Source organism: Dendropsophus ebraccatus, chromosome 8 (assembly GCF_027789765.1).
Source record: "Dendropsophus ebraccatus isolate aDenEbr1 chromosome 8, aDenEbr1.pat, whole genome shotgun sequence".
Lineage (NCBI taxonomy): Eukaryota > Metazoa > Chordata > Amphibia > Anura > Hylidae > Dendropsophus > Dendropsophus ebraccatus.
In genome coordinates, this window is record NC_091461.1 from 51,914,399 (window position 1) to 51,986,487 (window position 72,089).

At 46.4% G+C, this 72,089-nt stretch overlaps 1 protein-coding gene across 1 annotated transcript; it reads left to right on the forward strand.

The window, feature by feature from the left end:
- Nucleotides 1-20,804: 20,804 nt before the first annotated feature.
- On the forward strand, nt 20,805-36,853 carry LOC138798574 (interferon-induced protein with tetratricopeptide repeats 5-like). Its single transcript, XM_069979089.1, has 2 exons — nt 20,805-20,827; nt 34,318-36,853. Exons 1-2 carry the CDS (start codon nt 20,823-20,825, stop codon nt 35,201-35,203), a joined length of 891 nt encoding a protein of 296 aa, XP_069835190.1. The 5' UTR covers nt 20,805-20,822; the 3' UTR covers nt 35,204-36,853.
- Nucleotides 36,854-72,089: the final 35,236 nt, after the last annotated feature.

Sequence of the window (72,089 nt, forward strand, 5' to 3'; positions counted from 1 at the left end):
GATTAGAGCAGTCTGCATATTGTTTAAAGCAGTGGTTCTCAAACTGTGAGGCGCCCCCTAGTTGTTGGTGAGGCACAGCTGGGGAGCCAGTTTTCACAAAGTAACTATGATCTGCACAGTCCTTTTGCTGTTTGTAAAAATCTCAATTTTAGCAACATTATAATATATTTTGTACTAATTTATTAGTATATAGAGCTTGGTAGAGCTTTTAAATGGACTTTCACCACAGATGTAAGGCCCAGGCACCCTCTTGGTCAGTCTGGTGAGGCCCAGGCATTGTCTTGGTCTGTTGGGTGAGGCTCCAGTAGAAAAAGTTTGAGAAGCACTGGTCTAAAGGAATTCTCACCACAGGATTGGTAGATTGGTAGGTAATAGTTCCAGGCATCACAGCTATACCAGGCCTGAACAACACAGCCACGCCAGACTTGACCATACATCCCCCCTCAAAAAGACAGCAGATTTACTGGCAAGTCTAAACAGGAGGTGGGAGATTAAAAAAATAAAAACAAAAAAAAAGTTGTTTCCTTCCCCCTGCTACCTGGTGCTGCCCCCCTACAAGGTGCTGCCCTATGCACCGGACCACGGGTGCCTAGTGGTAAATATGGCCCTGACACTACGCTGACAGACACAGCAAACCTTCTTACCACAGCTTGCATTGATGTGCCATCCTGGATGAGCTGCACTACCTGAGCAACTTCTGTGGGGTGTAAAGTCCGTCTCATACTATCACGAGTGTGAAAGCACCACCAACATTCAAAAGTGACCAAAACATCAGCCAGAAAGCACAGGTACTGAGAAGTGGTCTGTTGTCTCACGTGCAGAACCACTCCTTTAATAAGTGTGTCTTGCTAATTGCCAATAATTTCCACCTGTTGTCTATTTGTTTTGCACAACAGCATGTGAAATTGATTGTCAATCATTGTTGCTTCCTAATGGTCCTTTTACACAAAACGATTTATCGTTCGTTTTTGCACGATAACGATCGAATTTGAACGATAATCGTACGTGTAAACGCAGTGAACGATCAAACGACGTGCGAGAAATAGTTCATTTTGATCTTTCAACAAGTTCTCAAATTATCGTTGGTCGTTCGCAAAAAATTTGCAGATCGTTCAGTGTAAACAGTCTTTTAACGATTTCACCTATGTGTGAGATAGGCTTAAACGATCGCAAAACAATTACATAACGATTTTTCCGTACAAAGTATCGTTCCGTCTAAACGCTGATCATTATAAGAAAAAAACATTGTTCATTCAAAATCGTTAATTGTGCGATCGGGCGAATTATCGTTCCGTGTAAAAGGACCATTAGCGGACAGTTTGATTATGTTCTATTGTGTTTTTTAAGTGTTCCCTTTATTTCTTTTTAGCACTGTATGATCACACTGGTGATAGTCCAACTGGCAGAAATTATCATGTGTCGTGCGAGATCTGTCCATTCAGAACAAATATTGAAATTCTGTGACTCCAACCAGGAAAAGCAAAACAGAACTAACAAACTGACAAACGTATATACTCTCAAGCTTTGACAAAGTGAAATTTAGAAAACTGAAGCCCTGCTATAACAAATAATAATAAAGAGATACAGCTTTATTGCAAAATTAGACCTAAGACCCTTTGCGTTCTAAATCCTAAAGAATTTCATAACGGCCCAAATGTGCCTATCTCTATCATGATCCCTCAAGTGTTCCTATTTTCATTTGTCCTAGTATCTCTGACTCCCACTTGTGCATGATAATTTACTGTTAACGGTCTGTTCCATTACACAATTATAATGTACTGCATTAAAGGCTAACTCCGGGTAGAATGTATTACATAAGCAAAGTTAGACAAATTCCTAATATACACTAATTACACTATTACCCTCAATTTAGGAGATCAGGAAGGCTTCAATTTCTCAAAAAAATAAAATAAAAAATAAAAATGTGTATTTACTAGAGATGAGCGTGTAGTGAAATATTCGACTTTTGAGAATTCGGGCTACTGGAACAGTATGTATAACATGCCTTTTACTGGGCTACATGAACACTATATATCAGGTGCCCTAAGTGGGCTACTGGAACTGTATGTATAACGTGCCCTTAGTGGTGTTAAACAGGGATACTATAAGTCAATTGTACACACAGGGTACTGGAATGAATACACCTGCTGACGCTGCTGCTGTTATATCATCTATTTCTTAGCAGTGAGAAGTGCTTTGGATTCAGAGATGACTTTTTCGTTGGATCGTAGCCCTGAAAAAGACTTTTGGGTTCTGAAGTAAGCCTGCCTAACCAAAACACTACTAAAATCTCTCCCTACTGCAAGATCTTTCCCTGGCTAGTTTGAAAGCGCATTTACGGCCGTGAGGTAGGAGCCAAGTAGTTAAGATTGAAGTTCATGCGTACTCCCAGGGTCCCTCACGGCCTCCCTGCACCTATTTCTTAGCACTGAGAAGTGCTTTGGATTCAGAGATGACTTTTTCGCTGTATCTAAGCCCTAAAACCTAAAACCTATCTCTCCCTGCTGCAAGATCTTTCCCTGGCTAGGTTGAAAGCGCATCTGCGGTCGAGAGGCGGGAGATAAGTATTTAAGATTCAAGGTCATGTGGTTCAGCCATCCAATGAGGGTAGACGCCATTTCGCGCTGCGTGTGTACTCCCAAGGTCCCTCACGACCTCCTTGCATGGTCATTGGATTACAAAAAGCGCCAACTGCGATGGGAGGGCTTTTGAATGTTTCCCGCTTATTCGCCACACTACTTGACTGAATTCGAATCTTTCGAATACCGCAATATTCGATCGAATACCATCTCGATCGAATCGTATTGGCTCATCTCTAGTACTTACTTGAATTGTACAGCAGGGGGAGCAGTATGTAGGAATTACAAGTAAAAAATACTATAAATTTTTACATTTAATTTCTACGCAGATCAAAATTGTGGAAAGAAATACAACACTGTTTGTATGTATTTGGGAGTAACCTTAATGTGGAGGACAGATAGATTGAGGGGTTTAGCTGTCCACAGAGCCAGGGCTTCAACATAGTAAACAATTACCATGAATTAAAGGAGGACTGTTGTCGCGCATGAGTTTAACAGAACCATAAACAAAATATAATTGCAAACTTATCTGTAGTGAAAATATCTGCAAGAAAAAAAACAGATAGAGAAGGTAATGGAACCAAGGTATCCATCACTTGGAGGGACCCAACGGAAAAAATGTTGGGTAGTCACATATTCCAACGGCCACAACTTTAGGGATTGTAGGCATACACAGCCATTAAAATAAACCTAATGAGCGATGATATATGTATATTCAAACTCATTAAGAAAGCAATCATAAGTGCTAAACAGGGTGGGCTCAACCTTTTAGGGGACTTAGGAGACCGTCTCTTGCTGTGAGTGACAGTAGACCATCCTGACAACACTGGTCTTGGGGAGGTGCGTTTTCCTCTCGGGGACTCTCCTCCCTCTCCGGCTAGATTCCATTCTTGACACAGATGCTGCGCCTAGGAGAATTTACAATGGTCTTGGTGCTGTTTTTGCTAATAATTAGCTTTACCGGGAAACCTCACTTGTCCCTTAGCATTTTCGTGCTAGATGCAAACTCTCTTGCTGCTGATAGGTCAGCAAATATTGAAATTTGGCTGAAACGGTCTAGAAGCGTTGGTTTGGCTCTTGATGCTTCCATAATTTGTTCTTTGGTATGAAAGATGTGGATCGTTGTGATCACTGCTCTCGGGAGGTTAGCAGGCAGAGACATAGGCTTGAGCAAATGGTGTGCTCTATTTATAATTAAAGGATAAGGCAAAATGTATTTTTTAACATCAAAAAAATGTGATGTCATGACTCGGGCTTGTTTATCTGAAATGTCCAGCAGGGGGAGCAGTATATGTAGAAATTACATGTAAAAATTTATAGTTACTTTTTACATGCTTTTTACCTGCTGGACACTTCAGGTAAATACACCCGAGTTGTGACCACATTTTGTTTGAGAAATTGAAGCCTGCCTGATCTACTAAATTAATCTACATCAAAACTTAATAACTCCACCTCCTCCTCTAAATTGTTTGCAATATCAACAAGGTTGTTATGGGAGGAAGTCAATTGTGCCATTTTGGTTTCTACATGAGCCGCACTTTTGCACTGTGGTGATTATATGAGAAGTTCTGTTGTATGGATATCTTAAGATCTTACAGCAGCACTTTCATGGCATCCTTGGTAACGAGGGCTGGAGACCCTAATGAACTGCCTCCTCCCCCAACATTCGCTGCCATATTGGCATATGTTGTTGGCTTAGGAGTTAGGTTCACCTTCCAAGAGAGGGGAGGAGGTGGAAGAGATGGGGCATTAGTATCTAGTAAGCTGTTAGATGAACAGGCTAGCGATGGTGACAGGTGGAGAGGCACTGCTCCTGACTATCTGAGGATACACTGCATAGGGATGGAGCCAGAGAAATACGGGGTTCTAGAGATAAGTCGTAATTGGCAGGCTTCTCTGTGCCGCAGACTCGTCCTGCTGCAGTACACCCTGGTCTTGCTGTGCTGGGCCATCTTCTTGCTGTTCCGGCTCAACGTGATCTTGGAACAGCTCCATTACTGGCAAGGTCTCTGCTGGTCATTTCTGGAGAAATTTTTGAGTGTTACTAAAACACTGACAGTGGCGTAGAGTGGGAAGTCCAGGATCCAGCAGCTGCAGGGGAGGGGGACAGATAAGTATACATTACTGTCATGTCCCTCGCAGCCTTGGTAGGATGCCCACTTATGAATTTATTCGGGACAACCTCTTTAACTCCTTTAGCTACCATCTGCCAATACATGGTTATATACAATAATGCTATTCAACAGCATATTTTTCATACAGTATAACAAGATCAGAACCATACAAAATATACTTGTGATAGACCACGTTCTTTCCTTTTTGTGTGGCATGCCACACTTTTCTATCTAGCATCTTTTTCTATCTATCTTGAATTCTTGCACCATCCAGTCACAGCCTGACCTACTACAGTGTTTATTTTTCCACCCAGAAAAATTCAGATGTGCTGACCGCACCAACAGAACTGTAGAGGACATTTTAGGCTCTGTTTACATCTACTTTGTGGTTTCCATTAAAAACAGAAATTATGACATATTATTATAGTGGAACACCTCAAGAGTAACGCTGTGCTCATTTACTGTGCTGGTCAGTAGCCTCATGGGTGTTTAGGGTCACTTGTCATGGTTAGAGATGATCGAACAGTGCTGAAGTTCAGGTTCGAACCGCCTATTACATAGGCTGTATCAGTGTTTTCCAGGCGGTACTCGGGCTGTCTCCACCTTCCCCACGGAATGGGAAGGCAGCGGGAGTCAAATGCCGAACTTGAACTTCAGCACTGTTCGATCATCACTAGTCACGGTTGCCTGGAGTGGTAGTAGACCCACCCTGGACTGCTGGTACTGCCCCACATCGAAAGAGGATAGCCCAAGTGTACAGAGATGTGTAGGTGCAGGTGCTGAAAGAATAGACCAGTGCATTTTGATGAAAAATACCGCCTTATGCCCCCTAGTTGCGGGATACCCGTCCTAAGTGGGTAATTCAGTTATCTGGGTGTTGCAGACTTCCGAGGTTTCCCAGTCATCTTGTGCTGCGCAGTATGATACGAAGACCTTTCTCATGGTAGCTTTGTGCCACTGGGGTCAGTTCCTATTGATTCAGGTAAATGCCCTGCACGTTTTTTGAGAGGTTCCTGGCATGGGGAAAATGTTTCCTGCTTTCCCTTAGTAGAACTTAACACTGCAAAAAAAAAAAAAAAGCTGGAGAGGCACAGCTACGGAGGCAGGTTTATAAAAGTGAAGAGGAGTACAGCAGCTCCTGCTATTATATGTAACAGACACCGCTGGCATGAGGGCCTTGCTACAGAAAGAGGTGCATGTTGGTCGTGCACTAGTTGCTATTGTGCCTCATAAACCCCTGACTTTCATTTGGTTGCCCATTGGTACTGAGAAGATGCTGGAGGATGTGAGAAGTAAGCTTTTTTGTGAGGTCACAGCAGACATAGTCTAAGGTCAAGGCATAAGAAGAACAGACTGCAGTGTCCAGTATCTAAATTTCTAATGTCTGTGCTTTCCAAATGGGCAAATTTGAGCTAACATTTGTTATTTATGTTGTTAAAGTATAATTGATTTGGTTCTATTATCATCATAAAAAAATCTAAAAACATCATACCAAGAGGTGAAAATGGTATGACCCTGTCAACAGGAAAGCACTATCACACACATTTCACATCCATTGCCATAGCCTATTGCTCAGAAAAACATCAAACACACAATGGCATACTGCACTAACCCAGTCACAGGCAATAAAGTGCATAAGAAAATCAATAATTGCCAAACAAGGTAAATATTCAGATATTCGCGAAATTGGGGTAGATCACTGGGGTAGAGCACCGTCTAAACATACAACTTGGATGAGTGTTTTTTGTTGTTTTAATAAGAATAAGTGTTGGGGTCATAAGATGGTATATGTATTTAGACCCACATTACCTTGGTACAATAGTAGTGGGGATAGATATAGGTCTGAATATTTACCTATGCACTTTATTGTTTGGAAATGATTGATTTTCTTATGCACCTTATTGCCTATGACTGGGTTACTGCAATATACTATTGTGCATTGATGTTTTTCTGAGCAATAGGCTATTAGGATATTGAGGGAGATTTATCAAACATGGTGTAAAGTTAAACTGGCTCAGTTGCCCCTAGCAACCAATCAGATTTCACTTTTAATTCCTTACAGACTCTTTGAAAAATGAAAGGTGAAATCTGATTGGTTGCTAGGAGCCCAAAACTAGTTTTACTTTACACCATGTTTGATAAATCTCCCCCATAGTGTTAACATTCCCCATGGATGTGAAATGTGTGCGAAAGTGCTTTCTGGTTGACAGGGTCATACTATTTTCACCTCTTGTTTTTTATGATAATAAAGTATAGTTGATTTGGTTAAATATGCCCATATTTTATTTGGTATATATGTTTGTGGTGTTTTTTTTTCCGTTTGTGACAGTATGGTAATTTAAATTGTGTTGAAATAATTGTGTGTATAATTGTGGTTAATAGAAGTAGATTGCAGAATCCTCCATCCTGCATCTTTGCCTGGACTATTTGTGGCCACCTTCCAGTCTAGAATCACCTTCTGGCCTGAAGCCTGATCCCTGTGGTTAGCTCCGAGCTTTGGGGTTTTTTTTTTCCTTCTCTGAGGAACCAGTTTCTCTTCTGCACTCATTTGTATGGGAAACGAAACTAAAGTCAGAGCTTAGTGGTTTCACACTGGAGCCTGAACGCTGACAAACAGTAGCTGGGAAGTAAAATGGTATTACCAGAGTCACAGCAGGATCCACTGGTCCACTGGGTCTCATTGCAGTGACCTTAATTTTGGCAGTCAAGAAAGCACTGAATGTAGCACAAATGTCTGTAAAAAAAAGGTAACTGAATCTGCAAAGGGTGTCACAGTCTCTGCTCAAAGGGGTTTTCCCATCTCAACTAACAGTTAAACTTTTATGGCTCATTAAATTATTTTTGCTAATATATTGGGCTGTGTTAGAAAGCCAGATATCCCACTGTAAGCGAGGGTTGATCTGCTTCATCATCGCTCGCTTACTGTGCCTATACATGGCTCAATAATTGTGTGTGAGGGCTGCACAAACATTGTAAGTGATATCTGTGAAGCCCTTGCTTTAACATAGAAAATAATAAAGGTATATACTTACCCATGCTCCCCCAGTGTCCTGCTGCCTTTTACCCACATTGCCTGTTCGCCGCAGCTGCCACTAACACTTCTGACCACTCATCCAATCACTGACCAAGAGGGGACAGCCCCGCAGCCAGAGATTGGCTGTGCGGCCTGTCACTGAAGAGATGGGGATAGATGTGCCAGCAGCAGCTGCGGTGAGCAGGCAGCACAGGTAAAAGACAGCATGACACTGGGGGAGCATCTGGGCCATATTAACAGCTGCTGCTGCCCTAGGCACTAAACCTGAAGACGCCCCATTTTGGGGAGTGTGGGGGAGAGTGGTTTCGGAATCAACAACAGATTTACTGGCAAGTCTGAACGGGAGGTGGGAGATTAAAAAAAATAAAAAATTTAAAAAATAGTTGTTTCCTTAAAGGGCAGACTAGATGGACCCAGTGGTCTTTTTCTGCCAACAATCTTCTATGTTTCTATGTTTCCTTCCCCCTGCTCACTGGTGCTTCCCCCCTGAAAGGTGCAGCCCTAGGCACCACAGGTGCCTCGTAGTAAATATGGCCCTGGGGAGCATGGGTAAGTATGTATCTTTATTATTTTCTTTACACTGTCATCAGTCATTGGCCACACATCACTATTACAGCAATACATGGTCAATGGCCGATTATTTTTAAATATGTTTAAAGACCGTTTGTTTAACCCCTTAAGGACCAGGCAATTTCCATTTTTGTGTTTTCGTTTTTTCTTCCTCATGTTTAAAAGGCCACTGCCCTTGCATATTTCCCCCTACAGACCCACATGAGCCCTAATTTTTTGTGAAACCAATTATACTTTGCAAATACAGGCTTCATTTTTCTATAAAATATGCTGCAAAACCCCAAAAAATTATATGTGCAGTGAAATTTGGAAAAAATTTCCTTTTATTTTGAGGGGTTTCATATTTACGCCGTTCGCCCCATGGTAAAACTGACATGTTATATATGTTCCTCAAGTCAGTATGATTACAACGATATGTAACATGTATAACTTTTAAATTATTTGATGGCTTTTAAAAAATGTAAACCTTTTAAAATAAACTAAATGTGTTTAAAATCGCTCTTACATTTTTTCTGGATTTAATGTAAACAAAAATGCACAATTTTGCACTTTGGCGGGTTTTTGTGGTTACGCCGTTTACCGTGCGAGATCAGGCATGTGATAATTTAATAGTTTGGGCGATTACGCATGCGGCAATACAAAAATATTTATTTATTTATTTTTATTAATAAGATGGGAAAAGGGGGGGGGGGGTGATTCAAACTTTTATTAGAGGAGGGGATTTTTATATTAATAAAACCCCTTTTTTTTCACTAACAGTAATTAGAAGCCCCCTGGGGGACTTCTATATAAACAACACTGATCTCCCATTGAGATCAATGCTGTGTATATAATAGAGCAATGATCCATCAGATCGGTGCTCTATTATAATGGTCTGCAGCAGACCATCTACATAGATTGCCGAGACGGGATCAGCGTCATTCCGACGCTGAGCCCCGGCCGGCTCACTACAAGGGATCTCCCTCCGCAATCGCATCACGGGGGGGGGGGGGAGATATTCGATCGAATAGTGAGATATTCGAATATTCGATATTCGTACAAATCTCCCGCGAATATTCGTTAAGTATTCGATAAGCGTTCAAATCCCCCAGCTTCCGGTTTCACTCTCCAAATGCTCAAATAGATGTTTTTCACTAATCGAATACTTGTTCCCATAGACTTTAATGGGATTGAATATTCGAACGAATTTTTCGAATATTAGCAGGATACGCGTACGAATATCGAATATTCGAATATCTCACTATTCGCTCATCACTATTATACATGTGATCAGATAGCCCCTAAGACATCTAATTTCTAAACTAAATAACCCCAAACTTAATAATCTTGGTACTGTAACCCACCTATTCCAGCAAAAAAAAAAAAAAAAATCTTTCAAATCAACTTGTATCAGAAAGTGACAGAAATTTGTAATTTTTCTCTATTAAACAATCTGAGGTCTTCCAGTACTTATCAGTTGCTATATGTCCTGTAGAAAGTGGTGTATTCTTTTCTGTCTGACACAGTGCTCTCTACTGCCACCTGTGTCTGTGACAGGCACTGTGAGATCAGTAGCAAATCCCCATAGAAAACCACATGTGCTCTCTACACTGGAAAGAACACACCACTTCCTGCAGGACACATAGAAGCTGATAAGTACTGAAAGACTTGAGATTTTTTTAATATAAAGTATAATATAATAATATAAAGTAAATTACAAATCTATGGCCAGTTCTGAAAGATTTTTTCTTTGAAGGAGTACCCCTTTAATGACCTTGGCCACCCTCCTCTGCACCTGCTCCAGTTCAGCCATATCCTTCTTATATACTTGTGTCCAAAACTGTACACAGTATCAGGGCCGTATTAACAGCTGCTGCTGCTCTAGGCACTGAACCTGAATCACGTTTTTTAAGGTTTTTTAACTGCTTAAAACATAAATTGAATCAATAATTAGAGCTGTCTGCATATTGTCTGAAGGAATTCTCACCACAGGATTGGTAGATTGGTAGGTAATAGCTCCAGGCATCACAGACATACCAGATCTGAACAACACCGCCACACCAGACCTGACCATACCTCCCCTCCTACCCCCCTCAAAAAGACCCTAGATTTACTGGCAAGTCTGAACAGGAGGTGGGAGACTAAAAAAATAAAAACAACAAAAAAAGTTGTTTTCTTCCCCTTGCTCCCTAGTGCTGCCCCTCTGCAAGGTGTTGCCCTAGGCACCGGACCACGGGTGCCTAGTGGTAAATACGGCCCTGCACAGTATTCTATGTGTGGTTTGACCAGTAATTTGACCAGAAGCAAAACTAGATTCTTATGTTTAGCATCTGTCTCTTTTGATGCATTCCATTATTTTTTTTTTTTAGCCTTGGCAGACGCTGCCTGCCACTGATCACTAAAGTTACCAATAGCCCCTGGTCCTTTTCAGAAGCAGTTTTACCCATGGTTTAATTATTTAGCACATAACTGTACTTTTTATATGGCCCAAGCGCATAACCTTACATTTATCCACATTAAACACCATTTGCCATTTCTCTGCCCAAGACTTCAGCTTCCCAAAATGCCTTTGTAATATTATATCATCATCCTCTGATTACTTTACCCAGTGTAGTATCTGCAAATATAGAAATTCTACTCTGTAGCCCCCCTACAAGGTCATTAATACATATTTTAATAATAATCGTTCGCAACAGGATATTATACCCTTCTAAGCTTAAGATGTCATCTTCCACTTTTTTTTGTGATATGCTGCACTTTTCTATCTAGCATTTATCTTGGGGTATTCATGGTATGTTCATATTACCTTCCTTGTGTCACAGGACGGATCCAGTGTCTGCCTGGCCACTTGTAGCAGGGTCTACGTGTGGTGTTAGCCCCCGCTGTGGTGTTATATCGGAGGAATGGCCGGTAACTTTTTAGATGGTAATGTGTGACTCCACACCAGAGGTGGTTGGCCGAGATACAGCTGGACCTTGGAGGGTTGTCTTGTGACGCCAGTGCCCGGGGGCACACAGGTGTGATGGCACGCCTGCTTTTATTTTGACAAAGCCAGTTGTACCTTTTTCCCCTGTGGTCAGTGTTCTGCCGGGTTGCTACTGGGTCTATTGGGTTAGAGTGTTCACGGATGGCTGGAGAGGTGTAGTGACCCTCCCGGACTATCGGAACTGCCACCCACAGAAAGGGGAAATGTCCCAAGGTTACGATGTATGCTGAATATCGTGTCGACTGGGTTATGTACTAAGTAATACAAAGAAGGGGAGTAGTAGAGAGGAGCATGCCATGAGAATCTCAACCCACGTAGTACTGTGCTCTGCTGGGATGTTGGAGGATGAGGTAGAAGGAGAAGAACAACAACAACAAAACCTGTGCCTGTGTATTGACCTTGACTTAGTCTTCACACCACCTTCTGCCCACTGTCACCCTTCCTAGAGGGTGACACAGGCCCCAGACCCTGTTACCTGGTATGAGTGGAATGCTGAGGATTTCCTGCTGACAACCATGCTGTGAGATAGAGTTCCTAGGTTTACTGCTGCTTTGCTCTATCCAGATCAGTTCCTAGGTCTTTGGCATTAATGGAGACTGTCCTGCTCTGTGACACTCCTTGTCCTTGGGGTGGGTTGAGGTTATCTCTAGCTTGTCCTCTGCTAAGAGGGGTTTAACAGTGCTTAGTGCTTTATAACATCACTTGTAGAGAAGTTGTTGGAGGTGTACTGTCTTGCATCCTTCCTATATGGGGTTCTGACTTAGACTGACCCTTGAAGGTACGGGGGCCTGGCAGAGGGCCAGGGCCCAGACGGGACCACTTTGATGAGCTATCTAGCTTGTGTCCTTCCACCACAATGTCTAGAACGAAAAGACCTTTGTTCCTCCTCTACCCATGTGACTTACTTCCTCCCAGCATGTAAGGTGCGCTGTGAGTGGTTGAAGAGTGCAACAGAAGAAACAAGGAGTGAGAGGATAGAAGAAAACAAGAATCCTACTGGTCTACAAATTCTGGTGACAAACAGAAAAGCAATAACCCTTTACAATCCTTAAGCTGTGCATCTTCCATATAGATAATACATAATACAGTGACATCTAGGAGCGAAACCTTAGTACTACCTTCATCACCACAATAGTGTAAGTACAAGCTTTTGCGAAGAGTGTATACAGCTGCAACACCCGTGGTGGGACAACACACACACATCCTACTGGTCAGTGCAGGTAACTGGAAAACCTAGCTACACCCATAACCGACGACAGGGGCTCGTGCTACCCAGCTTGAAACGGGTTCTACAACACTAGGGGTAGGAAGGCGGTCAGACATTGGCTAAACGTGAGTAAGAGTATTACTATACTACTGATCTCCACTATAGTTCCGGCAGAGTACAAGGGCTACATTGGGCATAGGGCTTCTCTAACACCTCCTTTCCTCTTCTCTCTACCTTCTACAGAGCACTACTATCACTTCTACTCTCTCCAAGTACCTACCTCAAGCACTATGTTAAACACTCAAGTTTGTTGTCAAGATTACTACTATCTGCCAAACGTGTACTGTTATCTTGCCAAATTTTTACAGTAAACTTTTTATTTTTATATTCCAAATGCATGGGACTCTGTCTATCTCTGCTTGTACCTGCACCCACACACACCTTGAGTAATTTTTCTCCTCTTCTATGGGTGGTGGTACCTGCTTCCCGGGTGGGTGCCGTGACAAGAGCCCAAGAGACCCACAACAAACCTGGAGGTTACAGACCATTTTGGGGACTACAAGCCAGCCATATACACGCAGGTACCAACATCACACCTGTTTGCTGGACTATCACTTGAGTCTTGAAAAATAACATCACAGGCCGAGCTCACAACAGACCAAACCACCACACACCACTAGTATAGCATGGTACATTTCAGGCTCTATTTACATCTGTTTTGTGGTTTCCATTAAAAACAGAAATTATAACATATTTTTATAGTAGTATACGGTGACTCAAACAAAAAACTAAAAAATTCTTAAAAAAATATACCGCAGGGATGTCTTATGCAATCTAAGGTACTTGGAACACCTCAAGAATGTACTCATGTACCAGATCCACATCCATGTGCCTACTTGGTCAACAACAATCTAACACAATGCTTCTCAAACTGTTTACATATGCTTTAACCCCTTAACGACATCGGGCGTAAGTATACGCCCCCGCACGCAGGGTGGGCTTTAACGCAAACGGTCGTATACTTACGCCCGATGTTTCCCCGATCGCTGTGTGTTCACACACAGCGGTCAGGGAAGATGGCCTGCTATAATGTATAGCAGGCCATCTCTGCTCGTCGGCACGGGGGGTGATTAACCCCTCCCGTGCCGACGATCGCTGCTATAGGCTGATCAATACAGATCAGCATATAGCAGCTGAAAACAGCTTTCCGGGTCATCGGTGACCTGGTGACCCGGAAAGCAATGGCAATTGGTGCTGTCCGAGACAGCACCAATCGCCATAAGTGTCCCCAAGAAAGATGGTGCCGATGCCACCCCCACGATCGCCGTCATAGGCCGGCCAGTACCGGCCGGCCCATCACGGCGATCATACTGTAAAAAAACAGTTTTGCCGGGTTCTGCACCCCTCAGCTAGGTGTGTGGTGCAGGTGTACCATACTCACCTGATCTGGGCGTCCGGAGCAACGATCTGCGGTCCGCGCCATCCTCGCGTCTTCGTCGGGTCACTTCCGGGTTCGGTCGTCCAGCGTCGGAAATCTTCGGAAACACTCAGGTCCTCGGGTTCGGCGGGCCTCGGCAATCTCCGGCAGCGTCGGCCCTACTGCCCCCTAGCGGCTGATCAGTGAATATAATTCACTGATCAGTTGCTTTGGGTTAAAAAGATTTTTTTTTTTTTGCGCCCTAACGCCGCTGAGTGCTGATCAGTATCGCATGTAAGTGCGCCGCTGATCAGCAACTCCTCCTTTTTGGCGTAAGGGCGTTTTTTCCCCCCTATATCCTACCGCCACTGTCTGCTGATAAGTGCCGCACATAAGTGCAGCATTTATCAGCAGCTCCTTTCTTGGCGTAGGGATATTTTTTCTTACTGTCAAAAAAACACATAAAAAACACTACACTACATCACACTACATGAAATAAAGTTTTACACTACACCACTACACATTTACATACCCCATATACCAATCCCCGTATAAAAATGGCTCCCAGGGTGTTTTCGGCGTCGGACGCATACGTTATTATTGCCTCCGACACTGGAGGGATCCTTCTTTCCTCCATTCACCCTCATCATCCAGTGACGTGTCTGGGGGGTAGCGTAGCGTACGCTGCCCCCCAGACACGTCTTTTCCGCCAGTACAGTCCCAGTAAGATATGACGGTATGGCGTGAAATTCTACAAACTCTGTGAGCGTACCTCAGGGTACACTTACAGATTTAGGGTACGTGCACACTGCGGAATGGCGAAGGATAACCCTTTGTGCATTCCACAGCCTGCACCCGCCGGCGGACTGATGCAGGCGTGCGTCTCCATCCATTCTATGCACAGGTGGATTCCGTTGTCCGTCCAAAGAATGAACAGCGCGCCTCCATCAGTCCACCGGTAAGTGCCAGCTGCGGAATGCACAAAGGGTTATCCTTCGCCATTCTGCAGTGTGCACGTACCCTTAGAGTGTATGAAGGAAGGGACACCCGAATCCAGCCCCCAAATGTCCCTCCCCATCCTCGGAGTTAGTGGGAAGATCGATTGGGAACTGATCTTCCCACTGCTGGATAAAGGTTACCACCGGTACGGGGATAACTTTTATACAAGCACCCCTGCTTTCGGTCCCTCACTGCCCGAGCTACTGTAGCTTGTGGTACGATCCGAAAATATCAGCAGTAGTAATAAAGCCCTAATATTTAGCAGCCATGGAGCGGACCCAGCGCTTCTGGATATGAAGGACCCCGTATTGCACCAGGGCAATATTTTTCTAGGTGACGTCCCCCCCACTGGAAAACAGGAGACCCCAGAAGAAGTGCAGAGTGTGGCGTAACAGGGGGATCAGGAAGAACACCATTTTCCAGTGTGCCACCTGTCCTGATCAACCCGGCCTCTGCATACTGGATCGCTTCAAGGCGTACCACACGTCATTGGAGTTCTATATTTTCTAAATTCTGTCCCTTATTCCTATTTCAGGGCTCACGTTGATCCAAGGATTATTCTGATTGCCATTATGGAGTCGGGAAGGAATTTTTTCCCTGTGATGAGGCTACTGTCGTCTGCCTTATGAGGGTTTTTTGCCTTCTTCTGGATCAACACAGGTTGAATTTGATGGACACCTGTCATTTTCAACCTTATAAACTAATAATTGGCCTAATACCCCCAAATAAATTAGAATTGTCCCTTTTCTCCAGCTAAATAGGTATGGCCGCCATTCCCATTAGAGGATACCATGATGCAATTACAAAGCCTCTGTGCTGCCAGAAAAGTAGAAACCCCCCACAAGTGACCCCATTCTGGAAACTACACCCCATAAGGAATCTAACGAGGGGGGCAGTGGGGATATGGCCCCCTGGTGACGGGCACATTTGTGCCGTGAAAATGAAAAAAAATTATTTTTTATTTTCACGGCACATCTTCCACATATTTGCCCGTCACCAGTGGGGTCCATATGCTCACTGTACCCCTTTTTCGGATTCCTCATGGGGTGTACGTTGCAGAATAGGGTCACTTGTGGGGGGATTCTACTGTCCTGGCAGCACAGGAGCTTTGTAATTGCGACATGGCCTCCATCCTCCATTCCAGCCTCTAAATGGCGCTCTGTCCCTTTGGTTGCTTTCCCTGTGCCCATATGGCATATTATGTCCACATGTGGGGTATTTTCGTACTCAGGGGAAATTACCCTACACGTTTTGTGTTCACTTTCTTTTTTAACCTCTTGTGGAAAAGGAAAAAATCAAGGCTAGACCAACATTTAGTGTAAAAAATGTTTAATTTTTACACTAAATCATTGGTCTTGATTTTTTCATTTTAAAAAGGGGTTAAAAGATAAAAAAAAAAAAAAACACTAAATGTGTACAGCAATTTCCCCTGAGTACGGAAATACTCCACATGTGGACATGAAGCGCCATGCGGGTGAAGGGTAAGCCTCCAAAGGGAAGGAGCGCCATTTGGTTTGGATTTTGAGGGGCCATGTTGCATTTAAAAGGCCCCTGTGTTGCCAAGACAGTTGAACCCCCCCACAAGTGACCCCCATTATGGAAACTACACCCCTCAGGGAATGTAACAAGGGGTGTAGTGAGCTTATGGACCCCACTGGTGACGGGTACAAATGTGGAACAATATGGCGTGAAAATGAAATATTACATTTTTTACACTATAAGGCTGGGTTCACACTACGTATATTTCAGTCAGTATTGTGGTCCTCATATTGCAACCAAAACCAGGAGTGGATTAAAAACACAGAAAGGATCTGTTCACACAATGTTGAAATTGAGTGGATGGCTGCCATATAACAGTAAATAACGTCCATTATTTCAATACAACAGCCGTTGTTTTAAAATAACAGCAAATATTTGCCATTAAATGGCGGCCATCAACTCAATTTCAACATTGTGTGAACAGATCCTTTCTGTGTTTTTAATCCACTCCTGGTTTTGGTTGCAATATGAGGACCACAATACTGACTGAAATATACGTAGTGTGAACCCAGCCTAATGTTGGTTTAGCCTTAAATTTTTTATTTTCACAAGAGGTTAAAAGAGAAAAAAGAGCAATTTCCCCCGAGTCCATAAATACCCCACATGTGGACATAAAGCGCCATGTAAGCGCAGTGCAAGCCTCCAAAGGGAAGGAGCGCCATTTGGATTTTGCAGGCTGGATGAGGCCAGAATGGATGATGAACGCCATGTCGCATTTACAGAGCCCTTGTGCTGCCAAAACACTGGAAACCCCCCACAAATGACCCCATTCTGGAAACTACACCCCTCAAGGAATCTAACAAGGGGTGCAGTGAGGATATGGACCCCTTGATGACGGGAACATTTGTGCCGTGAAAGTGAAAAAATGAAAATTTTCCCTTTCACGTAACATTGTTCCACATTTGTGCCCTTCACCAGTGGGGTCCATATGCTCACTGCACCCCTTGTTAGATTCCTTGAGGGGTGTAGTTTCCAGAATGGGGTCACTTGTGGGGGGTTTCCAGTGTTTTGGCAGCATGTCTGTAAATGCGACATGACCCTTGAAATCCATTCCAGTAAAATCCAGCTTGCAAAGGCCAATTGGCGCTCCTTCCCTTTGGAGGCTCATTCTGCGCCCGCTTGGCACTTTATGTCCACATGTGGGGTATTTCCGTACTCGGGAGAAACTGCGCTACACGTTTGTTTTTGTTTTTTTTCTTTTATCCCCTTGTAAAAATGAAAAATGAAGGCTAGAACAACATTTTAGTGTAAAAAATTGAATTTTTCCATTTTTACACCACATTGTTCTGAAAATCTGTGAAGCACCTGTGGGGTCCAAATGCTCACTGCACCCCTTGTTACATTCCTTGAGGGGTGTAGTTTTCTAAATGGTGTCCCTTTAGTGGTGTTTTTTAGGTTTTGGCACCCCAGAGCCTCTGCCAACCTGAAGTGATACAGTCAAAAATGACCAAATATAACGGAGGCGTTGAAATTCACTAGGCGCTCCCTTATATCTGAGGCTTGTGGTTGCGTCAAATTGCGCAATAGGGCCACATATGGGGTATTTCTATAAACTGCAGAAACGAAGCAATCAATATTGGGGTGCATTTCTCTGCTAATAGGTTTATCATTATAAAAGATATTGGATTACAATAAAATCTCTGCACAGAAAATAAAAATTTTCAAATTTCTTACACACTTCATTTCACGCTCTGTCCTTAAGGGGTTAAGGTTTCCAATAAAAACTAAAATTATGACACATTATTATAGTGGTATACAGTGACTCAAATAGAATTTTTTTTAAATCATAAAATATACCACAGGTATATAGCATAGACAAGTCACACACAGTAATCTATTATTGGAACATTTCAAGAATAACGCTAGGTCTCAAAGTGCCTGAGTTCTCCCACAGATAGCAGCTCTCCCATCCTCAATTTAGATATTTTGTTGCAATTTGTAGCTTAGCTCCATTAAAGTGAATAGAACTGAATTGCAATACCACACACAAATTGGAGGATAGGGGTGATGCTGTTTTTTGCATGAAAGTAGTGTTTTTTTCTAATCCTGCATAGCCTATAGTAATTTGTAATGGTATATCACCATATTCTGACCCCTATAACCTTTCTTTTCCTTCTATGGGGCTCTGTAGGAGCTCAGTTTGTATGCCATGATCTTTAGGTTTTATCCATACCATTTAGTTTAGATCGGACTTATTGATAGTTTTTTATTGCATTATTTCTGGAGTGTGATGTCACCTAAATACTGAAGTGTTTGCGTTTGGTATAAATTTTCATGTACACCATTGACCAAATAGGATAAAAAACTATGGGAGGCATTTATTAAGTCCGGCGTTTTTTACGCCGGACGTAAAAATGCCCCCGCAGCTCCGGCGCTACGGAGATTTATGTAGAGGAGGACTGCCTCTACATAAATCCCGTGCGCGCCGTTGCGCACCGCCGAAAACCTACGCCAGCTGAGGACTGGAGTAGGTTTTCGGCGTACATTTTGGCGGAACGGATGATAAATCGCGCGGACTCTGAGTCCGCGCCCTCCGTTCCGCCCACTCTCCGCCCCTTTTCCGCCCCCTTTCCGCCCCCTGGCGTACTCGGCGGAAAGTGCCGATTTGCGAATATTTTATTCGCAAATCCGCCATTTTTGCTTAAAAAAGACGCAAATCGGCACTTTCCGCCGAAAATCATCCATTCGCCGGATGATAAATGTGGCCCTATATGTTTATTAGTATATATAATTATGTATGTAGCAATACTTAAGACATTTTTTCAATGCTAAATAAACAGGCAGTGATTTTTATTTTCCTTTGGAAGAAAGGTTTTTTTATTTCTTAAAACCTTTTTTTTTTACTTTTTGAAAATATTTATTAGCCTATCTAATGGTGCGTTTACACAGAGAGATTTGTCTGACAAATTTTTGAAGCCAAAGCCATGAATGGATTTGCAAAAAGGATAGATCCCAGTCTTTTCCTTTATGATCTGTTCCCTGTTTAGTCTGTTTCTGGCTTTGGCTTCAAAGATCTGTCAGATAACTGTCTGTGTAAACGCACTATAACACATGCCTATAAGCAATCATGTATTTGTATTTGTATTAGCATTGATTAGCAATCATGTATTATTGCATTGATTTATGTAATCAGCCCTTTATAAGTACAGCATGCCTATCTCAGTTAGGCAGGCTAGCTCAGTAGATCTGTTACAGCAGGCACTGAGGCCTAGCTAAGGTCCCAGGCTGCCTTAACAACTGGTCAGCACCTTGTGATTACATTTCGGGTTTACTAATCAAACCCACCAAACACCATGTCTTGTCAAAACCGTTTAAATCTCTGTTCTCATGGCATTTAAGCAGCAAGGGAGTGATCTACAATGTTGACCATTACTGTCAGGTTTGCAGCCATCACCTGCCAGATATAGGACAGGCTCAGCTCCTGCACCCAATCCTTACTCACTCGTCAGCCACTATGCATGTGTTGCAGTTGTGTATAAACAGACTAACTGATGTCCATATCAACTCCATGCAATCGTAGCCATGGGTTTACATCCCACCATGGACCATCTGTTTAATGGACAAAATAAGACTAAGAATAAGAAAAAATCTGAGCTCAAGAATAAGAGGACACAGTGAGAGGTTATTTGGGGGAAAGATCAGAAGCAATGTGAGAAAATATTACTTTACTTAAAGAGTAGTAGATGCTTGGAACAGACTTCCAATGGGTGTGTTTGATATCTACAATAACTGAATGTAAACCTGCCTGGGATAAACATATATCTATCCTAAGGTAATAACAAGGGAAATACTAAAAGGGCAGACTAGATGGACCCAGTGTTTTTTTTTTCTGCCGGCAATCTTCTATGTGTCTATGTTTCTATGTATAGAGTTGGTACGTAACTGATGGCCGTAACCTGATTATTATTTTGCCTGGTTTCGATGGAGCAGGAGCTTTGTACATACATGTAACAATCTAGCAACACCCTCTTACCAAGTAAACCCAGTCATACTTTACTTACTTTAGATAAGAAAAAGTAGATAATTTAGTAAGGGTTCTTTAGTTATTTTCAGTGAATGCTTTATATATATGTTCATCATTGTTCTTCAGCGGTGATCTAAAACTAGTAAAAATGACATAAAGGCTAATTTTATAAAGAGTAAAGGATAAAGCTAATGAAAGAATGATTTCTCTCTCAGCAGTCTGTTTGATAACATACTATAGCTGGTTTTAGTTTCTATTCCATATCGAATATCAGACGGTTTCTGTTTATTCTGCTTATGATATTGTTTATCAGTACCATTTCTTGTTTATCTTTTCCTTCTATCGATGACACCTCATCAAGGATTGCCCGGCTATAAAAGCATGGGTTCACACTTATTCTTTACAGAGACAGGAGGAGCAAGATACTTGACAAAATGAGGTAAGTACTTTTGCATTTCCTACATTGTTTTGTGTATTTGACATGCCGGCCATCCAATCCAACATTATAAGTCAATGGCGCTTATGTAGTTGGACGGGGTGGCCAGCATCACTGCCACACGTCACCCAGCTATAACAGCGATTGAAAGGGGTCTCAGGACTGAGTCTGTGCAACATATCAAGAGTTAATTATAGGAATCACACATGCAGTTTTTGAGGGAGTTTTTTTTTTACTTTTTTTAATAGGATTTTCAAAAAAGAAAAAATTGTACAGGAAATACATTGGACACGAAAAGTATGAGAGAATAAAATCACAACCATATTTCCAAGTGAAAAAGTGGAGGAAACAATTGTAGCAAATTATTTATACATATAGATCAAGTCACAACCCTAGACTGTAGTGGGATGCCTGCCTAGATTCATTTCAGTTTTAATGCTGTGTTTTAGCCAAACTCAGGAATATATCCAGGAGGAAGGAAATGTCTAAAAGTAAAAACAGATACTTTTCCTCTCTTTTATATCCACACCTGTGTTTGGGCCAACAAACAATTATGTGTATACATATACTTATGTGAATACTTTAGTGGCATTTAAAAATTAAAAAAAAAGCCCTGCCTGAACCCTGCCTAAGGCTACTGTATGTTCACAAAGTCATTATTTCCAAGTCGTTTGTACTTTTATTTCCAAGTCTATGTTTATTTTTAGGATTTACATAAGACCGGCGTACAGATATGAAGATTTTTATAAATCTCCCCTAAAGAGGGCAGAACAGTAAACCATTTTTAGCCATACTATGTATGGTAAAGTTTGTTTCCATGTATATACAATAGGTCTTACAAGCAAACAAAACTACAGTACCGGCCGGGAAGATCTTCAGTAACACCGGCTGTTCTGTGACCCAGCCGGTGTAATACCATGTGTGAAGCTAAAAGTTAGCCTAAAAATTTGCAGTAACTCCAAAAGATGGGAGCAGCATAGGCAGATGAACCATTAAATGTTTATTTATTTCAGTGACCCATAAAATCACAGACATGCCATGGAGGCCCAGGAAACATATCAACACGTTACAGATGTATGTTCACCCTTACATATGAGATTTTCTTTGGCCTCCCTGGCATGTCTGTAATTTTAGGGGTCACCGTCCAATCATCTGCAAACCCCACTGTGATGTCAGCACCTCCCCCTCACCCCTATATAAGGTTATTTGCTTCCTGGAGGCAGTTAGTCAGCTGTGTGTAGTGGAGAGCAGGATTGCAGCAGGGAGTTAGTACAGAGCAGAGAGAGAAATACAGAGAGATAAGGACAAAGAGGGGAGAAGGGTGGATAGTGAGCAGATTCTGGGTAGATTGTGGGTGGTTTTATATGGCCTCAGGGAAGCCAGTGTCCAGTATCACAAGTTTATTGGTACTGGTTTTGTGCATTACACCAAGTCACTGGCTGGTCATTACACCAAGGTAATGGGTGCTGGTGTGGTGACTCCCTGACGTGTTGTATCAGAGGAGCGGCCAGTCACTTGCTAGATGGTGAGGTGTGACGCCACTTCTGGGGTGGATGGCCAAGATACAGCCGGACCTTAGGGTGTTACGTTGTGACGCCAAAGCTGGATGGACACACAGATGTGATGCCTGCTTTTATTTTATAAGGTCGTTTGTACCCTTTTCCCCTGTGGTCAGTGTCCTGCCGGAATGCTACTGGGTCCCTTGGGATGGTATAATCACCGATGGCCAGAGCAGTGTAGAGAACCTTGCGGACTATTGGATCTGCCACCCACAGAAAGGGGAAGTGCCCCAAGGTTGGGGTGTGTGCTGTGTCGGTGGAAGGCAAAGAATCACAGTGTCTTTCTACCATAAATAGGCTGACTTTACTAGAAAAGTGTTTGTTTGCAGCAGGATACAAAATTATGGTGTTTTTCTTGATAAAGCACTGAATAATACACTTGATAACGCTTTGTAGACAAATACTTGATAATACAGCAACTGAATCTGTGACAGGAATGCAGTGTGGAGTACAGTCGTGTTGACTGAGTAGCGTAGTGAGTGATACAGAGCAGCAGAGTAGCAGAGAGGAGGATGTTGTGAGCGTCTCAAATTCATATAAGAGAAATAGAGGTATGTCAGAACCCACCAAGCACACAAATGTTAATTGAAAACTATTTAATTGAAAAATATGTATACATAATCTTTATTCATATATCTGTACACACACAAAACCCTACACAAACCCAAAAATTTAAAAACACTTAAAAAACCCAAAACATATCCAGGAGGGACCCATAAACAATACATAGGGTCCCTACCTCCCCATACTCAGCTCACTCTATTAAGACCAACACTCTATGCAATATATATATATACACACACAATACACCAATCTACTCTCTATTGTACATATATTGTCATGGCCGCGGCGGCGTCCCATGCTCAGGGCCGCCGCCGCGACCGCCCTCTATCCCACGCAGCTGCCGGGGTCCCTGTGCAGGGATCCGGCGCTGCGGTCTGTTCGGCCCCGGGGGGCGCCTCACCTCGTCCCGCTCCGGTCTCAGTCTGTGCCGGCCGGCGCGCGCGTCCCCGCGCCGGCTGTCTCAGATTAAAAGGGCCAGTCCGTCCCTAATTGGTAGTTGCACCCAATCACTCCCTATAAATCCCAGCATGCCCTGTCCCTCGTGTTGGAGCCTCTACATGCTTCCCATAGCGTTTGGCCCAGCTCCCTGTTGTTCCTGATTCCCATCCGCTACCTGGTCCCTAGTCTCTGTTCCTGATTCCTATCCGCTACCTGGTCCCTAGTCCTTGTTCCTGGTTCCTGTTCCCCTGTTTCACCATTGCTCCTGTGTTCAGCCTGTCACCTGCGGTTACGCCTACAGACCTCTGCCAGCACCATCTCCTGCCTACTGCTCCTGCCACGCCTCGCCTGCCGTCACTAGCAACCAAGCCAGGGGTAGCGACCTGGGGGTCGCCTGCCGCAGCAAGTCCATCCCGCCTTGCGGCGGGCTCTGGTGAAAACCAGCGGCCCCTTAGACTCCGCTCCCTGGTGAGGTTAGTGCCATCGCTGGTGACGGTCCAGTGGGTCCACTACTCCAGGCGTTACAGTAGGCTCCAACCATGGATCCCGGCGAGGTGCCTGATATCCGCGAAGTAGCCCGAGTGGTCGCCCTACAGGCTCAACAGATCCAGCAACAGTTACAGCTTATTCAACAACTGACTGCAGCCGTACAGCAGCATACCACAGCTCAGCAGTCATCACCTCCTGCAGCCTCTTCAAAAATACGACTGGCTCTACCAAGTAAATATGGAGGTGACCCCAAGTTGTGCAGAGGATTCCTGACCCAATGCACTATGTATATCGAACTTCTAAGCAGTCAGTTTGCCACCGAGCGCTCTAAAGTGGCTTTCATTATCAGCCTATTGGAAGGTAGAGCTCTGGCCTGGGCCACGCCACTATGGGACCGTAATGATCCGGTTGCTGCCAATCTCCGAATCTTCCTGGACGAGTTCCGCTCTGTCTTTGAGGAACCTGCCCGTGCGTCTTCGGCTGAGACTGCTCTCCTCAATTTATCCCAAGGGACTTCCTCCGTTGGTGATTACGCCATCCAGTTCCGCACCCTGGCTGCGGAATTAGACTGGAATGAGGCCGCTCTGATTGCCACCTTTAAAAAGGGCCTGTCCAGTCAAGTGAAGGATGTGCTCGCTGCCCGAGACCTGCCTACCTCTTTGAACGAACTCATCCTACTGGCTACCAGAGTCTACACCAGGTTTTCCGAGAGAGAGGAGGAGGTCCGGCGAGAACGGTGTCTGAGTCTGCCCCGTCGCCATCCTCGGCTGGCACCGGTGTTCCAGAATCCCGTTGCTCCCATGTCCCAGTCGTCTCCAGAGGTTCCTATGCAGGTGGAACGTGCTCGCCTGACAACTGATGAGAGGACTCGTCGACTGAACCTGAATCTCTGCCTCTATTGCGGTGGCGCTGATCACTATCGGCAGAGATGTCCCCAACGTCCTCAGCGTCCGGGAAACGCTCGCACCTAGGTCCGGTGGGAGAGGCCTCCCTAGGTGTGAATGCCACCTCTCCAAGGTTGACTATGCCAGTCTCCATCCAGACACCCTCTGGGCAAGTTCGTCAGACCACTGCCCTCATCGACTCTGGCGCTGCTGGCAGTTTCATTTCTGCTTCCTTGGTCCAAAGATGGCGGCTACCCGTGATCCAGCTAGCCCAATCCCGGTCTATCTCTTCGGTCACGGGCGAGATTCTTAACGAAGCGGTACACTGCCAGACTGTACCCCTAATCCTCCAGGTGGGCGCTTTACATCAGGAGAGGATCTCCTTCTACGTCTTGCGCCATTCCTCTTCTAACATCCTGCTGGGTCTTCCTTGGCTGCAATTACATACCCCTAAGCTTGACTGGAGAACTGGGGAGGTTCTCAGTTGGGGCCAGGACTGTCCTAATAGGTGCCTGAGGTCTCCTCAACCCAAATGTTCTACGAGGTCACCTGCTTACGCCAAGCCTCTGTCTGGACTACCGGAGGATTACCAAGACTTTGTTGATGTCTTCTCGGCTCGGACTCCCTACCACCTCATCGGCCCTATGATTGCCCTATAGACCTTCTTCTGGGAACTTCTCCTCCACGGGGTCGAGTATATCCCCTCTCTGTGCCCGAGACTGAAGCCATGTCTTCCTACATCCGGGAGAACTTACAGAAGGGCTTCATTTGTAAATCCACGTCCCCCGCTGGCGCCGGATTTTTCTTCGTGCAGAAGAAGGACGGTTCCCTCCGCCCATGCATTGACTACCGGGGCTTAAATAAGGTGACTGTCAAGAACAGTTATCCTCTTCCGCTAATCCCCGAACTATTCGATCGCCTTCGTGGAGCTAGGATCTTCTCCAAGCTGGATCTCAGGGGAGCTTATAACTTGATCCGTATTCGTGAAGGAGACGAATGGAAGACCGCTTTCAACACCAGGGATGGGCACTACGAATATCTGGTCATGCCATTTGGCCTATGCAATGCCCCAGCGGTCTTCCAGGAATTCGTGAACGATATCTTCCGAGATCTCCTCTATGTCTGCGTCATTGTCTATCTTGACGACATTTTGGTCTTCTCCCCTGACCAGCAGACTCATGTGGCACAAGTGCGTCAGGTCCTGCGAAGACTACGGACCAATCATCTGTACGCCAAGCTAGAGAAGTGCGTTTTCCCATCAGCGCAATCTTCCGTTTCTTGGATATATCGTCTCCGACCAGGGTCTACAGATGGATCCGGCCAAGCTCTCCGCTGTCCTCCAGTGGCCACGCCCTGTGGGACTTAGAGCTATCCAACGTTTCCTTGGATTCGCCAACTATTATCGGCAATTCATCCCTCACTTCTCGACCCTGGTCGCACCCATTGTGGCTCTCACCAAGAAGAAGGCGGATCCCAGACGTTGGCCTCCTGAGGCCGAACAAGCCTTCAATAGCCTAAAGTCTGCCTTTGCCTCTGCTCCTGCTCTAGTCCGTCCGGATGTCACCAGGCCGTTTTCGCTTGAAGTCGATGCATCTTCTGTGGGCGCAGGAGCCGTCCTCTCACAAAGGGACAGATCAGGCAAGACCAGAACCTGCGGGTTCTTTTCTAAGACTTTTTCCCCTGCCGAGAGGAACTATACGATTGGGGACCGTGAGCTCCTGGCAATTAAGTTGGCACTGGAGGAGTGGCGTCATCTCCTAGAGGGGGCTAAACATCCCGTTAACATCTACACGGACCACAAGAACCTCCTCTACCTCCAATCGGCTCAACGCCTCAATCCCCGGCAGGCCAGGTGGTCTCTCTTCTTCTCTCGGTTCAACTATACCATTCATTTCCGTCCAGCCGAGAAGAATATTAAGGCCGATGCATTATCCCGAGCATCCGATGTCATGGGGCAAGAGGAATCTCCTCGTCATATAATACCTCCCGATCGCCTAGTACCAGTTGCCACATCTGCTCTGCAGAGGCTGCCTCCCGGTTAGACCTATGTGCGCCCCGCACTCCGAAAACGTATCTTGAAGTGGGGGCATTCCTCTTTGGTGGCCGGGCATCCAGGAACTCAAAAGACCGGGCAATTGATCTCCCGTCACTACTGGTGGCCCAATCTCCTTCAGGATGTCAAGGACTTTGTGGCTTCCTGCGCAGTCTGTGCCAGGAATAAGTCTCCCCGTCAAAGACCTGCCGGCCTACTTTTGCCCTTGCCAGTCCCTGACCATCCCTGGCACCACATTGGGATGAATTTCATCACGGACCTACCCCCATCTGCGGGCAATACAGTCATTTGAGTGGTGACGGACCGCTTCTCCAAAATGGCTCACTTCGTGGCCCTTCCTGGACTACCCTCTGCTCCTCGTCTGGCTCAGTTGTTCTTCCGACACATCTTCCGCCTGCATGGACTGCCTCTTCACATTGTGTCCGATCGAGGCTCTCAATTTGTCTCCAAGTTTTGGCGTGCCCTCTGCTCGCAGCTCCAAGTGAAGCTGGACTTCTCATCGGCCTACCATCCCCAGACCAACGGGCAAGTGGAGAGAGTCAATCAGATCCTGGGTAACTACTTACGTCATTTTGTGTCCAGCCGCCAAGACAACTGGTCCGATCTACTTCCATGGGCGGAATTCTCCTATAACCATCTGGACTCGAGTTCCACAGGCAAGTCTCCTTTCTATGTGGTCTACGGGCATCACCCTCGTCCTCCTCTGCCTCTCTCTCCATCCTCTGGGGTCCCAGCCGTGGAGGAGTTGTTATCTGACCTGCAGTTGATCTGGGAGCAAACTCGACAGTCCTTACTCAAAGCCTCTGAACGCATGAAGGACCAGGCTGATAAGAAGAGGAGACCTGCCACGAATTTTCTTCCAGGTGACAAAGTCTGGCTCTCGGCCAAATATGTTCGACTCAAGATTCCCAGCTACAAGTTGGGTCCTCGATTCCTTGGTCCTTTCTCGGTGCTAAAACGCATCAACCCTGTCACCTACAAACTCCGCCTGCTCCCTACGATGCGGATTCCGAACGCCTTCCATGTCTCCCTCTTGAAACCAGTGGTCCTCAACCGGTTCTCCGATAAGACTCCGTTCTCTGTTCCACAAGCCGTCTCTGACGACGTCTACGTTGTTAAAGACATTCTGGCCATGAAAACTGTCAGAGGGAGACGATTCTTCCTGGTGGACTGGAGAGGATTTGGTCCTGAGGAAAGGTCCTGGGAACCCGAGGATAACATCCTGGACAAAGACCTCATCAAGGGGTTCCTGCAGGCTAGAAAGAGGTGGAGGCCAAAGGGGGGGGTACTGTCATGGCCTCGGCGGCGTCCCATGCTCAGGGCCGCCGCCGCGACCGCCCTCTATCCCACGCAGCTGCCGGGGTCCCTGTGCAGGGATCCGGCGCTGCGGTCTGTTCGGCCCCGGGGGGCGCCTCACCTCGTCCCGCTCCGGTCTCCGTCTGTGCCGGCCGGCGCGCACGTCCCCGGCTCCTAGGGCGCGCGCGCGCCGACTGTCTCAGATTTAAAGGGCCAGTCCGTCCCTAATTGGTAGTTGCACTCAATCACTCCCTATAAATCCCAGCATGCCCTGTCCCTCGTGTTGGAGCCTCTACATGCTTCCCATAGCGTTTGGCCCAGCTCCCTGTTGTTCCTGATTCCCATCCGCTACCTGGTCCCTAGTCTCTGTTCCTGATTCCTATCCGCTACCTGGTCCCTAGTCCTTGTTCCTGGTTCCTGTTCCCCTGTTTCACCATTGCTCCTGTGTTCAGCCTGTCACCTGCGGTTACGCCTACAGACCTCTGCCAGCACCATCTCCTGCCTACTGCTCCTGCCACGCCTCGCCTGCCGTCACTAGCAACCAAGCCAGGGGTAGCGACCTGGGGGTCGCCTGCCGCAGCAAGTCCATCCCGCCTTGCGGCAGGCTCTGGTGAAAACCAGCGGCCCCTTAGACTCCGCTCCCTGGTGAGGTTAGTGCCATCGCTGGTGACGGTCCAGTGGGTCCACTACTCCAGGCGTTATATATATATATATATATATATTGCATAGAGTGTTGGTTTTAATAGAGTGAGCTGAGTATGGGGAGGTAGAGACCCTATGTATTGTTTATGGGTCCCTCTTGGATATGTTTTGGGTTTTTTAAGTGTTTTTTAAATTTTTGGGTTTGTATAGGGTCGTTTTGTGTGTGTACAGATATATGAATAAAGATTATGTATACATATTTTTCAATTAAATAGTTTTCAATTAACATTTGTGTGCTTGGTGGGTTCTGACATACCTCTGTTTCTCTTATATGAATTTGTGGTCTTTACAGTATGTCCCACCGTTAGCACCAGTGACCTAGCTGTGCATTACCCTCCCTTTTTTTTTTTTATAGTGAGAGTCTCAACCCAAGTAGTACTGTGCTCTGCCGGGATTTTGGAGGATGAGGTAGAATAACACCTTAGGAGAAGAAGAAGAAGAACACTTGTGCCCGTGTATTGACCTTTTGTTAGTCTTCACACCACCTTCTGCCCACTAGACTCGGCTGAACCTTCCTAGAGGGTAACACAAGCCCCAGACCTTGTTACTTGGAATGAGCGGAATGCTGAGGATTTCCTGCTGACAACCACGCTGCAATATAGAGTTCCTAGGCTTTGCGCAACTTTGCTCTATCTAGATCAGTTCTTAGCTCTTTGGCTTTAGTGCATACTGTCCTGCACTGTTGAGGTTGTCTCTGACTTATCCTCTCCTGAGGGGTTTTAACACTGCATAGTGTGGTTGTCAGGTAGGGGTCTGAGAAGACAACAGACGAGTGCAGCTCTGTAACTGGCACTTGCCCCAGCTGGCTCTACCTACTTGCCACAACAGTACTAAGGCTACTGCGGACTGTAATAAGTGTAAAACAAAACAAGGACCAGACAAACTCACACAATAATAGAATAGTCAGTGGTCAGGATCAGCAACAAACGGGCAGCAAAGGTACAAAATCAGAATCTAAAAAGCGAGGTCGAGGTCACAAAATCCAAAGGTCAGAATCACTAAACAAACACAATCAGGAGATGCTAGGTCAAGGCACAAGGCGCTATCACAGGCAGAGAACTTGAGATCAAGTGAAAGACTTAGAAGTAGGATTAGAAGTCCCAGCCCAACCCAGATACTGACAGCTAACTGGGTGAGTCAGCTGTCAATCAAATCACTGTGATTGCAAACACCTAGTGCTGATCAGCAGGTGGAGTGCAACACTTGAACACTGCTACAACCAGGAGCAGCAGAGCAGAGTATGTAAAAAACATAAGCATTCTGGTTGTTATGGACGCTGAGCCGAACGCACGGCCCGATTCCTGACAGTGGTGTAGCATAGCTGAGGAAAAAACTGTTAGCTGTGACTTGTCTTGCTTCCTACCCATACGGGGCTCTAGCTAAGCCTTACCGACTCTTTCTGTCTCCCACGTGACTTCCTTCCTCCCAGGGCATCTAAAGTGCGCTGTGAGTGGGTGAACAGCGCAAACAGAAGAAGTAAAGAGAAAGGTGATAGGAGAGAAGAACAGATTCCTGTTGGTTCGCAGACCCATGTGACACACAAAGAAACAATAACCCTTTACACACTTCACCTGTGCAGCATCTGAACATACAAATCTATCATAGCAACATCTTGTGGCGAAATCTTAGTACTTCCTTCATCTATACACAAGTGCAATAAGTAAAGGCGTTTGCCAAGGATGTACATAGCAGTAACACCTTTGGTAGGACACCACACTGGCTGGGCATTATGCCAAGTTAATGGGTGCTGGCTGGGCATTATACCAACTCAATGGATGCTAGCTGGGCATTATACTATGTCACTGGGTGTTGCGTACAAAATTCCTATTATCAGTCAATGGGTGCTGTGAATTCAGTGTCCATTCAAACCATTAAAAAAATGCAACCCCTTCCATTCCCAGTGGACCCCCTCCCCCCTAATTTGGTTAAATCTGTGGCCTGTCCTATCTATTAAAGCACCAGTAGTGGCATTATAACCCATTATAACTTAAACTCCCTTTAATTTATTTCGCTCCATCAACTATTCAGGTGTGAATTCACACTAAATTACGCAAGATAACATTCCTTTCAGCAACAAATTACTGCTGGTAGTAGCTTTAGAAGGTTGTTATATCACAGTTAGAGGACATCATCCTTTGCAATATATATTTGCAAGATGAAACATTTCTATAGGTTTATACCATTCAAGAAACCACAATGGCTATTAAAAATGTAAACAATAAGTACCCTTTGTTAAACCATTGGGCAATATCCAACTGTCTTGGTGATATTGTAAAAACTTCAAGAACATTTAATAGCCAGTCACCATGTGTGTCCATAAAAATGGAACATGACTGCTACTATTCCTTGTTACAAGTACCAGTGACTAAAAAACCATGGTAACAAGCAGGAAAATGCCCCCTATGAGAAACATAGTCATGGGGATTTGTGCCTGGATAATACTGTTTTTGGGGTATGGGTTGCATGGTGCACTTTGTGGAGGCATTAAAGGGACACTGTCACCCCATTTTGTCATTTTTACATCATTAAAAATGTTTAAATGACTAATTTAGCTGTCTCCATACCTTATTTCAGATTATTAATCATGGTGCTTGTTCTTGTGAAAAGTGTACTTTTATCGCTTGTTACTGCCCCCAAAGGGGTGTGGCTTAGTCTCTAATGCGCCACATCATCCCGCCCCCATCCGTGAAATCATCACTGCATATGCCCCGCCCCCTTAGCGGCCATTGGTGTTGGTCAATCTGGGGGGTGGGGCCTAGATCTTTATGGTCCTTCCAAAGGCTGCTGAGGGGCGGGGCCTTGCGACGAGGATGTCACTGATGGGGGCGGGGCTAAGTGGGGCTTAGCCTGTGAAGCCCTGCCCACATATACCAATCCACAGATAATAAAAACCACTTTTTACCAGAACAAGCACCATGACGAATAATATAAAATAAATAATGAAAGCTGTAACATTTACCCTTTACACCTGTGGAGAGAAGTCAAAATGCAAAAAGGGGGTGACAGTGTCACTTTAAGATGCGGTGGATAATATATGTCTGTGCTGCAAATAGTTTAATTGGTCTACACCAAGGGCAGTTAATCTGAAGATGTGTTTCTTTAAAAGTATGCAAATTGACTATGTGTATTTCCTAGTGGATTATTGTATTATTGGGGATGTAAAGGAGGAATACTACTTGATATTTTTTAAAAAAAAATGTATTATAAAATGTATAATAAGTACTTATGGTGGGAAAATATTTTTACGGTGACTTTTCTTAAAGAGATACAGGCAAGTGAATGATGTTGGCACTACTACGTGAGGACTCTTCTGATGAATGCTGGCTCCAGAATCGACTACTGACTTTTCCACAAAACCAGCCTGGCTAGTATTCGCCTGACCAATGGGTCTGACTTGCAACCTTTATCCAAGCCTTTGGGATTGCCCGTCAGTTGATCTGTTACCAGACTGCAGCTCACGCTGGGTCACTCTACGTCTACATTAAAATCTAACTGAAATACATTGAAATCGAAATTAAATTGGCACTTCTACTAGTGCAACTTAAACTAACAGGATACAAACAGTGACGGTCTTGGCATTTCTGGGGCCCCCCTCGACACGTGTTCCAAAACAATAGACCACTCTGTGTTGCCCCCAGTAGTATATACCCCTTGTGCGCTACCGCCAGTAATATATACTCCTTGTGTGCTGCCCCCCATAGTATATACCCCTCGTGTCCTGCCCCCAGTAGTATATACCCCTTGTTTTCTTCCCCTAGTAGTATATAGACCCCTGTGTGTTCCCCCAGTTATATATAGCCCCCCCCCCTGTGTGCTCCCCCAGAAGTATATAAACCTTCTGTTTGCTGCCCCAGTTGTATATAGACCCCCTGTGTGCTCCCCCACTAGTATATAGGCCCCCTGTGTGCTCCCTCAGGGGTATTTAGCCCCCCTGCGTGCGCCCCCACTTGGATATAGACCTCCTGTGTGCTCCCCCACTTGCATATAGACCCCTGTGTGCTCCTCCAGTAGTATATAAACCCCCTGTGTGGTTCCCCCAGTAGTATATAGACTCCCTGTGTGCCCCACCAGTATTATATAGACCCCTTGTGTGCTGCCCCAGTTATATATAGACCACCTGTGTGCTCCCCCAGTTATATATAGACAACCTGTGTGCCTCACAAGTAGTATATAGACCCCCTGTATGTTCCCCCAGTAGTATATAGACCCCCTGTGTGCCCCACCAGTAGTATATAGACCCGTGTGTGCTCTTCCAGTAGTATATAGCCCCACTGTGTGCTACCCCACTTGGATATAGACCTCCTGTGTGCTCTCCAAGTTGTATATAGAACCCATTCTGCTGCCCCAAGTAGTATATAGACCCCCTGTGTGTTGCCCCCAGTAGTATATAGACCCCCCTGTAAAGCCCCAGTAGTCTATAGCCCCCCTCTGTGCTTTCCCTGTTATATAGCCCCCCTCTGTGCTCCCCCCATTTATATAGACCCCTGTGTGCTCCCCCTCCCATATAGTATATAACACAATAAAACAAACACTTATACTCACCTGGGTCCGGGCGTCTCCTCTTCTCTTCACTCTTGTGGCCTCAGGAAGGGTTTTCCCTGCGATCACAAGAGGCCGCACTCCCCTTGTCCTGGCGCCGATGCTCCAGTGATGTCACTGGAGCGCCGGCACTACAAGGACAAAGCTGCCACTTGTGACCGCAGGGAAAAACCCTTCCTGCAGCCACAAGAGTGACTGACAGGAAGGGAGCCAATGTCTCCCGCCCTGTCAGTGCTGCTGCATGTAACTATGAGCGCTCATTACGAGTGCTCATAGTTACAGTTCAGATGGCAGCAGCGAGCGGGGCAGCGGCCCGCGGTCCCGCGGTCTTGAGCACAAGAGCGGGGCATGGGGGCCCCCCTGGATGTTGGGGGCCCCAAGCGATCGCTTAGGGTGCTTGGTGCCAAAGACCGCTACTGGATACAAAGAGTGCCACATAGGGGGGTGGTAAAAGGGTTCTTAAAGAGGAATTGAAATGTGTTAAATAATTAATTAGAAAATGTATATATTTTATGTCGCTGTTCCAACAAGGTCCACTGCTGTCCATGGCGGGAACTGAATGATTGACTGGCTGATTGACATTTTTTTTAAAGTTGTCATTTTCCAATTCTTGACACTGTAACAACAACATCTGTTGTTACAGATGCTACTCTGTAATATTCCCACTATTGTACTTATTATAGTTTGGCTGTTTTAATGAGATTTGTTTGCATTTGATGCGCTAATATTTTCGAATCGAAACCAAAACTTGCAAACCTCGCAAAACAAATTTTCAGCTGCTTCGCTCATCTCTAATCAAGATCAAAGTTATTTTGTTATATACAGGCTACAAGGCATGCAGAGAATATTCTAGCTAGATACTAGCACATTCAAGAAACATATACAATATAGAATACATGTTTATGTGTATATGTTATCAATTGTTTTTTAATTAGTAACAGCAATCTCTTCTAATATCTTCTCTCACAGTGGGATATCAGAGGAAGCATTGAAGACTCATTTACTTCAACTTAAATGTCACTTTACATGGGAACTGCTTGTGAAGCACACTGAATTAGAAGACAGATTGAATGATCAGGTGACTTTTCTTGTCACCAAGAACAAATACATGGTGTACAATCTACTGGCCTATATGATGCATCTGAAAGGTGACTACCCAAAAGCAATTGCCATTTTGGAGAAAGCAGAAGAAATGATTAAAGAGAACTATCCAGATGGGACTGATCACAGATATTTGGTGACATATGGAAATTATGCTTGGGTGTTCTACTACTTTAACCAGTATGAAGAGTCTCAAAAATATATAGATAAAGTAGAGCAGATTCATAAAGAACTGAAAGACACATCAGACCGAGCTGAAATCTATGGGGAAAAGGCCTGGGCACTGCTAACATTTTCTGCAGACCATTATGAAGAAGCAAAACAATGCTTTGAGAAGGCTTTGGAGCTAGAGCCAGAAGATCCTGAGTGGAACTCCGGATACGCAACTGCGGTCTATAGACTGGAAGGTTTTAATGGCAGACAATGTCCAGCTTCAGAATGCAGATCCATAGAGCTACTGGAACGGGCAGTAGAGAAGAATCCAAATGATGCCGTGGTGAAGGCGCTTCTTGCTTTGAAGCTTCTAGATCTTAATAGAAGTGATGAAGGAAAAACATATATTGAAGAAGCATTAGAACAGGCCCCAAGCTCTCCATATGTGCTTCGGTATGTAGCAAAGTTTTACAGGAGAGCTGGGATGGTGGATGAAGCCTTGCGAGTCCTAGAAACTGCCATAAATCTCACCCCAACTTCTGGATTTCTACATTACCAAATAGGATTATGTTACAGGAAAAAGTATTTAACTAAGAAATAGGAGTCTGGAAAGTGGCGTAACACACAAACAGACAGAGAATCAAGTGACCTCAGCCAAAAGGCCATCTTTCATTTAGAGAAAGTGCTGGAGTATAAGAAAACAGCTGTCTATGCATATAAAGACTTGGCAAAACTATATTGCGAAGTTAAGAAATATCAGAAAGCAGAGGATACATTTCAAGCCATTTTGGCACTCGCCAATCTTACAGATGAGGAAAAGCAGCAAATCTATTGCAGTTATGGACGTTTCAAGGAATTCAGCATGAGATCTGAATCTGAAGCCATCAAGTACTATAAAATGAGTCTGCAGATTAATATACTTCAGATTGAGAGAGAATTCAGTGTAGAGGCTCTAAAAAGAATTGCTTCAAAAATGTTTACGAACAATAGTCATGATGCTGAGGCTTTAGCTTTGTTTGGCTTTATCCACAAGGTTAGTGGAGAAAGAGATAAAGCAATTGATTGCTATGAACAAGCCCTGAAATATGACCCTGACAATGAGGAGTATGTGAGTGAGCTTTGTGAGCTGCAGGTTGATACCTGAACAAATGTAGAAGAAAAGTCTATCAAGATCTTTCCTTTTTATCTTTTATAGATCAGTAGAACAAGTGTATCTTTAAAGAGTTTATTTACTATGTACATTTAAATACTAAAATACTATGAGGGGGGGCAGGAGGGGGGTGTAGCTGTGGTGTCTCAATGTTTCACTGAAACAACGTAAAGGCTTGAGGGGAAGAGGAATCTGAGGTGTCTTTTCTGGGATCTCTATAGAGGTCTTCACATAATTATAAGCCGCTGTATGTCCTGCAGGAAATGGTGTATTCTTTCTGGGCATAAAAATTCACACACTACAATTGGGTGTTAGGCTGCTGGGAGACTCCTGGCAGCAATCCGTGCTGCTCCTGTCTGCTCCTCTGCTTTGCTGATGCTGATCCTGATGGGCTCCATGTTGATATCGCTGGATTTGCTCGCTCTATTGTCTTATGGCATCTTGTTCTTCCTTCTAGTCCCTGCTGCAATGACACCTCTGGCCACTAGGGTGAGCATGTGGCCAAACGCTCTGGATTTATAATAATGATTTATAAAGTTTTTCTCTGCCTTCTGGTGCCTTCTGCTAATCCACAGCCACCTGCACCTATTTAAACTATCTTGACCTGCTCTTCTCTGCTTGAGCGTTGTTGCATTTGTGCATTCTAAGCGAAGGCGCATCTCTTTGATCCTGTTGATTCTCTGTGTAAACTGATCTGTGCCTGTTCTCCGGATTACACTTCCTGCCTGCCCCCTGTATGTACCGTGTGCCTCTCCTGTTGCTGATTGTCCGATCTGCCTATGAAACTGCCTGGCCTGACCCTTTGCCTTCATCTTACTACGATATCTGTCTCCTCCCTGGTACTGCTGGACTCCTTGGGAATCCGCTGCTGCTCACACCGGGACCAAACTTGTGGAGTGACCTAGTATGGCCCAAAGCTAAACCAGTTGAGCAGCACAGCAGGTCCACACTCTGTCTATTACACGGGGTTGATGTGCTCTACTTTACTACATCGCCATACTGTATACTATTCTAATAAAAAAAAATTGTCAAATTAAATTAATATATAATGGCACTTTGGCATTGATTTGCACAAAATGTTTAATAAATACTGAAAAATGATTATTTAATCTTCAATTTTATCAATAAAGTGTTCAAGATGATGGAAATAACTTTCAATTATGGGATTATATAACTTGCTGAAGAAGGAACTTTCTGCAGACGTAACAGACTGCTACTGAAAGAGGAAAAGTGCATTTACTGTATGTAGTGACTAGAGATGAGCGAGTAGTGAAATATTCGACTTTCGAGAATTTGAATCGAATAGGCACTGAGATTCGACTATTCGAACGAATATTCAATCCCATTATAGTCTATGGGGAAAAAAATTCACGGCACTTGGGAATCCAAATTCGACCACTTGAAGGTCCCCAAGCCTCCCATGAAACCTTCCTAAACGATGCCAACACCTCCAGAATGGCGCTGGGACATTAGGGGGAGCATGCCTGGGTGCACCCAACACCCCAAAATCACAGTATAATGCCACTCTCCGCAGTTGCGAAGGAAAAATATTTGCAAATGCTTTACGAACGTTTATGGCAATGTTCACACATTTCGTTCGTATTTTTTGCGCAGTGTTACATACATGATTCCAATGTGTGTCCGAAGAGCGTCATGTTATTCGCGCGTATCTCGTGTAATCCTGTACGAATGTTACTGGAACAGTATGTATGATGTGCCTTTACTGGGCTATTGGAACAATATGTATCACAATGTGTATCACGTGCCACACTATGAGTCACTTGTATATATGCCCAGCTTAGTGGTGTTAAAACGGGTCACTATAAGTCACTTGTACACACAGGGTACTGGAATAAATACACCTGCTGATGCTGTTGATGCTGATGTTGATGCTGATGCTTTCTTATCACTGGGAAGGGCTTTTGATTCAGAGATGACTTTTTCGCTGGATATTAGCCCTGAAAAGGACTTTTGGGTTCTGTAGTAAGCCTGCCTGACCAAAACACTACTAAAATCTCTCTCCCTGCTGCAAGATCTCACCCTGACTAGGCTGAAAGCGCATCTGCGGTCAAGAGGCGGGAGCTGCGTGCGTACTCCCAGGGTCCCTCACGGCCTCCCTTTATGGTGATTGGATTTTTAAAAAAGCGCCAACTGCGATGGGAGGGCTTTCGAATATTTCCCATGTATTCGCCACACTACTTAATTGAATTCAAGTCTTTTGAATACCGCAATATTTGATCGAATATCATCTCGATCGAATCGTATTCGCTCATCTCTAGTAGTGACATACCTCTCTGTTTAAAACTTAGCTGTTTGGCTTGTTTACTGACCCATGTAAAAGAGCCAGCGAACAAGCAACAGTCTTTTTTTGCAGTTGGTAAGATCATTGCTATCAGCCGCACATCTGTGTAAATAGGAAATGTGTGGCCGATAACAGTGTATTCAAACTACAGCAATGGTGCAGAGAATCGCACATAGTGTAAGGGGGGGGACAGTATCACTTTAAGCCGTTACCACTTTGCACACTATTGCACAAGGTGAACAGGTGTCTAAAAAGTGTAATTGCACTAGATTTTGGATAACGTAGTGTTTTATTTATTTCCCTCATTGTGCACCCCCGCAAGGTGCAACATACTTCACTTATAGTATAACAAGAGTGCAAACTAATTGTAAAGGGGTATTCCCATCTCAACTAATATAGTTAAACTTGTAAGACTTAGTTTTTTTTTTTTGCAAATACATTCATTTAGCAATGTCCTGATATGTCTGCTCTTTCCCTACCAATGTTGACATATCATGTTCAGGTTACCAACAACCACTCTATTCTAAAAGAAAAACAGTGGCCTGGCTAGTGTATATATACAGTATATATAGCTAAAGTGTACATATTTATATATGTATTAGACAGTATATAGAAACTATGGAGGGGATGTTTCATGTATGTAGCTGAAGGATATGCCAGGGACAAGACGCAGAATCACCCCTTCTTCCTGGCGTACGCCATATCCCCCGCTTACCCAAAGGGCAGGTAGAGCGGCGTGGCAAGTTAGGGAGGAGGCGTGGCCTCCTCCTGCGCCAGATTTACCAGGAATTACACCTGCTCCGGAGGCCAGATTCCTGCACCTCTTAAAGGACAAATCCAGCCAAAACTATTTTTTAATATGTTATTACTTATGGAAAGTTAGACAAATTTCTAATGTATATTAATTATGGGAAATGCACATAAAGGGCTATTTTCCTTAATTTAGTAGCTCATTGAATCTTCAAATTCTCTGAAATATGGTGACGTCACGAACCAGGGTGTAATTCCAATGGAGTGTCCAGCAGGGGCCGCACTATATATAGAAGTTAATGAGTACCATTGACTTCTATATATAGTGCGCCCCTGCTGGACACTCTATTGAATCAATTGATGTGTATGTAAATGTAATATACAGTATGTTTTTGATTGAATACATTTATGCAGAGAACAGCAGCCGGCGGCGGTGAGTGGCGGGATAGTTAGAAATTGGAAGGTGGAAGGAGGGGGAGTAGAGGAGGGGGCCCTTGTGATGAGCAGCTGTGCGGCAGCGGCATAATGGGGATAGGACAGGTAGTACTGTGTATATATGTCCAGCACCGAGCAGGGAAGGAGGGGGGAGGTAGATGTATAGGCACCTCTCTCCCTCCCTGCTCAGTGCCCTCCAAATGTACTGATTAAATACATTTTGGAATACTTTGGGGAGCAAGGACACTTGCTCCCCAAAGTATTCTGTAAACGTATTCAATCAAAAACATACTGTATATTACATTTACATACACATCAATTGATTCCATAGAGTGTCCAACAGGGGCTCACTATTTGGTACTCATTGACTTCTATATATAGTGCGCCCCCTGCTGGACACTCCATTGGAATTACACCCTGATTCGTGACGTCACAGTATTTCAGAGAATTTGAAAAGTCCATGATGTACTAAATTAAGGGAAATAGCCCTATATGTGCATTTTCCATAATTAATGTACATTACAAATTTGTCTTACTTTCCATAAGTAATAACATATTAAAAAATAGTTTGGGCCGAACTTCTCCTTTAATGAATCCGGCAGGACAATTGGGACAGGGCTATGTGTAAGAATATCTCTACACATCTACATTATAGCTATATATACACACCAGCTGAACCACTGCTTTTAGAGCAGAGTGGCGGTAGGTAGACAACAGGCTGTCAACAATTGGTGGGAAAGAGCAGCATATCAAGAGATGGAGGTTAGTTTGCTAAATGGATGCATTTGCAAAAATATTCAATTTGACGAGCCCTGCAAATATCAAAAACAATATATAGCAGCCTTGCAAGTAGACCACTAATACCCAGCCAATGTGTATACTGCTCCAGTACAAATGTGTGTTTCCACTTGCTACACTACGAGAAAGCATATACAGTGGTGATACAGGATGGAACTGCAGATCCCTATAATGCAGTAGCTTAGTACAACAGGCTAGAATAGAGAAGCAGGTCTGCTGTCAGAGGTCTGTGTAGTCACATGACAGCAATGGGGAAGGGGGTGAGTTTAGCATTGACCAATCAGGACTGACAGAGACTGCAGGGAGCATGAAGGAATGAGCAGGACAGATGTGAGCACAGTATAGCAGCACTCTCTTTTAGGGAGGAGAGGGGTTACAGCTATGGCGAGATTACCTCCACAGTCCTGTCCCCTGATGCAAGCCCCAGCCTGAAGTGGATCTGCTATGATTTGGAAGGTGAGGGAGACAGAGTCAGAGTACAGTGCTGTAGACCACACTATGCAGACCATGCCCCTCCCCCACTCCCCCTCCCACCCAGTACAGGGAGCTTGTAAACCAATTCACAATTTTGAAAACCTGTGAGCTCTTAAACCAAAACACTCTTAAACCAAGTTACTCTTAAACAAAGGTACCACTGTACACCATTTCATCAGTCCCCTACACTTTACTAAATGTTTTCTAGCAATACACATTCTGTAGGCTGTCTGTAGTCGTGGACCCGTACCCATGGATGGTCTATTGAAGTGCATCCATAGGCTGCATTCATACATCCGGCAATGCACAGACCTGTTCAATAGAGAACAATGATCCACAGATTATTGAGAACAGATCTGTAAAACATACAGAACGCATAAACAGGGCCATTTAAATGGATCCATAGTGCTGCCCATACCTGCAGGCCTGCAATTACGGACAGCCTATGAAATGTGTATATGTGGCCTTAGTAGGGGACAAAGAAGACAGTCTAATTGCAGAATCAGACTACACTGGGTTTGTTTGTAGTTTGAAGTAATGAAAGCACAAAAAGATGTCAAATGTGGCGCAGCAGAGGCAGTGCCTCCTCTGTGTGCAGCTGCTATTAAATTGGAGGTCTAGGTTGGTTCATGTGACTTCCAAGTTTGTAGGAAAAAGTACCTTGGCTGGAAGGGTACTTGGCTAGTCTCCTCAGGGCAGCAAAAGGAAAATAGCAGCTCTTGCTACTATTTGTGAAAGACACTGCTACTGTGAGGGCCATGCTACAGAAAGAGGTGCATGTTAGTCGTGCACTAGTTGCTATTGTGCCTCATGAACTCCTCAATTCCATTGGCTGCCCTTTGGTTGAGATGATGCTATAGGTCCTGTCACAAATGCGCCAGACGTAGGTAGGGAACAGAACGAGACAGTGAGCCCTAACCACTAGAACCCACCTTCTGACCCTACCTACTTGCTTCAACGGCCCTAAACGGCCGTGGACAACCACGGTGTCAGTCCCTGTCCTACACCAGGTGATACACAAAACAAGACAGACGAAACAAACACAATAATGCAAAGTCTATGGTCCGGGTCAGCAACGGCGGTCAGAGAGGTACAAAAACGTAAGGCAGAAGAAGAGTCAGAGACAGGCAAGGAGGTCCGGGCAGGCAGCAGACAAAGCAGGTTGGAAGATCAAGCAATAGGTCAGGCAACAGAAGTAACAGAACCAGGAGAGATGAAGCGCTTAGCTGAGTAACACTCAATAGCCAGCAGGGAAATGAAGAGCCTGCTGCTTTTTTATCTGGAATCAGGGACTGGGTCCAGCACTTGATTGGATCAGCCCTGATCCCAGCACCCAGCTCAGCTGGACAGGTCTTATAAGGAGTAACCCCTGCACTGCCAGAGTGTAAAAGGCAATGCGGGTGTGGCTGGGAAACTAAGACAGCATTCAGACAGAACTGCAAACAAAAAACAACCAGAGGCTCAGCGCTTCCTCGGTCGCCCTGCATGGACTGAGGAGCGCAAAGTCACATTCCTGACAGTACCCCTCCTCTTATGAGGGGCCTCAGGACCCTTATTTAAAGGACCCGGTTTAGAGGGTTTATGGTCATGAAACTTCCGGATAAGACGTGGGGCATGTATATCCTTACTGGCAACTCACATATTTTCTTCAGGACCATATCCCTTCCACTGGACAAGATATTGGACGGAATTTTGAATTTGATGAGAGTCCAATATCCTGTCCACTTCAAACTCCAGCTCCCCCTGGATGACCAGAGGAGCAGGGAGGACTGAAGGAAGCACAGGATTAACATATTGTTTGAGAAGAGACTTATTGAATACATTGTGAATTCTCATAGACCCAGGTAATCGTAATCTGAATGAAACAGGATTAATGATCTCTGTGATAACGTACGGACCAATGTACTTGGTGCTAGTTTACCAGAGGGAACCTTCAATTTCAAGTTCTTAGTTGAGAGCCATACCTTTTCTCCTATCCCGTAATTTGGGCCAGATATGCGTCTTTTGTTCGCCTGTTTCTTAGCTGTCTCTTGGGCTTTGACCAAGCTCTGAAGAGCTTGGGCCCAAACTGTGCACAGTTTAGAATAAATACCTTCGGCTGAAGGGTTTACGGACTCTGACGCATGTACAGAAGAATATCTGGGATTAAAGCCATAATTACAATAAAATGGCGACATCTTGAGTGACTGATTTTCACGATTATTTAGAGCGAATTCCGCTAAGGATAGAAACTCTCTCCATTTATCTTGGCTCCCTGCAACAAAACACCTCAAAAATTGTTCCAGAGATTGGTTCACCCTTTCTGTCTGGCCATTAGATTGTGGGTGAAAAGCCGACGAAAAAGGATAATGAGATAACCAGCCGACCACAAAATTCTCTCCAAAATCTGGAAACAAATTGTTCCCCCCTGTCAGAAACTACATTTTCTGGAACACCATGCAAACGTAAGATATGGTTTATGAACAATGTAGCCAAGGTACGAGCATTAGGGAGCTTACGCAGGGGAATAAGGTGACACATCTTAGGAAATCTGTCAACAACCACCCAAATGACTGTTTTACCCTTAGAGGGTGGCAAATCGGTAATAAAATCCATAGAAATAGGAGTCCAAGGCAGTGGCGGATTATAATGTGGGCGATTTGGGCGGCCGCCCGGGCCCGAGGCTCCGGGGGGGCCCATGCCACGCCGCCCACATTATAATGCCGCCCGGGAGGCCCCCTTCCCCCCGCCACTGCACTCTTGTGACCGCAAGCATTGTTTCACTTGCGGTCACAAGAGTCTCCGGCTGAGCGCGGCTGCCGGGGGTGTCCCGTCCTCTCCCCGGCAGCGCGCGCATCACACAGCTCCCTGTACGCCTAGTGCCCTGACTTCCGGTACTGACACTCTCTGTACCGGAAGTCAGGGCCCAGGCGGCACTAGGAGCTGTGTGATGCGCGCGCTGCTGGGGAGAGGACGGGACACCACCGGCAGCCGCGCTCAGCCGGAGACTGCAGAAGGAGAGAAGATCGACGGGGGAACGGACAGCAGGTGAGTTGTATTTTGTTATTTTTGTGTTATTTACTGACTGGGAGGGACCATCTATAAAGGGGGGAAAGAGGGGGACCACCTATAAGGGGGGGAAAGAGGGGGACCATCTATAAGGGGGGGCAGAGGGGGACCATCTAAAAGGGGGGGGGCAGAGGGGGACCATCTGTAAGGGGGGAAAGAGGGGGACCATCTGTAAGGGGGGAAAGAGGGGGACCATCTATAAGGGGGGCCAGAGGGGGAATCACCTATAAGGGGGGAAAAAGGGGGACCATCTATAGAGGGGGGGGCCATCTATAGAGGGGGAAAGAGGGACCATCTATAAGGGGGGAAAGAGGGGGACCATCTATAGAGGGGGGGAAGGGGGGGGACCATCTATAGAGGGGGAAAGAGGGGGACCATCTATAAGGGGGGGAGAGGAAGACCATCTATAAGGGGGGAAAGAGGGGGACCATCTATAGAGGGACCATCTATAAGGGGGGAAAGAGGGGGACAATCTATAGAGGGGGAAAGAGGGGGACCATCTATAAGGGGTGGAAAGAGGGGGACCATCTATAAAGTGGGACCATCTCCTATAGGATTAGCAGCCTCCTCTCCTGACATCCTCTGTGCTGCTGGTACCTCCCCTATAGATCAGCACCCTCTTCTCCTGACATCCTCTGTGCTGCTGGGACCTCCCCTATAGATCAGCACCCTCCTCTCCTGACATCCTCTGTGCTGCTGTGACCTCCCCTATAGACCAGCACCTTCCACTCCTGACATCATCTGTGCTGCTGTGACCTCTCCTATAAGATCAGCACCCTCCTCTCCTGACATCCTCTGTGCTGTGGGAACCTGCGACCTCCCCTATAAGATCAGCACCCTCCTCTCCTGACATCCTCTGTGCTGCTGTGACCTTGGGGGGGGGGGGAGGGCAACATCAGGGGATCAGGTGAGGTGGCAATATGTTTATTGGGGGCAACAGCGGGGGAACAAGTGGCAATATGTTTATTGGGGGCAGTGGAGGTGGGGTGGGCAATGCTTACTGGGGGTAGCAGCAAGGGACCGAACATTATGTTTATTGGGGCCAGCAGGGAGGGGAAGCAGGCAGTGTTTATTGGGGACAGCATTGGGGGGGCAGTAGTGGATTATAATGTGGGCAAATTGACTGGGGGGGGGGCCCAGGTTGGGTGGACAGCCCGGGGCCCAGGGTACTTTTAATCCGCCACTGGTCCAAGGTCTGGTAGGCACCGGAAGGGGATGGAGGAGACCTTCAGGTAGTCTACGCAGAACCTTGCATCTGGCGCAAGTTTCACAGGCGTCGACAAATGATTTGACAACTCTTGCCCATGAAGGCCACCAATAATGTCGTGAGAGTAAGTACTTAGTACCTGCAATTCCCGGGTGACCAGCCAACACAGAATTATGAATCTCCTCCAAAACCTTAAGGCAAAGGTTTGGAGGAACAAACAGTTTGGACTCAGGAGTGTTGCGGGGAGCCAGAGACTGAGATTCCGCAATCCGAGCTGCCAGATCGGGTTGCAATGTGGCCACCACCACCAGACAGATGGGACAGATGTGACCTTTACGCAAGCTATCCTTGATATAATCTCGCATAGCCTCTCTTTCCGGACAGGACAAATTAAATATTCTACCCTTAGGGTACTTAGACCTTGGTATCAAGTCAATAGTGCAATCATAGGGACGATGGGGAGGTAATCCATCCACCGATCTCTCATCAAACACATCAGCATAATCAAGCAGAAACTCCGGAATCTCCCCATCATCAGAAGAACATTCAGCAAGCGACAAAGAAATACAATGAGAAGCACACTCTGGTCCCCATCGAACCAGTTCCCTGTTGGGCCAGTCAAACACGGGGTTATGCTAGTCCAACCAGGGTAACCCCAGAATAATTTCAGCAGACAAATTTTCCATAAGCAAAAAGTCAAGCTTTTCAAAATGAACTGATCCCACCTTTACCTCAAGATGGGGGGTGATGTAGCTTATATTACCCTGAGCAAAAGGGGCAGAGTCCGCTCCAGTCACATTCAACGGACATTTAAGCTGAAGCGGACATGCCCTTAGACCAGACCAGAAAGCAGTATTAATAAAGTTAGCAGGAGCCCCAGAGTCAACCTGGGCATATCCGGAGATAGATTTATCTCCCAAAGTCAAAGAAATAGGCAACAACTTCTTTTTCTTGTCGAAGGTTACCTGTGCACCTGAATGACCCCCTCGATAATCATTCAGGCGCTGAAGTTTTCCGGCGGTGAACCAGGTCTAGCGGTACATTGTCGTACTTGATGCCCCGCTTTGCCACAGTAGAGACACAGATGGTTCTGGAGGCGATATGCACGTCTGGCCTTGGCGTCAGTTGAGCCGATCTGCATAGGTTCATCTTGCGGAGGGGAGACAGGAGAGGAAGAAGAAGGTTTAGGAGGTAAGGTCAAAGGACATGAACCAGAAGGGAATTTAGACATCTCTCTCTCTTTTCGTCTCTCCCGCATACGCCTATCTACCCGTATGGCTAAGGTCATAGTTTCCTCCAGAGTCTCAGGATTAGGATAGGCTACTAACAAGTCCTTCAGTTGGTCAGACAAGCCTGCACGAAACTGGAAACGCAGAGCTGGGTCATTCCAAGCAGAGGGTACACACCACTGCCTAAAGTCAGCACAGTATTCTTCCACTGGTCTCTTACCCTGTCTGAGTGTCATCAATTGGCGCTCTGCCTCTGCTGCTCGGTCTGGGTCATCATACAGAAGGCCCAAGGCTGAAAAAAATCTGTCAACGGTCATTAAATCAGGGGAGTCAGAAGGTAGTGAGAATGCCCATTCTTGGGGTGGGCCCTGCAGGAGGGATATAATAATGCCCACCCTCTGGGTCTCATCTCCGGAGGAGCGGGGACGTAGCCGAAAAAATAATCTGCACCCCCCCTTAAATTTCTCAGGGAGCTGCACTGGGGGTTCAGGAGCCTGCGGGACCAAAGTCTATGGTCCGGGTCAGCAACGGCGGTCAGAGAGGTACAAAAACGTAAGGCAGAAGAAGAGTCAGAGACAGGCAAGGAGGTCAGGGCAGACAGCAGACAAAGCAGGTTGGAAGATCAAGCAATAGGTCAGGCAACAGAAGTAACAGAACCAGGAGAGATGAAGCACTTAGCTGAGTAACACTCAATAGCCAGCAGGGAAATGAAGAGCCTGCTGCTTTTTTATCTGGAATCAGGGACTGGGTCCAGCACTTGATTGGATCAGCCCTGATCCCAGCACCCAGCTCAGCTGGACAGGTCTTATAAGGAGTAACCCCTGCACTTCCAGAGTGTAAAAGGCAATGTGGGTGTGGCTGGGAAACTAAAACAGCATTCAGACAGAACTGCAAACAAAAAACAACCAGAGGCTCAGCGCTTCCTCGGTCGCCCAGCATGGACCGAGGAGTGCAAAGTCACATTCCTGACAGGTCCCTAGAAAATGCCGGATAACTCTATAGAACACAGGATGGTGTGAGAAAGGATCAGGCAGAAGGGGATAACCTGACTTGCTTCCCTAGTCAGCTCTGTCTGCAAACCCAGCATTCCCGCGATTCATGCACCTGCAGTGGGTGGCACATGCTTAATCCCAGTTCCCGCTGGTGGAAAAAAAGGAAAAAGGTAAGTGGGTTGCCGGACTGATTGGTGATTGGTGGGTGTCTATGGCTGTGTGTGCCTCTACAGCCAGAGGTGTGCACTCCACTAAGGTGCTGCTGGCGCCAAGGCCTTCTGGCAACATGTGCCAGCAGAAACTCCTCCCTCTAGTACAGCGGCTGCTGTACATGATAGTGCCCCTCCTAATCCTCCTACACAGTGCCTCTCAACAGTACTTCATTCCCCTCCCTCACCTTTCATCCCCCTTTGTGGTCCCCCCGCCTGGGTCAAATAGCAGTTTCCATTATCTAAATAGCATCACACTATTTTTGTTTCTAGTGGCACTTGGCAGTATCATTTCTTCCTTCTTTCCTCCTGTTGATGCTGACATGTGTTCCCCCCCCCCCCCCCCAAAAAAAAAAAAAAAAAAAAAAATTGCTTGGCTCTAAAAAGCATAAATGCAGGACTAGAACCAGAATCCTTACTCAGAAAGCTTCTCCTTCACATAGACAGGAGAGACATACAACCTGACAGAATGAGGTAAATATGTGGTGTCCCTCCACGAGTGTTTCTGTTTTGAACACCCCTGGCAAAAGCCTTGTACTTGTACTAAGTGGTGATGAAGTTATGTATAAGTTTTACCACTAGATATCACTATGTATATTTATGTCTATATGCTGCACAGCTGTAGTCATTCAATGGTTACTGTATAGTATTTTGGGATCCTGTACACCTAAGAGAGATGCTGGTCTTTCTCTACCTATCCCAGTCCTTTTGTCTTCTATGCACTCTCTTCTCCACCACTCACAGGAGCTGTTACATATACCCTGTAGGAAGTTTTCACATGGGGAGAGGAAGTGTAGGTCCAAACTTCAATTCTTCTCTGTTTCTCAGTGGAGCAAGACAAACAGATCAGGCATCTCTGCTGAGCTTAGCCAGAATCCTGGCTCTATCAGGTTCCCAGTCCTGGACAGACCAGCTGTAGTGTACAGACACATATGGAGAACACAGAGACTCTTTTTCTTAAAGCAACTCTTCTACTTACAATGCAGTGTTAAACACTAAAGAGAGGACAAGTTAGAGGACACCCCAACCCATGCTGTGAACATATCTATACAGTGCAGGACAGTATCCTAGACAGAGGAACTGATCCAGATAGAGCAAAGCAGCCAAGGGCCTACGTACTCTCTTGCAGCGCAGGTGACACTGGATAATTTTGGACACTTTGCTCAAGTCAGGTAAACAAGGCTGGGGCTTGTGTCACCCTGGCAGGACGGGTAACTTGACACTACAGGGCAAAAGGTTGCATTGCCAAAAAGGTCAAAACATGGGCACAAGTATTCTTCTTCTTTCAAGTATTCACTTCTCAAGTATTCTTCTTCTACTAAAGTTCCGGCAGAGCACAGTACTACATTGGGTTGGGCTATATTCCACCCACCATCTACCATAGAAGTTGTGTCATACATAACCAGCTAGCAAGTGACCGGGCAGCTAATACAAATACTTTAAAAAAAATTTCACGTTCTGTGTATTAACTAATAGGATGCCTGAACTTATTAGCAAGCCAATAGCCAAAGACCTGAGCTTTCCATTAAACTTGTTTTGATTCAATGTCTAGTTTCTCTTATAATGCAATCAATAGTATTAGGTGTAGCCCTTACCTCTGCAGGGACTTCAGGGTGCGTTATGCAGGGAGTATTGTTCTTCTATAATGTATTAGAAAGACAGCTCTATATTCAGTCCCATGGCATCATTAAAATTAGGAAATATAGATCCAGGGTGGGCGGCTTGTTCAACAAAATATTGTAATTTAATATGCAAGCTAATATAAAAGCAAAGATAGCATAGTGTGCCCTAGGTGCCAGGTAGTTGGGTCAGCAACCAACAAGCCACACTTCTTTGGTAATGTTATTTAGAGGCATTTTCCAGGGGGGCAGAAGATACTCCATAGTAGGGATGAGCAAACTGGAATCGCTAAGATTGAGTTTGTGCACAAATCATTGTGTTCATACACACGAACCAACTCACAAAGAGTAACGTGTCTGTTTGTGTATGGGTTTGTTGTTCTGCAATAAAGTTTATTGAAAGGCTACTGAGCCGTCAACAAACTTGTTCATGTCACTTTTGCCCTGGTAATCCCTGCCTATAGGAGCATGGCTGTGATTGGTCAGGTGGCAAATGTGACCCAGGTGTATATTAACGCTGGTCACATGTCCCGCCGCCATTCTGCTGCTGGATAGTGTAAGGAAAGGTTGGCACTGCAGGCAGGAAAAGATAAGAAGGCTCAAAAAGTTTACTTGCAGTTCAGGGAAGAAAAATAGCGCTGCACCTCACACCTATGGCTGATACTAGTGCCCCTAGGCTAAATAAAAAAACACATCAGAATTTTGTGTATGAATTGATCAAGCCATACTGCCCCATGTACCATCGTGCAGGTATCTGATACATATGGGTCCCTACACTAAGTCCACACCGTGCCAGTCAGTGGCTACCAACCCCGCAGGCGTGCACAGTCAGGGAACTGGGGCCATGGGACGGCCCTGCGACCCCCATGCCACAGGACCAGACCCAAAAACACCACACCAGAACCCGGCCAGCACCGCCGGCGGAGAAGGTCGCCCCCCAAACAGCACAAGTCTGGATGAGGTATTGCGCTCACCATAGCTGCTGCAGACTGGGAATGGGAAAATGGGAATGGGAAAAGACAAGAGGGATTAAAACCATGTGCATTGTCTCCTGCTAATTGCGGTCATGTGGGTCTCACCAGGAGGAGTGCAAAACACGGAGAAAAGAGAAACAAAATGCGGTCCAGGGAAGAAAGAGAGTGCTGCACCTCACACCTATGGCTGATACTAGTGCTCCTAAGTTTACTTACTGCCCTTTTCAGGGCACAACAGTGAGGTCAGCTGTGCTGAGGAGCTGGTGGCTGTCAGAATGTCAGTGACACAAGTGGAAGCAGTGAAAAAAATCTGCAGATTAAGACTTCTATTCCTGTGCAGTGTATTGCAAAAAATATAGGGTTCTTGTTTAAATTGAACCACAGTTATGCTTACTGAAAAGAGTTGGAGGCCAGTGAGGGTTTTAGTTTAAACTGAACAACAGTTACACTGTCAGGACTGTACCTTTGTGGAACTTGGTGCTCCCTCCTGTACCTTGCTAGTCTCCTGCCTGCTGCAATACGTTTGCTATTTCCTTGTGCTTCTGACCTTGCTGTGTTTCTTGGACCTTTCCTGTTTGCCCCCTGCCTTGACCCTTGCTATTCTCTTTGACTCTGCTTTTGGTTTTGTGATTCTGTTCCTCTGCTTCCTGTCAGTGTATGACCCGGACTGTTGGACTGCTTTTTTGTGTTTTGTCTGTCTTTTAGTGTCTTGTGTATCACCTACTCAGTGTAGGGACAGTTGGCAAGTTACCCGCTGCTATCTAGGGCAGTCTGAGGTAAGTAGGCAGGGACACAGGTGGGGTGCCAGTCAGGGCTCACTTGTCCATGTTCCTGTTTGTTCTGATGGTTCATAACACACATAAAAGGGTCAGAGGCCAGGGACATAGTTTTCTCTAGTGTATTGCAAAAAAATGAAGGGTTCCAATAAAAATTTTCCAAAAAGTTGTTGCTGCAGTTAGCTCTTCAATGTTTGCTTATTCAACACAAATAGCAGACTACATAGCCTTTGTATGCACACTTTGGGTTATCTTCCACCCATTGTTTTCCCACTGAAACTAGCGGCCTCTCCACCTCACCCCCTTGCAGATTTTCTTAAGCCTATGAGCCCCAGTTGACGGGGCAATCAAATAGGTAGGGGGCTGGCACCTGACGTGACGGATGATGATGAAACACAAATGCCAATTGATGACACTTTCAGCTGTGTGGAGGGCAGAGTTGAGGAGTGGGTGGAAGATGATCTGTTCATGTGACCCCACATGGACAGACTCACATGACAGACCCACTTGCCGACCCTCAGATAAAAGATGTTGCAGCAGCAGCACCACCAGCATCGGCGCCCATCTCCACATCTTCCCAGGGAAGTGTGCAGCTTTCCATTCTCCAAACCCTGGGGAAAAAAGAGAAAATACGGCCCCTTACATCCTTGATCCCTGCTTCTAAATTGGAGCATTTCAAGATTAATTTCCTTTGAAATGCTCCTCTTCAGGCTGGTGAAGACTTAAATTTTTAAAAACCTGATAGCTGTTGCTGTCCCACAGTAGGTCATTCCCAGCCACCACTACTTGTCTAGCGAAGATATGGTGGCCACTGGGCAACGCCATAACTGCCAAGGTCCACATTACCACCGATAACGTGGACCAGTAAGCACGGTCAGGGACATTACCTCTCCCTAACTGCCCACTGGTAAATGTAGTGATGGCTGGGCCTGACAAGGGAACGGTCATGCGACCTGTCTTGCCACCACCCAGGATTGGTGAATGGCAGTAATTGCCCCCTGTTTCCTCCTACCCTGCTTCCGCCTCTGCCATCCCCTCATTTGGCCATTGTAGCCCATGCACCATTGATTTCAGCACAGCTAGGGGGAAGCAACAGCAGGCTGAACTGAAACTGGTTTGTCTGGGGGACAATCCCCACACTGCTCAGGAGCTGTGAATGAGAATAGAGCAGCAGACATACCAGTGGTGGCTGCCAGGGCCGGGACAAGGAGTTTTGGTGCCCTAGGCAGAGAAGGCAAATGGCGCCCCCCCCCCCCCCCCCTCCCAACACACACAGGAGCATGCTGGGAGCTGTAGTTCTACCCTAGTCACACAGGTGAATGCTGGGGGCTGTAGTTCTACCTCTGCCACACAGGTCATGCTGGGAGATGTTGTCCTACCTCAGCCACACAGGTCATGCTGGGAGTTGTTGTCCTACCTCAGCCACACAGGTCATGCTGGGAGTTGGTGTCCAACCTCAGCCACACAGGTCATGCTGGGAGTTGTTGTCCTACCTCAGTCATACAGGTCATGCTGGGAGTGGTTGTCCTACCTCAGACATACAGGTCATGCTGGGAGTTGTCAGCCACACAGGTCATGCTGGGAATTGTTGTCCTACCTCAGCCACACAGGTCTTGCTGGGAGTTGTTGTCCTACCTCTGCCACACAGGTTATGCTGGGTCTTGTTGTCCTACCTCAGCCACACAGGTCATACTGGGAGTTGTTCTACCTCAGTCACACAGGTCATGCTGGGAGTTGTTGTCCTACCTCAGTCATACAGGTCATGCTGGGAGCTGTCCTATCTCAGTCACACAGGTCATGCTGGGAGTTGTTGTCCTACCTCAGTCACACAGGTCATGCTGGGAGTTATCCTATCTCAGTCACACATTCCACTAACACACACACACACACACACACACACACACACTCACTCACTCACTCCATTAGTACTCAAATACTCACCCACACAGCAGTAGCAGTGGAGGAGGACACTGAGGATGTTTCTGAGGATGCCGATCAGTCTCCTCATCGTTCTCTGTCGGGAGGGGGGCGGGGGTTGGGGTATCTGCATGCACTTCTCCCCTCTCCTGATTGGCTCCAGAGGTCATGTGACATTAATTAGAAGCTTTTCTTCAGCTCCAGAGCCAAGCAGAAGAGAGGAGGAGCAGGTCCTGCCATTGCGGAGCTGGAGCAGAGTGGAGAAGGGATGCTGCTGTGTGAGGTGGGGTGGAGGGATTTTTACGTGAAGCTACATTGCGCCCCCTGTAATTCACCAGGAGATGGCGCCCTAGGCCATCGCCTACCCTGGCCTACCCTTTGTCCCGGCCCTGGTTGCTGCCACTGAACGTTAAGCCTGTGAAGGTAGTGTGCGGCTACTAGCATAGCCAATTTGGTGCACATCCCTTGACTGGCACATATGCTGAACTTGCAGGTGCCTATCTCCCTGGCACATTATTCTGATATGCCACGACTGCTGTAGAAAGTGCATTCCGTGTGTGCACACTTTAGGCGGTCTCACCTGTCTGTGCTGCAGTGGAACTTAGGGCTTTCCACCCACCGCCTCATATGCAACATAGCCAACATATGCAACATACTCCACTTTGCATATGCTGCAAAAAATCTGCAAGCAGCAGCAGACCATAGTTGATGGACTGCTGAGTAGCACTGCGGAACTGTCTTGAGATGCTTTGAGTACTCCACAAATGTGTTCAGCGCTAAAGACACCATCATCAGTGCTACCATCCCCATCCTATGCCTGCTGGAAAAAACACTTCAGGCAATGATGGAAGATACAAAAACACAGAAAAATGCAACAGCTCACCGCAACAGCAAGATACAGACCCACCATAGAAATGAAAATAATTAAAAGCAGCCCCCCCAACTGCCCAAAAAATTCCCACAAAAATAATGAGTCTCTTGGTTACTATTTGCAAACAGCGTAAACTGCCTCACCACGATAAGGTGGACTCATATCGAGGCAGACCCTACACTGTATGTACACTATGGCCTCTCCATGGCGTATAATACGCGTATGCTCTGGGCATGCAAGATCCGTCTAATACCTGCAAAAATAATTGCATCACCTGGGTGAGACAGGTGGAGTGCACGACCAAATAGGGGCAGCCACTCCCCCAACTGGAAAACAGGAAAAAAAAAAAAAAAAAAAGGAAAAAATTGGTCAGCTCTCCTAGAACACTGTTCACACTAGGCAGGAGCACGTTGCTATGGCTGAAATTGCAAACACACAAAAACACAGAAAAATGCAACAGCTCACCGCAACAGCAAGATACAGACCCACCATAGACATGAAAATAATTAAAAGCAGCCCCCCCCCCAACTGCCCAAAAAATTCCCACAAAAATAATGAGTCTCTTGGTTACTATTTGCAAACAGCGTAAACTGCCTCACCACGATAAGGTGGACTCATATCGAGGCAGACCCTACACTGTATGTACACTATGGCCTGTTTTCCAGTTGGGGGAGTGGCTGCCTCTATTTGGTCGTGCACTCCACCTGTCTCACCCAGGTGATGCAATTATTTTTGCAGGTATTAGACGGATCTTGCATGCCCAGAGCATAGGCGTATTATACGCCATGGAGAGGCCATAGTGTACATACAGTGTAGGGTCTGCCTCGATATGAGTCCACCTTATCGTGGTGAGGCAGTTTACGCTGTTTGCAAATAGTAACCAAGAGACTCATTATTTTTGTGGGAATTTTTTGGGCAGTTGGGGGGGCTGCTTTTAATTATTTTCATGTCTATGGTGGGTCTGTATCTTGCTGTTGCGGTGAGCTGTTGCATTTTTCTGTGTTTTTGTGTGTTTGCAATTTCAGCCATGGCAACGTGCTCCTGCCTAGTGTGAACAGTGTTCTAGGAGAGCTGACCAATTTTTTCCTTTTTTTTTTTTTTTCTGTTTTCCAATGATGGAAGATGTCATGGTGTCAGAGCAGGAGGAAAGTCCATTCTCCCAGTTGTCAGTCCACCTGTCCAGACCTCGATCTAGCCAAGGGACAGTTTTGGAGGAGTTTGAGGAGCAATATCTCATGAGCACCAGTGCAGTGTGGCTGGAAGGATGTAGAGGATCCAGAAGAGACACCACCCACTGAGGACAGTTTGTCCTTGACTGCAGGCAGCCTTGCTTATATGAACAATTACATGCTACTCTGCCTGAAAAAATTACCTTTGAATTACCAGGATTAGCACCAGTGCTGACTACTGGGTGGTCACCCTGCTGTATGTAAGGATAACTGTCAAGTATTTACCTGATCGCTCTGCAGCGACTGAAACAGGCTGACAGTCCCATACAGCCCAGCCAGCTGATACTGCAGAGAAGCAGCCTATCAGCTCCATAACTGCCAATGATAGACTTGGCTTGCCTTGTATCACCACCATTTATACTGTGTTCTGACTGCCTGTGTTCCTGACCTCTGCATGTGTTTCCTGACTTTGGCTTGTCATCTGATTTTGTACTTTGCTCCTGGCAGTGTTTCTAGCTTTGGCCTGTTTAAACGGTATTCCTTTTGTCTTCGGATTTTGTACTACACTGTTATCTTGGTTTTGACCCCTGGTTTGTTTTCTGACTGTGATTCTGGTTCTGATTTATGGCTTATACTGTATGTACCCAGCTAGTGTGACGTGGACTATTGACTATTCTCCTTGACTGCCCCTGGTGGGGAATTCCCATGTGACAGATAGTACTTAGGGGAAGCAACAGGCCAAGGAGGAGGAGGTTACCACTGCAGTTTAAAGACCATCACCACCTAAGAAGGGAGAGTGAGTATGGGCACAATATGGAACACCTTTCTCAGTACTCTACAAGATGCGCAAATGTGGTGTCCCAACAAGGAAGTTACTGATTTATATATCCCTCGAAAAATTCTGTACTTCAAGTAACTGTGGTAATGAAGTAGTACCTAAGTTTTACCACAAGATATCACTATTGTATGTAACTGTACCTATGTTTTGCACAGCTGCAGGTAACCAAAGGGTAATTGTTTATTGTGATCTGTACACCAATGAGGACCTTCTCTTCTTCTCTACCTATCCATGAACTCCTTTCTATCTATGCTTTCTTCTCCACCACTCACAGGGGATATTACACCACCTGTAGGAAGTTGTCACATGGGAAGAGGAAGTATACACCCGCTCTTAGTCATTAGTCTTAGTCTGGTTGTTGAGCAGAGAGGACATAAAACAAGTTGGTCCCTGCTGTGGTCCAGCTGGGCCCTGGCTTTGCCAGGATCCCACTCCAGAACTAGTCGCAGTCTTAGTCAGATTCCTGTGAAGAGCAGACGCACATGGGAGACGCAGACACCAGTTTCTTGAAAGCAGCACATCCATACACTATGCAGTGTTAAGCTACTCAAGGGAGAGGACAAGTCAGAGAAACCCCAACCCACACCGAGAACAAGTTTAAAAGTGTGGGACAGTATCCTGATAACAAGAGGAACTGATCCGAATAGAACAAAGTTGCTAGAAGCCTATATACTCTCTCGCAGCACGGGTGTAACCAGGAAATTGTAACGCCTGGAGTAGTGGATCCACTGGACCGTCACCAGCGATGGCACTAACCTCCCCAGGGAGCGGAGTCTAAGGGGCCGCTGGTTTTCACCAGAGCCCGCCGCAAGGCGGGATGGACTTGCTGCGGCAGGCGACCCCCAGGTCGCTACCCCTGGCTTGGTTGCTGGTGACGGCAGGCGAGGCGTGGCAGGAGCAGTAGGCAGGAGATGGTGCTGCAGAGGTCAGTGGACGTAACCGCAGGTGACAGGCTATACACAGGAGCAAAGGTGATGCAGGGGAACAGGAACCAGGAACAAGGACTAAGGACAAGGTGGCGGATAGGAATCAGGAACAGGGACTAGGAACCAGGTAGCGGACGGGAATCAGGAACAACAGGGAGCTGGGCCAAACGCTATGGGAAGCATGTAGAGGCTCCAACACCTGTAGTGGGGCAGGGCTGGAATAAATAGGGAGTGATTGGTGCAACTGGCCAATTAGGGCCGGACTGGCCCTTTAAACCTGAGACAGCCGGCGCGCGCGCGCCCTAGGAGGCGGGGACGCGCGCGCCGGCCGGCACAGACGGAGGCAGGAGCGGGACCAGGTAAGGCGCCCCCCGGGGCCGAACATGTAGCAGCGCCGGGTCCCTGCACAGGGACCCCGGCAGCTGCATGAGATGGAGGGAGGTCGCGGCGGCGGCCCGGAGCACGGGACGCCGCCGCGGCCGTGACAGTACCCCCCCCCTTTGGCCTCCCCCTCTTTCTAGCCTGCAGGAACCTCTTGATGAGATCTTGGTCCAGGATGTTAGCCTCGGGTTCCCAGGACCTCTCCTCAGGACCAAATCCTTTCCAGTCCACCAGGAAGAACCTTCTCCCTCTGACAGTCTTCATGGCCAGAATTTCTTTAACAGCGTAGACGTCGTCAGAGACGGCTTGTGGAGCAGAGAACGAAGACTTATCGGAGAACCGGTTCAGGACCACTGGTTTTAAGAGGGAAACATGGAAGGAGTTCGGAATCCGCATAGTGGGGGGTAGGCGGAGTTTGTAGGTGGCAGGGTTGATGCGTCTTAGCACCGAGAAAGGACAGAGGAATCGAGGGCCCAACTTGTAGCTGGGAATCTTGAGTCGGACATATTTGGCCGAGAGCCAGACTTTGTCACCTGGGAGAAAATTCGTGGCAGGTCTCCTCTTCTTATCAGCCTGGTCCTTCATGCGTTCAGAGGCTTTGAGTAAGGACTGTCGAGTTTGTTCCCAGATCGATTGCAGGTCAGATAACAACTCCTCCACGGCTGGGACTTCAGAGGATGGAGAGAGAGGCAGAGGAGGACGAGGATGATGCCCGTAGACCACATAGAAAGGGGACTTGCCTGTGGAAGCCGAGTCCAAATGGTTATATGAGAATTCTGCCCATGGGAGTAGATCGGACCAGTTGTCTTGGCGGCTGGAAACAAAATGGCGTAGGTAGTTACCCAGAATCTGATTGACTCTCTCCACTTGCCCGTTAGACTGAGGATGATAGGCCGATGAGAAGTCCAGCTTCACTTGGAGTTGCGAGCATAGGGCACGCCAAAATTTAGAGACAAATTGAGAGCCTCGGTCGGACACAATGTGGAGAGGAAGTCCATGCAGGCGGAAGATGTGTCGGAAGAACAACTGAGCCAGACGAGGAGCAGAGGGCAGACCAGGAAGGGCCACGAAGTGAGCCATTTTAGAGAAGCGGTCCGTCACCACCCAAATAACGGTATTGCCCGCAGATGGAGGTAGGTCTGTGATGAAATCCATCCCAATGTGGTGCCAGGGATGGTCCGGGACTGGCAAGGGCAATAGTAGGCCGGCAGGTCTTTGACGGGGAGATTTATTCCTGGCACAGACTGCACAGGAAGCCACAAAATCCTTGACATCCTGGAGGAGATTGGGCCACCAGTAGTGACGGGAGATCAATTGCCCGGTCTTTTGGGCTCCTGGATGCCCGGCTACCAAAGAGGAATGCCCCCACTTCAAGATGCGTTTACGGAGTGCGGGGCGCACATAAGTCTTCCCGGGAGGCAGTCTCTGCAGAGCAGAAGTGGCAACTGGTACTAGGCGGTCGGGAGGTATTATGTGACGAGGAGATTCCTCTTGCCCCATGACATCGGATGCTCGGGATAATGCATCAGCCTTTAGATTCTTCTTGGCTGGACGGAAGTGGATGGTATAGTTGAACCGAGAGAAGAAGAGGGACCACCGAGCCTGCCTGGGAGGCGTTGAGCCGATTGGAGGTAGAGGAGGTTCTTGTGGTCCGTGTAGATGTTAACAGGGTGTTTAGCCCCCTCTAATAGATGACGCCACTCCTCCAGTGCCAACTTAATGGCCAGGAGTTCACGGTCCCCAATGGTATAGTTCCTCTCGGTAGGGGAGAAAGTCTTAGAAAAGAACCCGCAGGTTCTGGTCTTGCCTGACGTGTCCCTTTGCGAGAGAACGGCTCCTGCGCCCACAGAAGAAGCATCGACCTCGAGAGAAAACGGCCTGGAGACATCCGGGCGGACTAGAGCAGGAGCAGAGGCAAAGGCAGACTTGAGGCTATTGAAGGCTTGTTCGGCCTCTGGAGGCCAACGTCTGGGGTCCGCCTTCTTTTTAGTGAGAGCCACTATGGGTGCGACCAGGGTAGAGAAGTGAGGGATGAATTGCCGATAATAGTTGGCGAAGCCAAGGAAACGTTGGATGGCTCTCAGTCCCACAGGGCGTGGCCACTGAAGGACAGCTGCGAGCTTGGCTGGATCCATTTGGAGACCCTGGTCGGAGACGATATAGCCAAGAAATGGAAGACTGCGCTGATGGAAAACACACTTCTCTAGCTTGGCGTATAGATGGTTGGCCCGTAGTCTTCGTAGGACCTGACGCACTTGTGCCACATGAGTCTGCTGGTCCGGGGAGAAGACCAAAATGTCGTCCAAATAGACAATGACGCAGACATAGAGGAGGTCTCGGAAGATATCGTTCACGAATTCCTGGAAGACCGCTGGGGCATTCCATAGGCCGAATGGCATGACCAGATATTCGTAGTGCCCATCTCTGGTGTTGAAAGCGGTCTTCCATTCGTCCCCTTTACGAATACGGACCAAGTTATACGCTCCCCTGAGATCCAGCTTGGAGAAGATCTTAGCTCCACGAAGACGGTCGAATAGTTCAGGAATAAGCGGAAGAGGATAGCGGTTCTTAACAGTCACCTTATTCAAGCCCCGATAGTCTATGCATGGGCGGAGGGAACCGTCCTTCTTCTGAACAAAGAAAAATCCAGCGCCAGCTGGAGACGTGGATTTACGGATGAAGCCCTTTTGTAAGTTCTCCTGGATGTAGGAGGACATGGCTTCAGTCTCGGGCACAGAGAGAGGGTATACTCGACCACGTGGAGGAGACGCCCCTGGAAGAAGGTCTATAGGGCAGTCATAGGCTCGATGAGGTGGTAGTGAGTCCGCCTCCTTGGCCGAGAAAACATCGACAAAGTCTTGGTAGTCCTCTGGTAGCCCGGATAGAGGCTTGACATAAGCAGGTGACCTTGTAGAGCACTTGGATTGAGGAGCTCTCAGACACCGGTTATGACAGTCCTGGCCCCAGCTGAGAACCTCCCCAGTTCTCCAGTCCAGCCTAGGGGTATGGAATTGCAGCCAAGGAAGACCCAGCAGGAGGTTGGAAGAGGAATGGCGCAAGACATAGAAGGAGATCCTCTCCTGATGTAAGGCTCCCACCTGGAGGACTAGGGGTGCCGTCTGGAAGTACACAGCTTCGGTAAGAACCTCCCCCGTAACCGAAGAGATAGACCGGGGTTGGGCTAGCTGGATCACGGGTAGCCGCCATCTTTGGACCAACGAAGCAGAGATGAAACTGCCAGCAGAGCCAGAGTCGATGAGGGCAGTAGTCTGGAAAACTTGCCCTGAGGGTGTCTGGATGGAGACGGGCATAGTCAACCTTGGAGAGGTGGCATTCACACCTAGGGAGGCCTCTCCCACCGGACCTAGGTGCGAGCGTTTCCCGGACGCTGAGGGCGTTGGGGACATCTCTGCCGATAGTGATCCGCGCCACAGCAATAGAGGCAGAGATTCTGGTCCAGTCGACGGTTCCTCTCATCAGTCGTCAGGCGAGCACGTTCCACCTGCATAGGAACCTCTGGAGGCGACTGGGACATAGGAGCAACGGGATTCTGGAACACCGGTGCCAGCCGAGGATGGCGACGGGGCAGACTCAGACGCCGTCCTTGCCGGACCTCCTCCTCTCTCTCGGAAAACCTGGTGTAGACTCTGGTAGCCAGTAGGATAAGTTCGTTCAAGGAGGTAGGCAGGTCCCGGGCAGCGAGCAGATCCTTCACTTGGCTGGATAGGCCCTTTTTAAAGGTGGCAATCAGAGTGGCCTCATTCCAGTCTAGTTCCGCAGCCAGGGTGCGGAACTGGATTGCGTAATCACCAACGGAGGAAGTACCTTGGGATAGATTGAGAAGAGCAGTCTCAGCCGAAGACGCACGGGCAGGTTCCTCAAAGACAGAGCGGAACTCGTCCAGGAAGATTCGGAAATTGGCAGCAACCGGATCATTACGGTCCCATAGTGGTGTGGCCCAGGCCAGAGCTCTACCTTCCAATAGGCTGATAATGAAAGCCACTTTAGAGCGCTCGGTGGCAAACTGACTGCTTAAAAGTTCGATATACATAGTGCATTGGGTCAGGAATCCTCTGCACAACTTGGGGTCACCTCCATATTTACTTGGGAGAGCCAGTCGTAGTTTAGAAGAGGCTGCCGGAGGTGATGACTGCTGAGCTGTGGTATGCTGCTGAACGGCTGCAGTCAGTTGTTGGATCAGCTGTGACTGTTGCTGAATCTGTTGAGCCTGTAGGGCGACCACTCGGGCTACCTCGCGGATATCAGGCACCTCGCCGGGATCCATGGTTGGAGCCTACTGTAACGCCTGGAGTAGTGGATCCACTGGACCGTCACCAGCGATGGCACTAACCTCCCCAGGGAGCGGAGTCTAAGGGGCCGCTGGTTTTCACCAGAGCCCGCCGCAAGGCGGGATGGACTTGCTGCGGCAGGCGACCCCCAGGTCGCTACCCCTGGCTTGGTTGCTGGTGACGGCAGGCGAGGCGTGGCAGGAGCAGTAGGCAGGAGATGGTGCTGCAGAGGTCAGTGGACGTAACCGCTTGTGACAGGCTATACACAGGAGCAAAGGTGATGCAGGGGAACAGGAACCAGGAACAAGGACTAAGGACAAGGTGGCGGATAGGAATCAGGAACAGGGGCTAGGAACCAGGTAGCGGACGGGAATCAGGAACAACAGGGAGCTGGGCCAAACGCTATGGGAAGCATGTAGAGGCTCCAACACCTGTAGTGGGGCAGGGCTGGAATAAATAGGGAGTGATTGGTGCAACTGGCCAATTAGGGCCGGACTGGCCCTTTAAACCTGAGACAGCCGGCGCGCGCGCGCGCCGGCCGGCACAGACGGAGGCAGGAGCGGGACCAGGTAAGGCGCCCCCCGGGGCCGAACATGTAGCAGCGCCGGGTCCCTGCACAGGGACCCCGGCAGCTGCATGAGATGGAGGGAGGTCGCGGCGGCGGCCCGGAGCACGGGACGCCGCCGCGGCCGTGACAGAAATCTTGGCCACTCTGCTCAACTCAGATAACAAGGTCTCGGGCTTGTGTCACCCTCATAGGACACTGGTGGGCCATAGGTGGTATAGCGACAAAGGTCGAAACATGGGCACAAGTAAATGTCTACTTTCAAGTCTTCAGTATTCTACTTCTTTTTCTGCTAAAGTTCTGGCAGAGCACACCTCTACCCTGGGTTGAGACTCTCACAACGCCCTCCTCTCTACTACTCTGAACCTGCAGTACAAACTCCTCTCAACTATTTTCAGCTCTACTACTCTAAGGGTCCTCAGTAAAGCTCCTGTCTTGTCAAGATGAAATTACTAAAATGTCATTAAAGGGGGACATTGTAGTTATTGGTGACTTCAACATGCCAGATGTGGATTGGAATATCCCTTCTGCACTTACATGTAAAAGCAAGAATGTAATGGAAGACCTTACAGGGGCATCTCTAAAAAAGCTTGTGAAGTCACCAATCAGAGGAGAGAACATTCTAGATTTAGTATTTACTAATGGGGATCGGGTGTTTGAAGTTAGAGTGGAAGAAAATTTAGGTTCCAGTGACCACCAGTGTTTATGGTTTGACATACAAACTGACTGCGTCCAATCCTATACTACAACAAGAGTATTGGATTTTAGGAAGACAGATTTTAATAAAATGGGGGAGTATTTAGATAAAGAATTAAGAGGGTGGGATAAAACATCGGGAGCGAGCACTCAGTGGGCAGAATTAAAAAATGCCATATTAAAGGCAACTAGACTACATGTACGAGAAGTTAGCAAAAGTAAAAGCAAGAAGAATCCATTATGGTTTACTAGAGAGGTTAAGGCCATTGTAAAGGGAAAAAAGGCAGCGTAAAGGAAGTATAAGGAGACTGGAAATTAAGCTGACAGAGACGTATAAAATTATACAGAAGGAGGCAAAGCAGATTATAAATGCTGCTAAAGCCTCAAAAGAAGAAGAAATGGCAAAATCTGTTACTGCGGGGAATAAAACCTTCAGATATATAAGTGACAGGAAGAAGAAGAAGAATGTCTGCAGCATTACTAAAATAAGTAATGGGGAGAATACGTTTTTTGATGTAGATAAGGCGGTCGCTGACTATTTGAATAGCTACTTCTGCTCAGTGTTTTCAGAAGGAGGCCTTCACAATCACAGGATGGTTGGACACAGCATTGCCTCCAGCTATATGGGTTCAGCTCCAGTATTTTCAGAGGCTGAAGTTGCAGAAGAACTTGCCCGTTTAAAGCTGAATAAGGCGATGGGTCCAGATGGCGTCCATCCCAGGGTTCTTGAAGAACTCGGATCTGTGATTGTTTCCCCCCTGACAGATCTGTATAACCAATCCCTGCTAACAGGAGATGTCCCCGATGATTGGAGAACGGCCAATGTTATACCAATCCACAAGAAGGGGAATAGAGAAAAGCCCAGTAACTACAGGCCAGTGAGCCTGACATCTGTAGTAGTGAAAATGATGGAAACTCTTCTAAAAAAGAAGATAATGGATCACCTAAGAATCAACAATTTGATGGATCCAAACCAGCATGGCTTTACTGAGGGCCGATCATGTCAGACTAATCTCATTGATTTCTTTGATTATGCCACAAAAGTGCTGGATGAAGGTGGTGCTGTGGATATCGCCTATCTGGACTTCAGCAAAGCTTTTGATACAGTTCCCCATAAAGAGCTGATAGAGAAGTTGGAGAAAATTGGACTTAATCCCTGGATAGTTCAGTGGATTTGTGGTTGGCTGAAGGATAGATATCACAGGGTTGTTGTTAATGGTGTATATTCTGAGCAGAGACTGGTTACCACAAGGGGTGTGCCACAAGGGTCTGTTCTGGGTCCAAAAGGTTTGGTAGGTAAAGTTTGTCTGTTTGCTGACGACACAAAAGTGTGCAATAGGGTTGATATTCCTGGAGGTGTCAGTAATATGGAAAACGATTTAGCTTTCCTAGATAAGTGGTCCAAACATTGGAAATTGAAGTTCAACGTTTCCAAATGTAAAATAATGCACTTGGGGAGGAGGAATCCTCTATTCGAGTATCACATCGGCAGTACTGTGTTGGAAAAGACTTTAGAAGAAAAGGATTTAGGGGTAATGATATCTGACAGCCTTAAAATGAGTCACCAGTGCAACCAGGCGGTGGGGAAAGCAAATCGTATGCTGGGGTGTATAGCTAGAGGTATAACCAGTAGGAAGCGGGAGATTGTGATCCCGCTGTATAGAGCTCTGGTGAGGCCACATCTGGAATACTGTGTCCAGTTCTGGAGACCTCACCTAAAAAAGGACATTGATAAAATAGAACGGGTCCAAAAACGGGCTACAAAAATGGTGGAGGGTGTGAGGCATAAACCATATCAGGAACGACTTAAGAATTTGAATCTGTATAGTCTGGAGGAAAGAAGAGAAAGGGGGGACATGATTGAAACCTTTAAGTGTGTTAAAGAACTAAATAAGGTTCAGGAAGGAAGTGTATTTAGTAAAAAACTGAGCTCAAGAACAAGAGGACACAGTGAGAGATTAGTTGGGGGATCAGAAGCAAGAGATTAGTTGGGAGATCAGAAGCAATGTGAGAAAATATTATTTTACTGAAAGATTAGTAGATACCTGGAACAAACTTCCACCAGAGGTGGTTGGTAAATCTACAATAACAGAATTTAAACAGGCCTGGGATAGACATATATCTATCCTAAGATAATAAGAAAGAAAATACTAAAAGGGCAGACTAGATGGACCCAGTGGTCTTTTTCTGCCGACAATGTTCTATGTTTCTAAGTCTACAGTCTGCTATCAGCTATTGTAAAAAGTATTTCTATATTAAAGTAGATCTATTTATGCTAATGGGACTCAGTGGTTATTGCTCAAGTAGATACCATATCCTTGGGTCATCTCCCCTTTCTGTGGGTGGTGGTACCGATAGTTTGGGTGGGTCACAACTCCACTCCAGACCACCGTGATAAGTACCCAAGGAACTCCCTCACAGCCAGGCAGGTCACCGACCACAGGGGAAAGGGTATAGCTCGCCACTCTAAAATAAAAGCAGGTGTGCCTCCATACATTTGTGCCCTCTGGGCACTGCCATCATGACACTTTACGATCTGGCTAAGCTAAACACAAACTGACATTTCTAAAAATTAACTAGGCGTCGATCCCAGATGACTTGTCAGTCCCGATTCCTGATTAAGCAGCCTATGTGTAAATCTGTAGTACTGGCTATTGCCACCTCCTTGGCCTCTACTCTTTCACCGCCAACTCCACATCCCACTTTTTCTGCACTTTCAAGTCCGCCTCCTCTTTCAATATTATTTATTAATTTCTTCTTTTATATTTATTTAATGTTATGATTTTAAATATTTTTCTTACTCCATTATTGTCAGGGCATTTTGGTTCCATTTGCAGCCTTCTACCCCTTCTACACATATTTTACAACCCCCATTAACATCAAGTTCATTAAGCCGTACCATTTATGGCATGTCTAAATTCATATGGAAATACGTGTTTTCATTACAAATAAGTAACCTGCCACTTACGCTATGTTCACATAACTTTAACCTATACATCAAGAACTTGTCTAAAAAGAATGCTGGCATATACAATGGTGGACAATCAGCAGACATTAGCATCAATGGACTGAAGGTAGTATTTTGCAAAAGAATAGAGGATGGCAGAAGAGTCCCAAAAAAAGAAGGTATATGTTCTAAAAATGGTCCTAACTAGGGATGAGCAAACTTTTGAAAAGTTCGGTTCGGTTCGGCGAACGTTCGTGAAGTTCGGATTGTACACCAAAATTCAGTTAGGCAGTATTCCCTCACTCAGTTACTATTATTGTCTCACATAATTGGGGTTCTAGTTACTAAACGGCAAACCAACAAAAACACAACTGAACTTTGAACTAATATCAATATAAACAAATCTTTATTGTATAAATTGTTAAAAAACACACATGAAATGACAAAGAGCAGAAAAAGGAATGAAGCAATGAATCACTTCTGGAAAAGAGGTTAAAAAACACACAACGACAACGAACATACAAGCAGGGGGTGATGGTGGTAACTCATAAAGGTGTAATGCAAATGAGAGTAATTTCGGCTATGCCTTCTTCAAAGGGGATGAAGGCATAGCCGAAACGTACGTCGGGGTGGGGGCTGCTGGTGGACTCTTTACCTCATTGCCACTCTTGGTAATATACCTCTAACATTGTTTACATTTACTACGCTCGTGATATAAGTATATAGGTGTATGTTTTTAAGATTTAGCAGATAGGATATTACTCTCATTTGCATTACACCTTTATGAGTTACCACCATCACCCCCTGCTTGTATGTTCGTTGTCGTTGTGTGTTTTTTAACCTCTTTTCCAGAAGTGATTCATTGCTTCATTCCTTTTTCTGCTCTTTGTCATTTCATGTGTGTTTTTTAACAATTTATACAATAAAGATTTGTGTATATTGATATCAGTTCGAGGTTCAGTTGTGTTTTTGTTGGTTTGAAGTTCGGATTGGTCCGAACCGAACCGAAAACGAACCTTGCTCTGACGGCTGAATAATTGCAGCTACAATAGTGGGAGTGTGATAGGGTATAGTTTTGTTTAGTTGCAGTTGATATTACAATGAAAAAAGTGTGGGGAAAAAAAGTGCAAAAATAATGGGAATTTTTTTTTTTTATAGAAATAATAATAAAATATAGTAAATAAAAGTGCCAAAATAGTGACAATAAATATTGAAAAAAAAAAGTTTACAAGGAGGATACGGCAGCACTTGACTGCACCCAGGCCAGTATTGTTGAGAAGAGACAAGTTGATCAGCAAGAGGAGGCAGCAGTTGATTGATTCCAGTCCAGTATTATTGAGGAGAGGCTACTTGGGGAGGAGGCAGCAGTTGATCGATTCCAGGCTAGTATTATCGAGGAGAGGCTACTTGAGGAGGAGGAGGCAGCAGTTGATAGATTCCAGGCCAGTATAGATAAAAAAAGACTACTTGAAGAGCAGGAGGAGGCAGCAGTTGATTGATTCCAGGCCAGTATTATTAATTCAGGCACGATTCATCTTCACAAAAGTCAGCATCTCAACACTGTGGCAAGAGAGCCTCGTTCTTTGCGGTGTTACGATGTTATCCGATGCACTGATTAACCTCTCTGACGCCACATGACTAGCTGGGCAGGACAGCAGAGCCAAGGAAAACTCTGCAAGTTGAGGCCAAATCTCCAGTTTCTCTGCCAGCAGAGCAGTTGATTAATTCTAGGCCAGTATTATTAAAAACAGACTACTTGAGGAGCAGGAGGAGGCAGCAGTTGATTGATTCTAGGCCAGTATTACTGAGGAGACGCTACTTGAGGAGGAGGCAGCAGTTGATTGATTCCAGGCCAGTATAATTAAAAACAGACTACGTGAAGAGCAGGAGGAGGCAGCAGTTGATCGATTCCAGGCCAGTATTATCGAGGAGAGGCTACTTGAGGAGGAGGAGGCAGCAGTTGATCGATTCCAGGCTAGTATTATAGAGGAGAGGCTATTTGAGGAGGAGGAGGCAGCAGTTGATCGATTCCAGGCCAGTATAATTAAAAAAAGACTACTTGAAGAGCAGGAGGAGGCAGCAGTTGATTGATTCCAGGCCAGTATTATTAAAAACAGACTACTTCAGGAGCAGGAGGCAGCAGTTGATTCCAGGCCAGTATTATTGAGGAGAGGCTACTTGAGGAGGAGGAGGAGGCAGCAGTTTATCGATTCCAGGCCAGTATTATTGAGGAGAGGATACTTGAGGAGGAGGAGGCAGTTGATCGATTCCAGGCCAGTATTATCAAGGAGAGGCTACTTGAGGAGGATGAGGCAGCAGTTGATTGATTCAAGGCCAGTATTATCAAGGAGAGGCTACTTGAGGAGGATGAGGCAGCAGTTGATTGATTCAAGGCCAGTATTATCGAGGAAAGGCTACTTGAGGAGGAGGCAGCAGTTGATCGATTCAAGGCCAGTATTATCGAGGAGAGGCTACTTGAGGAGGATAAGGCAGCAGTTGATTGATTTAAGGCCAGTATAATTAAAAACAGACTATTTGAAGAGCAGGAGGCGGCAGCAGTTGATCGATTCCAGGCCAGTATTATGGGGGAGTGGCTACTTGAGGAGGAGGCAGCAGTTGATTGATTCAAGGCCAGTATTATCGAGGAGAGGCTACTTGAGGAGGATGAGGCAGCGGTTGATTGATTCAAGGCCAGTATTATCGAGGAGAGGCTACTTGAGGAGGAGGAGGCAGCAGTTGATTGATTCAAGGCCAGTATTATTGAGGAGACACTACTTAAGGAGAAGGAGGAGGCAGCAGTTGATTGATTCAATGTCAGTATTATTAAAAACAGACCAGTTGAGGAGCAGAAGAAGGCAGCAGTTGATAGCTCTCAGGCCAGTATTATTTAAAACAGACAAGTTGAGATGGCAGCTTCCGCAGCTCTTGATTCCACCCAGTATGTTTCCAAATAGACAATTGACGGTGGGGGCGTTAGTAGGAGTAGTATTCTTTTGGACCCAGAAGGACCTAGTACAGACAACTGAAGTTTGAAGCTAAGGATATGCACGTTTGTAAAAATCATTCTTTAAACATGACAACATGTTGATGTAGAGTTCAGCACAGGACAGTCAACGTTAAAAAAAAAAAAAAAACCTCTAACATTACACCTAGTCTAGCAGGATACGGATACGGTAAAATAGACAGAGAACCTCACCCAAAGAATCCATGAGGTGAAGAAAGGACATTTAAAAAGGTACAGATTCAAAAAAGGCTTTACCCCAGTTCCATTATCCAAAAATACGTGTCCAATTTTCATTAAATTGACACCTCACTGGCACTTGCTTTACAAATTGAGGCAACTACTCTGGTATCAAACCTGTTGAATCTGGGCCTATGGCTGTTGGCGATACAAATATATATATTTATTTTTTATTTTTTTTCTTAACACCAGTTTGATGTCCTAACCGAGTGTAGTGTCCAATCCAATGGATGTATGCTTTTGTGTTTTTTAAGTGCTGTCACCAGCTGGCTTAAAGGATAAGTCCGGTCAATTTATAAGTTTCTGGGTCAAGTAGGGGTACAGAAAGTTATTTATTGCCTGGACTTATCTTTTAAAGTGAGTAGGGGAAAAACCCCTGATGTGGTATGGGAGTGACCTCCCACCCTCGCTTTTGTCACTCCCAAAAAACCTCACCCTATGGATACCTTCACATGTGACTGCGGGTCTGCTGAGTAAAATCCACAGGGCATTTTTATACCGTTGACCAAATGGCATTCAGTACTAGGGTGCCGGCCGGACATACGCAGTTCTGTGCTGAACTGGGTATTTGCGCCCAGCCCCATAGTACTGAAGGTGGCATAAAATCAGCCAACGATGCGCTGTGGATTTTAGCAGGGAACCACAAAAAAGCCTCCCATTGTAAAGGCACCCGTAAATAAGGCAAGTTAACCTGCCTTTCAGCAACTGTTTGTTGCTGTAACTAACTGTGGTGTCTTTTTATATCCCAGTTGAAGGACAGCAGCCTCCGTGATATATACCCCATAGACAGCCTTATTCCACGCGTGACTGCATGAGAGGCTTGAAATCATTTGCACACAAAAGAACCCCATCGGGATTTGCGGTGCAAGATTTCACTACTCTCATGATATTAACAAAATACCTCAAGAACAGTTAGTACCTGCTCACAAAACGGTGAGTAGTGTTCCTTGGCTTGGGTGCCAGGGATAGAACCCCACGGCTATAGTTCACAAAAGGTGAAATCCACACTCTTTGAAGCATAGTCGTGAGGGTTATTTTAGGGTTGCTACTGTTCTTGGGCAATGGGTTGGACGGTGCACTGGTGTGAGGCATTAATCTGGTGTGGAGATGTTAAATGGCTAACACACACCATGGGCATCAAAAAGTTAAATTAAGGATTTTTACGTTGGGCACATATTTAGGTTATTAACATCAATTTCTTAGACACACGGATTGCCATGCAAGACGGTTGACTGATGACTTAGTCATTCACATCAGGCAGGAGGGTGGTATAATCCGATGTAATCCAAGCACGATTCATCTTCACAAACGTCAGCATCTCCACACTGTGGCAAGAGAGCCTCGTACTTTGCGGTGTTACAATGTTACCCGCCGCACTAAATACCCTCTCTGACGCCACACTACTGGCTGGGCAGGACAGCAGAGCCAAGGCAAACTCTGCCAGTTGAGGCCAAATTTCCAGTTTTTCTGCCCAGTACTGCACGGGGTCGGTGACACTTTGGGGCAGGGTGGAATCAAGGTAGGCAGTGACCTGGTGGCTGAGCTCATGCTGGTCCACGCCATGAGTCCGGTGCTGTGTCCTTTCTTCACCAGCTGGCTGCATGAAATCGCTCATGAGGGCTTGCAGGCTGTAGCAACTTCTGACGCCTCCACTAGTGGTGGTGGGAGTGGAGCGTGCTGGTTACCCCCCCCCCCCAGAGGATGTTGTCTGGGAACCTGGCTGGTCTCTCAGGTAAGTTGAGACCAACTGACTGGTGAGCATGTCCCTGTAGTACACCAGTTTAGCCTCCCTCTGGGATGGCAGGAAGAATTCTGCCATTTTGCGGTGGAAGCGAGGGTCCAACAGGGTGGCCAGCCAGTATTGGTCCCTCTGGCGGATGGCCACAATTCTGCTATCATTCCGCAGACACTCCCGCAGACACCTTGCCATCTGCACCAAGGACAATGACCGCCTCTCCTCTCCACTGTCCTCTGTATAGTTCCAGGGTCTGCTGGGGTCTTCCTGCTCTTCCTCTACCACCTCATCCTCCATCTCCTCCTGTGATGGAGAGGCAGAGATGCCAGGTGGCGGTGTGCGGAATGGTTGGGCATATACATCTTCCTCCTCCTCAACCTCCATCTGCACTTCATCCAGCTCTGGGCTCAAGGCGATGTTCAGCCTTGGAGTTGTGGCCTGGAAATGCTCACTGATGATATTGGTCAGCGCACTTTACAGAACATGGAGGAGTGGGTTGATGTTGTTGATCCCATAGTCCTGCCTGCTCACAAAGAGAGTCGCGTCCTCAAAAGGGATCAACAATTGGCAGAATTCCCGCATTAACTGCCAGTGTGTTACTTAGAAGTCGCAGTGTGGCGTGAAGCTGCCTGATTGCCCCATGAGGTAGTCTGTTACGGCTGACCTTTGCTCGTACAGGCGATCAAGCATATGGAGGGCAGAATTCCAGCGGGTTGGCACGTCGCAGATTAGCCGCTGTTGGGGCATACCGCGCTGTCTCTGGATTCTGAGCAGGGTGTTCCTTGCAGCGTAGGAGTGGCTGAAATGTTTGCACACTCTACGTGACATCCTCAGAAGGTCATGTAGTGCATGAAATGATCAAAGAAATCTGTGCACTATGAGGTTGATCACATGTGCCATACAAGGTGTATGAGTCAGCCCTCCCCGCTGAACTGCAGAGACAATGTTCCTCCCATTGTCCTCTACGACACTTCCCACCGTTAGTCGACGTGGGGTCAGCCATTCAGCTATCTCCTCCCTGATGGTCCGGAGGAGCTCCTGCCCACTGTGGCTTCTTTCACCCAGGCTAACCAAATGGAGGACAGCCTGAGAGCGGCGGGCCTGACATCAGTGGTAAGACACTGGGTCAGGTTGGACTGCAGTGGTGGTGGAGGCAGAACTTGTGCTACCCGCTGCTGGCCCCCTAAAGCACCGTGGAGGTGAGAATGGCAAAAATGGGCCGACTTCATGATGGTCTCCTGGGAGGATGTTGACCCAATGGGCAGTAACGGACATGTACTGGCCTTGCCCATAATTAGAGGATCAGACATCAGCACTCAGGTGCACGGTCTTGGACACCGACAGTCCCAATAAGTCGCCAACCTTTCTCTTCACATAACTGTGCAGTGATGGGACAGCTTTGCCAGAGAAGTAGTGGCAGCTGGGGACTCGCCATCTGGATTGCGCACACGCCACGAAATCCCTGAAAGGCTGGGAGTCCACAACATTAAAAGGTAGGAACTGAAGCACCAGCAGTTTAACCAGGTGTCCGGTCAGTTTCTGTGCGAAGGGATGGCTGCTGGAGTACACCTGACGTTTGGCCATGGACTCAGTCAGGAATAGCTGCCTCATCAGGGGTGTAGATGGCAGGGAGACTGTGCTGCTGCTGGCAACTGAGGCTGATGAGGCCTGAGTTCCAGTAAGAGGATGCTGCATGATGGGATCTGCAGTGTATGGTGCATCCTGACAGGAGGTGGTATTTGGGTCACGGTTTTTCCAGGCCTGTTGGTGTTGCCTTTCCATGTGCTTCCTCATGGATGTTGTCCCAAGATTATCACCCCTGCCACGACTGACCCTCTCATTGCACAGCAGGCACAGAGCGATGTGCTTATCTGTCCCCAGCCGAAAGAACTGCCAGATGACAGAGGACCGTGGTTTGCTGCAAGCCACGGGGGGTCTTGCTGGTTGTT